The sequence below is a fragment of the Trichosurus vulpecula genome, chromosome 2 (genome assembly GCF_011100635.1).
Source record: "Trichosurus vulpecula isolate mTriVul1 chromosome 2, mTriVul1.pri, whole genome shotgun sequence".
In the NCBI taxonomy this organism is placed as follows: Eukaryota; Metazoa; Chordata; class Mammalia; order Diprotodontia; family Phalangeridae; genus Trichosurus; species Trichosurus vulpecula.
The window spans coordinates 264,386,402-264,453,791 of NC_050574.1; the positions used below are offsets into that span (position 1 = coordinate 264,386,402).

General features: G+C 40.1%; 1 protein-coding gene across 1 annotated transcript; it reads right to left on the minus strand.

Moving 5' to 3' along the window:
* Nucleotides 1-19,594: 19,594 nt before the first annotated feature.
* On the minus strand, nt 19,595-45,908 carry LOC118836979 (von Willebrand factor A domain-containing protein 5A-like). Its single transcript, XM_036744041.1, has 17 exons — nt 45,863-45,908; nt 45,537-45,739; nt 44,917-45,139; nt 44,590-44,765; nt 44,194-44,308; nt 42,949-43,115; nt 42,612-42,700; nt 42,250-42,394; nt 41,175-41,254; nt 40,763-40,877; nt 39,944-40,108; nt 39,367-39,467; nt 38,897-39,150; nt 38,200-38,349; nt 22,315-22,451; nt 21,807-21,933; nt 19,595-20,893 (listed from the first exon to the last, which is right to left on the minus strand). The coding sequence occupies exons 1-17, from the start codon at nt 45,903-45,905 to the stop codon at nt 20,814-20,816; spliced, it is 2,370 nt and encodes a 789-aa protein (XP_036599936.1). The 5' UTR covers nt 45,906-45,908; the 3' UTR covers nt 19,595-20,813.
* Between the last annotated feature and the right edge of the window lie 21,482 nt (nt 45,909-67,390).

The following is a 67,390-nucleotide window of genomic DNA, read 5'->3' on the forward strand; positions in this document are numbered from 1 at the left end:
AATTGCTTTTCTAGCAACATAGGTGATAAATTTCTTTTTTTTACAGGATAAGTTTATTGTATATTTAAAAGGAATAACAAGTTATACATAATGCACTTGCAGTTTCATGAGCAATCAACTTTTTTGTTATACTATTATGGAAATGCTTGTTTATTCCATAAGTTAAAAATTAAAAAAAAACCCTTGCTTCTGAGATTTCCCTCCATTGATACTCTATTCAGCTTTTGAGTGTACATGGCTATTTGTTTATCTCCCATTTAGAATGTGAAGTTCTGGAAGGCAGGGACCTGGCTTTTTGCCTTTTTTGTATCCCCAACACTGAGTACAGTGCCTGTTGCTCAGTAGTGATTAATAAATGCTTGTTGACCAATATCTTTACCTCTTAAACTTACTAGCTGTTTCCCCATGGGTAAGTCACCTCATCTTTCTGAGCCCCAGAATATGTGTGTAATAACACCTATGGACTTATCTCACAGGCTTGTCCTCAGGATTGATTGAGATAATTTACAACAGGTGCTTTGCAAATAAGAAAGTGCTCTATAAACACCAGTTATTCTCTATTTGTAGTTATTCAAATTGATTGTCCTTTAGTTACTGAATGGGAAATTTGAGGGGTGGGAGACTGTATTCCTAATGAGCCCTTAACAACACATCCACAAATTAGATACACAGATATATAGATAGATTAGATAGAGATAAAGATGCATGTATATATATACACATATATGGGTATATATGCTATATCATGATATTGGAATCTTAATTGACAATTTATTAAAATGGTGTTTCAATTCAAGAAAATGAATAGAAAAAATAAGTTCATGATGAATTTGGACAGATAAGAGTAAACATTTGAGTTCTTCCTGGATTACTTCTTTTTTATGGTTTATTTAATATTTTTAGTTTTCACAAATAATTTTCACAAGAGTTTGAATTACAAATTTTCTCCCCATTTCTACCCTCCCCCTCCCCACTCTGAGATGGCACATATTCTGATTGCCCCATTCCCCAGTCAGCCCTCCCTTCTGTCACCCCACTTCCCCCCATTCCCTTTTCCTTTACTTTCTTATACAGCCAGATAGATTTCTATGCCCCATTTCCTGTATATCTTATTTCCTAGTTGCATGCAAAAACTTTTTTTTAACATCTGCTTTTAAAACTTTGAGTTCCAAATTCTCTGCCCTCCTCCCTCCCCACCCACCCTCCCTAAGAAGGGAAGCAATTCAACATAGGCCACATGTGTATCATTATGTAAAACACTTTCACAATATTCATGTTGTGAAAGACTAACTATATTTTGCTCCTTCCTATCCTATCCCCCTTTGTTCAATTTTCTCCCTTGACCCTGTCCCTTTTTGAAAGTGTTTGCTTTTGATTACTTCCTACCCCTATCTGCCCTCCCTTCTATCATCCCCCCTTTTTAAATCTCCTTCCTCCTTCTTTCCTGTGGGGGGTAAGATACCCAATTGAGTGTGTATGTTCTTCCCTCCTCAGGTCAAGTCCAATGAGAGCAAGATGCACTCATTCCCCCTCAACTACCCCCTCTTCCCTTCCTACAGAACTGCTTTTTTTGGCCACTTTTATTTGAGATAATTTACCCCATTCTATTTCTCTCTTTCTCCCTCTCTCAATATATTCCTCTCTCATCCCTGAATTTGATTTTTTTTAGATATCATCCTTTCATATTCAACTTACCCTGTGCCCCCCCCTCTGTATATATATATATATATATATATATACACATATATATATGTATGTATGCATGTATGTATATATATGTATATATATACATATATATATATATATATATATGTATGTATGTATGTATGTATATTCCCTTCAGCTACCCCAATACTGAGGTCTCATGAATTATACACATCATCTTTGCATGTAGCAATGTAAGCAAAACAGTTCAACTTTAGTAAGTCCCTTATTATTTCTCTTTCTTGTTTACCTTTTCATGCTTCTCTTGGTTCTTGTGTTTGAAAGTCAAATTTTCTATTCAGCCCTGGTCTTTTATTGAAAATCCATATTTTGCGTTGGAGCATGATACTCAGTTTTGCTGGGTAGGTGATTCTTGGTTTTAATCCTAGCTCCATTGACTTCTGGAATATCATATTCCAAGCCCTTTAATCTCTTAATGTAGAAGCTGCTGGATCTCGTGTTATCCTGATTGTTTTTCCACAATACTCAAATTGTTTCTTTCTGGCAGCTTGCAATATTTTGTCCTTGGTCTGGGAGCTCTGGAATTTGGCAACAATGTTCCTAGGAGTTTTCTTTTTGGGATCTTTTCCAAGAGGTGATTGGTGGATTCTTTCAATTTCTATTTTGCCCTCTGGCTCTAGAATATCAGGGCAGTTGTCCTTGATAATTTCTTGAAAGATGATATCTAGGCTCTTTTTTTGATCATGGCTTTCAGGTAGTCCAATGATTTTTAAATTGTCTCTCCTACATCTATTTTCCAGGTCAGTGGTTTTTCCAATGAGATAGTTCACATTGTCTTCAACTTTTTCATTCCTTTGGTTCTGTTTTATAATACCTTGATTTGTCATAATGTCACTAGCTTCCACTTCCTCCAATCTAATTTTTAAGGTGGTATTTTCTTCAGTGGTCTTTTGGCCTTCCTTTTCCATTTGGCTAATTCTGCCTTTAAAGGCATTCTTCTCCTCATTGGCTTTTGGAGCTCTTTTGCCATTTGAGTTAGTCTATTTTTAAGTTGTTATTTTCTTCAGCATTTTTTCGGGTCTCCTTTGGCAAGTCATTGACTTGTTTTTCATGATTTTTCCGCATCTCTCTCATTTCTCTTCCCAATTTTTTCTCTTTTTCTCTAACTTGCTTTTCCAAATCCTTTTTGAGCTCTTCCATGGCCCGAGACCAGTTTATGTTTCTCTTGGAGGCTTTTGATATAGGCTCTTTGACTTTGTTGACTTCTTCTGGCTGTATGTTTTGGTCTTCTTTGTCACCAGAGAAAGAATCCAAAGTCTGAGTCTGAATCTGAGTCTGTTTTCCCTGCCTGGCCATGTTCCTAGCCAACTACTTGACCCTTGAGTTTTTCAGCGAGATATGACGCCTTGTAGAGTATAGAGTACTTTGTCCCAAGCTTGAGGGGTTGCACTGTTGTTTTCAGAGCTTTTTCTACACAGCAAGCTCTGCCACGCCAGTGTTTCTCCTCCCCCAAGAAGTGCCAACCTGGACATTGACTCAGATCTGAACGGGCTCTGCACTCCCACTAGGATCCTCCACTTAATTCTTCCCACCAGGTGAGCCTGGGGTTGGAAGCAACTGCAGCTGTGGTTCTGTAGATGCACCACCTCTGCTGCCCCTAGGGTGGTGGCCATACTGCGAACTCCTTTCACTCTGTCCCCACAGTTTTTTCCCCACTAACCTTCTCTGTTGGCTTTGGTGTTTGTGGGTTGAGAAGTCTGGTAACTGCCACAGCTCACTGATTCAGGGTGCTAGGGCCTATACTACCTGGCTCCCAGTGTGGTTGGTCTGGGCACAGCCCACGCTGGGCTCTGCTCTGCTCCACTCCCAGCTCTATGCGATAGACCTTACTCAGTGACCATCCAGGCTGTCCTGGGCTGGAGCCCTGCTTCCCTCTGTTGTTTCGTGGGTTCTGCAGTTCTAGAATTTGTTCAGAGCCATTTTTTATAGGTGTTTGGAGGGTCCTGGGGGAGAGCTTTAGCACAGTCCCTGCTTTCTAGCCGCCATCTTTGCTCTGCCTCTGGTGATACAATTCTTTACCAAATCACACAATATCAGGAAATTTGAGAAATATAGCACTACTATAAACAATTATCATGTATTTAAACTTGAAACAAAACCATTTAATTACCAATCAGGTGACCTCAATTTAAACAATTACATTTGATTTAAACAGTTAACACTCAGAAAGCATTTGTCCCATGCCAAGCACGTTACAACGATGTGATCCTCACAACATCCCTGGGAAGTGGGTTCCATTATTATTCCCTTAGAGAACAGTAAATTGAGGAAAATAGAACTTTCTTAATGTCAAATAACCATATCTTTTTGTGCTTAAACCTGATAGGAAGAGCACTCTCAGATGCTGTTCTTATTCCTTCAGACAGGCTTTTACTTCAATCAAATCAAGTCTGGATTTATAATCCCTAATGGTAAACATTTTAATTTTTTTAAAAGTCCAATACTCTTGGCCCTTTAAAAGAAAATATTATCCATAAATTCATACGTTCCCTTCAAAAGACATGTGGTGACAATTTCCCATCTTGAATACCTTTTCCTCTACTTCTTTAAAAAGCTAAAGTCCCCTCTTCTTTGAGACTTACCAGATAAAGAACTGCCCTAAGCATTCCAGCTCCCCATTCCTATTGTTCTGGGAATTTCAGGCTGTATATACTAGGAAATGCATGTAAAGTTTTACAAACAGTTTGCAATCACCTGTTATCATCAGGTCAGCTAAAGGGTTTGGCCCAGGCAAAAAGACATAAAGAATTTGAATTAATGCTGACAGGGTGTCGTCAGTTTCCTCAGGCAGAAACTTCCAGAGCTTCCAGAATTAACTTAATAATTAATTGAACAGTACAGAGAAACATTTTAAGATTTTATATAATAATTGCAAATCATAATAACCAATATCTTTACCGTAGCCAATATTGATGTAGTGTTAGATGTAATAAGACCTTCCTGCAGAGTTATCCTGAAAGGCCAGTGGACATAATTCCTCAGAACTCTCTGTAACTTTATCTATTGGGTTTTAAATCAAACTACAAAATTTTCATTTTCAATCTTTCTACTTAAAACAACTCAAACTTCTTCACACCCTGTCAACATGCTTAAACCATCTGAAGCTGGCACAAGGACTCCCAGCCCAGGATGGTGGGGGTGCTTAGAGCACATGTGCTTGCTGTTGCCCAGATGACCCCCATCTGTCTCCAAATGGTTGTTTTCTCTACCTTTCATTTTTTTTTAATTTGTGGAAAACAGATTGAAAGAGTTTTGTTTCCACAGAATTAAAAGCATTCCTTCCTACCCCTCCTACCAGCTTCAGCAGAATGTAAGTGAGGTGACTGGTTCTAATCAGAGCTGTGATCTGGCATAAACCAGACTTCTGATCAGGTGAAAGGTTAGAGGCTTGTGCACATACTTAATGAGCTGTTTCAGGGAGGCATGAAGCAGGCAGATAAGGGGGTTGCATCTGGCCAATGAAGAACCAGGCAGGATACTCGAATTGAGAGTCAATAAAAGGACTGGCATTTGTCTGCGTCTTTGTACTCTCCTGTATTATGTTCAGGTGACATAACCATTTATTCAGAAAGAATAAATGTAAAATGTAATTAAAACCTTTCTGGCTTTCCAACAAGTATTGTTTATTCCTATTCTGAGTATGTTTCTAAAAATTGGGGGCTTGTCTGGGATTTATATGACATCAGAAAAAGGAAAAGATGCATTGTGGAGAAAAGGAGGTGCCCCTACTGTTATCTGGCAGTGATTGGCCATACCTGATAATTTTAAAGGTGGTTTTAAAAATACCAAAAGTAATAGGTTCAGTAAATTCTGTATGTAATAATCTGGAAAAATAATTGATATCATATTATTTTAAAATTGTATTTTAAAGTTCTCTTAGGTTGCAAAATTTAACAGACCATCATTAGGTAGAAATGATGGTAAACAATTTTAATCTGATTTTGTTATACATGAATTGATCTTTTAAAAAGGTGTGATAAAAATTTGATACTTTGAAACTGTTATATTTTGTTATAAACAAGTAGTAATAATACTGTTGATATTTACTAAGAAAGCAGATTTTCCATTTGAAAAAAAAAATTCCCTGTCATCATGGTCCTCTTCAAGAAAGAAGGACAAGCATAACATGTGAGTAGCCTCTCCTCTCCTTTCATCTCCTCCCCTATACTCTCCTTTCCTTTCCTCTCCTCTCCTCTCCTGGCCTAAACCCCCTCACCTCACCTCACCTCACCTCACCTCACCTCACCTCACCTTACCTCACCTCACCTCACCTCACAGTGCTCTGCCCAAAGGAAGGTACATTTCAATGGTCAAAGGCTACCTCATTAACTTTGGGTTTCCTGGCTAGATTTCTTTCTCAAAAACCAAGCCTTCAACGCAACTCAGTTTGGAGTTCCTAAATTGGACAATAGGTCCCTGCCCTCCTAGCACAGAGTGAATGTAAATACTATATAGTGACTTTTTCCCTTTTGGGAAGAAACTCTGAGGGTCTTCCCCTCCCAGGTTTTTTTTTTGAGTTTTTGATTAAAGGAGCCATCACTTGATCAACTTTTTCAAGAGACCTATTCACTGAATCTCACTCAAATTGAGAACCTGAAAAGACTTTAGCCTAAAAGGTCCAGGGTCACCTAATTCATCCTGGGCCGTCTCCAGTCAACCTTGTGAATATCACGCCACTGGACCCAGATGGTTCTAGAGGAGAAAGTGAGGCTGGTGACCTTGCACAGCCCTCCCTCACTCAGATTGAAGTTAACTGCATTTCCCTGATGTCATGGTCCCCTTTGAGAATGAAGCACAAACACAACAACAACATTCATGAAAATACATACAGTGGTTTAGGGTGATAGTTTCTATATGTTGATGATGAGATGAATGATGAGTTAGAAATACATTCACTTAATCTGATAATGGGTAGTTTGAAGTTTTAAATACATAATCATGTTTAGGGCATTATTGCATTCTATGGTCTAAATGTCGTTAGAATTATATTGTCAAAAATGGAATGGTGAATGGATTAAGAAGCTGTTAAGTCATCCATAAACTTGCAAGTTTAGTCTTTATTTAAAAGAAAGTTTCAGTTAAAATTGTTTGGCTATAAAATATTTACAAAAGTATATTTGTGAAAGGAAACTTGGTAATTATGCAAAGGCCTTGGTTTGGGATCTCATCTTGTAATTTCTGTCAATTCGGGATAAATTGTAAATTTTTTTTTAAAAAAGGGAAAATTCTTTTGAAAAAAAATTTTGTAAAATCTTTTGCATAATTTTTAGAAAGCCTACTTTATTGTAGTTCAAACCTACTGTGAATTTTATGAGTCTATGGGTGAGACCCAGATGGGTGGGAGATATGCTTATGTAGAGGGTGAAAAGATTAAGGCACAAGATAAGGAAGACAGGGAAGTTTTATGACCCAGGATGGGAGGAAGAGACATTCTATGGAAGGAGAGATTGGGATGCCTTCAGATCAAAAATATTGGGACTGCTAAAGGTTTTTTGTTTGAAAGCATGGCTTTATACTCTCCTCATTCCCTTCCCCAACTCCCCCTCCCCTCTTCAGTCTAGATAAGAAGAGAGAGCTTTACCTTTTCCCACCTCATAAAAGGGAAGAGGGGGATGGGCAGCAGCTACCGAGAAGACCCCTCAGGTAATGAATAACCCTGGGTCTTGGACTGGAAAGCCTAGAAATAGCACAGGCTAGAAAGCCACAGGAGGCTAAAAAGCAGGAGGTCCTCAGACTTGCTTTGTTGGAGTTGTAGTCTCAAAAGTTTATGAATTTGTACTTTACCTCCAACCACGTTGAAAGGTTTCAAAGTCATAAACTTTTGTATATGGAGTTCCTAGATGGGGAGCTTGATTAGCTGAGAATTTGCAGATGATCTCTAGTAACTGACTTAGGACAGATTTTCAAATTAGAATTTGAGATATAAGTCCTGGTTAAGTTTTGATTAATAAGACTTGCCATCACTTTAGGCAAAAGAATTTTAGTGTAAGTTTCTTAGAGGGAGATAACTTGTGGAGTACTTTTGCATTGACGGGAAAATTAAATGTCTCCGTTTTGATTTGAATTCATTTCATGACCTAAAACATGAGATAAAGTTAGTGTTTAAGCCTATCATATTTATATGGTTCAGTTTTTGAAGTATATCTCATTAGAAACTTGGGAAGCAGAGGCAAATCTACTAGAAAAATTACTTATTATCTTAATGGGAAAATTTGATTTTATGAACTAAAACAAGTGTAAAAATGCATGCAAGCTATTTAGGGCTCACTTTAAAAATGTTTGTTATCCAATGTGAGATTATAGTTATATCTTAAACTGATTATTGAAACTTGCTATTCAAAGACCTAATGGGACAGTTAACTGACTGTTTTTCTGAGTCTAACTCCAAGCATGGACATCAAGGAAAGCTGTCTGAGCCACTGATCCATGATGCCAGCAGCCCTGTGAAGGGCAAGTATGAACTGCAGGTATGAACTGCAGGTTGAGAGGGCAACTGTTCCACATGTGCTGAGGTGGGTCTCTCTTACTTGATTCCTTAACTAAAACCTGGCAGACTTTAAACCTGGATCAACGCAGTTTGCAGTTTGGCATAGCTTCTGCCTGGACTTGACATGAAGTTAGGGAAATATTGTTCCCTTGCCATAAGTTAAGTCCCTAATCCCTCAGTGGCAAATTTCTGTAATCTAGAAGCTTTGTAATCACAACAACAAATCTACTGAATAATTGATTCTGAAACATCTTAGGTTATTATAAGATTGAGAGAGCAGGCTTAGGATTTTAGCCCAAACAATAATTAGCTATTTAGACTTGATATCTATTACTAGTGTATGTATATTATATATATGTAACATATATATAATATTATATATATCATATATATTGTATATGAGAGAGAGACAGAGACAGAGAGAGAGACAGAGACAGAGAGAGACACACAGAGAGAGAGAGATCTGTCTATCTATCTGTTTCCACAATCCAGCTGGCAGCTGTTGTGGGGGTGAAAGACCAACACAAGCCCAACAACAAGGATGCTACCAGCAGTACGCGGCAAAAGCCCAGGTTCTTTTAATCTGCTTTAGTAAGGAAAGCAACGTTAAGGGGTTGACAAGCTTACTTTAACTCAGCATACAAAAATCAATCACTTAGTTCAGGGGAAAATACCAGCACCCTGAACTTCAGAGCAAAATACAGAGTACAAACATCGACAGACGGACCTTGTCTGATTCAAATCCGAATACATAGTTACCAGAGTTTAACAAAGTCTCATCATCTGGGTTTACAAGGTGGAGGGCTCTTAGCTACAGCTGCCCGAAGTCTCCACAACATCTTATGCCACCAAGAGTGAGAGCCCTGCGCAAATGGCTCTGTCTTCTCTTCTTATACCATTTCAGATGTCATCAAACGTCATCTGAATGACCAGAACTTAGGCTCCTATGATTGGCTCTTGAGTTAGCTCCTCCCCTTAGTACCCTGGGAGCTTCACACCCATATAGCCTTTGCACCTAATAGGGATTTGGGCCTGGGGCTTAGCACCTAGTAAGACTCAATGAAAGACACTGAATTACTCAAAGGAAACAAAAGCCAAACTCTTCAAGGGCACTTGGTTGAACTGAGTGCTAAGAGCCCATTTTGCTTACCAACATGCTATCTATGTGTGCGTGTGTGTGCGTGTGTGTGTGTGTGTGTGTGGGTTCCTGTATAACTTAAGGTGCTTTAATTCTTTGTAATAATATGGAGACAATTAGATCAAGGGCTTGTGAGGATATTACTTTGTTACTTAGTTAATATCATCCTTGTCTCAAGTTTTGTTACAATTATTTCATGTTAAAAGAAGAATGGCTTGTGATTTATTCTGTTAATGCCTTAAAAGAAACATGCAATGACTAGAAGTTTATGATTTAATATGTACTGTGTTAAAAATTGATTTCTTAATGTATTTGTGTATGTACTGGAGCCTGCTGTTAATTCCTTAGTGAAATCTCATCCTTCTGGTGGGGGAATTAATAATGGATTAATGTAGAGTTAAGAAATTAGGTCCTAATGTGAATCTCTTAAACATGATAATTGGCCAAGGTTCCAATTTTGGTTTTGTAAGAATGGTAACTTAAAATTGAGTTAAGGTCATTTTTGTAGGAGAATGAACAGAAAACTGGTTCCTACAAGGAGACAAGAAGAAGAAGATGCTGAGATGCTGTACTGGACAGGGCTGGAACAAATACCAAGGAACAGAAGACATCATCAGATGATATTCCCTGCCAGACAGTGGTATGCGAAGACTTCTGAATCTCAAATGGACAATTGCGTTATTATTTTCTTTTGGGTTTCTATATCTGTATTTATAAAGGGGACTGCCCCGCTTTGATTTGTCAATGTGTCAATCGACCTTTCCCCCTTCCCATATTTACTTAATGAGGTGTTGGTTAAGGACAAGAATTCGTATGAGGAAGAGAGTAAGGGAGTATTAAAGATGTGGAAACAAAAATTGAAATAAAAGAAAAGAGAGGGAAATTGTAGGAAATGGATGGAAAGAGTTTTGTTTCCACAGGATTAAAAGTACTCCTCCCCCTCACCTTCAGCAGAATTTAAGTCAGGTGACTGATTCTAATCAGAGCTCTGATCTAGCAGAAACAAGACTTCTGCTCAGGTGAAAGGTTAGGGGCTTATTCGCATGTTTAATGAGCTGTCTGAGGGAGGCTTGAAGTGGGCAGTTCTGGGGGTTGCATTCGGCCTGTGAAGAGTCAGGCAGGAGATTGGAATTGCGAGTCAATAAAAGGACTGGCAGTTGTCTGAATCCTTGTACTCTCCTGTACTCTGGTCAGGGGATGTACCCATTTATTCAGAAAGAATAAATGTAAAATATAATTAAAAAGTGCCTGGCTTTCCAAAGAGTATTGTTTATTCCTGGACTGACTGTTTCTAACAACTTAAGCCTTTACTTCTCTTTCCTAATCTTTCAAACCCATTACTCAGACTCCCTCCACTTTCCTTTACATTCCAAATTAAAAATTAAACTCACCCTAATTTTGTCCTGCTTCTCTGCACCTGTTAGAATCTGGAGGGAATTAATGCCTAACAATTTACAAATCAAGAGAGCTGTATTTCTCTCACACCCATCACAAATAGCTTTTATAATACATTTTAAAGAAATCACTGAAATCCTAAAATCGCACTTAAGGCTATGATATAAAGCCTTGATTAAAATGTCTTAAAAGTCTAAAAACTTATTTTGGCAGTTTTAAACACAGCTTGGTCTAAATCTTATCAGTATAAACTAACTGATTCCACCTCCCACTTCTGGGAGAGTCTCACCCTGCTTTTTAATTCCATTACTTATTATCTAACTTTATTCTGCTATCTCAATGTAATGGCAAGCAAAGTGGGACTTTTTGATTTTTTTTCTTTGGGAGTGCTTCTCATTGCTATGTGATCAACTGTCTTTGACTGAGTCTTGCCTTTGTTTGAATCCAGAGTCTTTGATTGAATCAAGAGTCTTTAGATGACATGCTTAAGTCACAAGAAAGCCCAATTTACATCATTTTGAGTCACATGTTTGTGATGCCCTCTGTGTGCTGACCCTGAAGAAAAAGTGTTTATATACTATGAGGTTAGCATTTTGCTTTGGATGGGGTGGGAGGGATCACTCAATGGAAGAGTGTCTGTGTGGTTGGGCCAGATGAGACTCTGGGTGGCTGTTAAGAAGCTCCCCGCACCCAACTTTGAAAACCCAGATATTGGTGCTTCTCAAACTGATAACTATGTATGTATTGCTATGAACAGACAGAAACACTGTCTGCTGATTTGTGTTATTTGCTCTGTTTGTATAATTTCTGGAGGATTTGGAGCTCTGAGTCTCCAAGATAATGATTTTTCACATTGTCAGTAAGATAATGATGAAAGAGATCTTATACTTTTCATTGTATAAAGCAAGAAACCTCCATGACTTGTTTTCATTATCTTTTCCACCTCAAAGTCTTTCCTTAACTCTGTGGAAATTCTACCCATCTTTCCAGTCTCAGATCAGAAGCCATCTACTTCAAAAAGCCTTCTTAGCTTCCCAATCCTGAAGGTTCCTTTCGATGAGCTCTTAGAAAGCTTTCTTTATTTAATAGGATCACAAATCTAGAGTTGAAAGTGATCTCAGTCCATCTAGAAAAGCCCTCTCATTTTACAGATGATAAAATTGAAACTCAGGAGGCTAAGAAACTTGCCCAAATAAAATAAAAATTGTAGGCATCAGAAGTAGGATTTGTCAACCATTCTCAGAGACGAGTCATATATATGTATATATATATATATATATGTGTATATATATGTATATATATATGTATGTATATGTATATATATATGGTTCAGGTTAAATAGTTTAGATATCCTGTGAAGAGTAGGTATTCTCAACAGGTGCCAATCAATTTTTTATTGGTTGACACACTGGGAGGTGGGCTACATTAAAATGAAGGTCTTGGGGTACATAACTTAGGTAACCTAGATCTTAGACAAAGAGATATCAATTTCTGTATCACTGTCTTAACAGTAGGGAGAATCAACATTATTCTAGACCTATCTGAGCAAACATGGGAGCAGGAATACACCCATTAGCCCAAACTAGAGTTTCTTCCTCTGTCTGATCAGGTCTTGGCCTGGGTAAATCCTGGGGAAGATTTCCCACACTGGCTAGTTTCTGAGTAATTGTCCTTTTGGTGGAAATTCATGATTTATCAAATACAAGGATTATGGGCATATCCTGCTTGATGGTTGCTGAGTTTGCCCCCTGATTAGACAATTCTAAATCACAGATCAGTTCAGCTACCTCTGGATGGTAAAGAAGGTCAACCAGATCAAGGAGGTTAGTAAGGCCATCAACCATTCTATTTTCACAATTTTCATACTTTTTTTTTACAGATTTGAAACCAGATCCTCTGGCGACAGAGCCAGGGATCTTTCTGCTATCTTAAACCCTTATCTCACTTTACTTTTTATGACAGTGTAAGGGCAAGCAAAGTGGGACTTTTTGTGGTGTATTGTTTTGAAGTGCTTCTCAACACTAAGGCAACCAAGTGCCTGTGATTGAGTCTTGCATTTGTTTGTAGGAAGGCCCACACCCTTTTGCTAGTTAGGTAACAAGAGGTGTGAAGCCCTTGAGAAGTGTGAAACCCTCAAGAGGTGTGAAGCACTCTGACTCTCAAGAAGTGTATATATACTCTGAGGTTAGCATTTTGTCTGGGGCATGATCTTTGGAAAAGTGTTGGTGTGGAGACACTGGTTGGCCAATAAGGAGCCCCACCCCTTTGGAAACCCTAATGTTGATGCTTCTCTCTCTGGTAACTGTGTATGTATAGCTTTGGTCAGATAGCTACAAGCCTATCTGTTGATTTGTGACTATTTGCTCTGTTTATATAATTTCTGCTTGTAATTTCTCTTTGTGTTTTCTCTGAAGTTCAGGGCGTTAGCTTCCCCCCACCCACCCAAACTAAGTGAATGATATATGTATATTTAATTAAAGTGAGATTGTTAATGCCTTAAAGTTGCTTTCCTTAGAAAAGCAGATCAAAGAGCCTGTGCTAGCAGCCCTCTTGTGTGCTGGTGTTATTGGTCTTACCCAACCACAGTAAAGCAGGAAGTAGCATTGTTGTTACAGGTAGTTCTCTATGCATATGACTTATTTCCACTATTTGATCATAAGCACCTTTAGGTCGGGTACGTTGACTTTTGTCATTTTTTTTAAATCTCTCGCTGTCATAATGTATTACACAAAGGAATTAACCAATCAATAAACTTTTAAGTGACTAATGTATGCCATGCACTGTTCTATGGGCTGGGATACTTAAGAGATACAAAAAGAGGCAAAAAGAGAGTCTCTACCCTCAAGGATGATACAATCTAATGGGGGAGACAACATGCAAGTAGATATATACAAAGCAAGCTATGTGCAGGGTGAATGGAAAATAATTTACAGAGGGAAAGCACTGGAATAAAGGAGGGATGAGGAAGACTTCCAGTAAAAGAAAGATTTTAGTTTTGACTTAAATTAGACTAAGGAGGTCCATAGGTGGAACAGAGGAGGGAGAGCATTAGAGGCATGAGGGAGAGCCAGGGAAAAGGTCCAGAGAGATGAGAACTTCCTCTTCCTTCAAGAGGTAGGAGGCCAATACCAGTGGATAGAAGAGTCCATGTTTATATAGATACATATGTGTGTGTATGTGTATATATATATATAAATATGCATACATACATATATACACATACATGCTGTCAACCATTACAGAGTTCACTCTAAGACAGACAAACAAAATTAGGCTGCACGTACATATTTATTCCTCTCAAATCTGGTGGATCATGGAGATAGAGTTATGCATGGGAGTTCATTGTGAAAATGAGCAGAAGGAAGGATAGACAAAGGGGACTTTATATTTTCACAGCAATTCCCTCTCCCCCTTATTTCCTGACTCAAAATACCTGTCAGCCAAAATTATGTTCTCCACATGTGTTAACCATAATACATGTGTGCATGCATGTGTATGTGTATACATATACATATATATGTGGATTTGAATGACAAATAAAGCATTTGCTATTTGGTTCTAGAAGCAATAGGGAGCCACTGGAATTTATTGAATAGGGAGGATGATGTGGTCAAACTTTAACAAAATCACTTCAGTGGCTGAATGAAGGATGGAGTGGAATGGGGAGAGAATTCAGGTGATCACACTCACCAGCAGGCTATTGAAGTAGGGTAGGTATAAAGCGATAAGGATCTGATTCAGAGTGGTCACAGTATTAGAGAACAGGAGGCATGTTTTTGAGATGTTGCAAAAGTAAGATTGATAAACCTTGGCTACAGCTTCTATATGGGGGTGGGGTGGGAGATAGTGAGGAGTTGAGGAGGACTCCTAGGTTTTGAGCCTGAGGGAATGGGAGGATGGTGTTGCCCTCTACAGTAATATGGAAGGTGGGGGGCAGGACAGAGGAAAGATTATGAGTTTGGTTTTGCACATGTTTAAGAGGTCTACCAGACATAGAGTTCAAGATGTCTGAAAGGCAAGTTGGAGAAATGAGATTGGAGGTCAGCAAAGAGGTTCAAGGAATGGCTAGGTGGACTTGAGTGTAATCAGCAGAGAGATAGCAATTAAATCAATGGGAGCTGATGATCTCACTGTGAGAAGGAATATAGAGGGAGAGGAGAAAAGACTATGGTGAAATCCTCTTAAGCTACAGAGAATCTCTGCTTACAAGTTGACTCTGCTTGGGTAAGAAAGACCCATAGTTCAGGAAGTCCTCTTAAAAGCACATCTGCAAAGTCTGCCTTTATTAAAGCTGCTGCTGCTGCTGCATTTCAAGAGTTGATTATTTGGTCATTTGTATTGCTCTCTCTGGAGTCTCAAATACACAACCGCTCAAAACTCAAAACCATTTAAAAGATCTTCCAATGTGCAGACAACAAGTCTGAACCCACCTCTGTGTGATCCCTGACCGCAGCTGTAAGTTCCCCTTCTAAGTTTGCTTGTTCTAATCAGTGTCTAAGACATGTAGCTTCTAAGTCATTTAATTTCAGTTGAATCAACACCTGTGATGATTTTATCTCCTAAAATATCCTTGTTTTTTCAAATTTCTTGCTTGAATTACTTGAAAACTTGTCCAAAGAAATCATTTTTGTGGTGTTGGTGGTGGTGGTGGTGGTGATGGTAGTACCAGGACATACCCCCAGGCAGGGTTGGATCTTTGTTGGTTTCTTTTAGATTCCATTTCAGGCAAGGATATCACTATCAGATAAATCCTCAACATTCCTATATATTACTAACAAAGCCCTACAGCAAGAGATAGAAATTCAATTGAAAGTTACTGTAAACACTATAAAATATTTGGGAGTCTACCTGGCAAGACAAACCCAGGACCTATATGAACACAATAACAAAACACTTTTCACACAAATAAAGTCAGATCTAAATAATTGGAAAAATATCAGTTGCTTGAGGTTAGGACGAGGTAATATAATAAAAATGAGAGGGAGAAAATTTGGAACTCAAAAACTTGTGGAACTGATTGTTATAAACTAAAGATAAAAAATAAAATAAAAAAAAAACATCCAGTGTGGCTGTCCAACATCTAGCAAAATCTGTCCCCACCTATCTTAGAGTTTCTCAGTATACCATGAGTTCTGATCTCACACAAAAAGCTAAGTACAGTACCAGGAAAATAGTAGGTGCTTAGTAAATATTTATTCCTTCTCCTACCCATAATAACCCCAGTATTAGATCCCTCCTTAATTATACATCCCTTAAATCTTCATATAACCTGTCCATGATTGACCTGCAAATGAATTTTTTCATTCCTGTGACACTTGAGATCATTCTTTATTTTCAGAGCTGATAGTATAGTTGTGAACCATTTTGAGCCCCCACCCAACCCATTATGTGACAAAGGCCTAAAACCTGGATTGGCCAATCAGGAGACAGACATTTTTGGTCTACTCTTAGCTTAAATTAACCTTCAATAATTCTTTGCATTCTCTGGAAAAACTGACATGCTTTGTGCTGCTCTCCGAGTGAACTCAGTATGCTCCTTCCTGTGTCAGCAATTACAAGGCCAGATGAAGATGACCAGGACCATCCTTCTGTCTATGACTACCAAAGACAAGGCACCTTGAACCAGACACCATCTTGAATAATGGGACTTTTCTTATGTTTTCTTATGTTACATCATGTTAATGATAGGAAAAACACACACATCCTGGATCTATAAGTTCAATTGACACATTGACAATTATTTTATTGTATTTATAATCTATCCTAGTAAGAAATTCAATTCTCTTATTGTTTAATACAAATGGAGGCTATAATTTTGGTTGACATAGGCATCCTGAGTTGGGATTGCTCTAGGTGTATAAAAGCTCTCCTTCAACTTATTTACCTCGAAGTTCAGAATTATTTTCTGACTCCCATGCAATGCATGATTCTCTGGCTTAATGAGAATAAGCAAGTGCATCATAGCACATGTACAGCCTGGTTCTGTTTGTTCCTTTGTCAAACCTTTGGTAAGATGAACTCCATTCTGTTTGTTCTTAAACAACCCTTTGATAAAGGGCAACCCCAGTTCCATTTATTCTTTGGACAAACATTGGCTTAAGGGGGAAACTGATTCTGTTTGTTTCTTTGAACTGAACTTTGGTAAATGGTTGACACAGTCTTTAGCCCTTTTCTCTGTCCTTAGACCATTTTTCTTCTTCCTTTACAATCTTTCCCTTAGCAATCGCATTCACTCTCAATTCTTCAACCGTCAAACTTCACAAATATATTCCGGATGTGCAATGCCCCTTTCATGCACTATTATGTTTCATATATGTCTGGGTTAATGTGTTATCTCTCTACTAAACTGCAAAGAACTACAGAGGAGGGTCTATGGCTTATCTAAATGTTACCTCTAGTACCTAGTACAATACCTGGTACGCAGTAGGTCTTTGGTAAATGCTTGACAATTGAATGATTAACTATATGTCCAGCAGTTCCTAATATAATAATCTTCTATTATAGCTGAGGCTACTAAGTAAATCTTTATTGTTTCTAATCAGAGAGCTTTAGGAAAGCTACCTCCAGTCATTTGTCATGTGCAGATCGCCCTGTCACATTTAAGAGAAAATGATTGTCTCCACATCCAGTGTAAGTGTCCACTTGTCCACTTATTTCCTTTTAAATATTATGTCATTTTTCCAAGGTAATGTTTCCCTTTACATTCACTGGGGGGAGGGAATAAAGAAAAAGGCCACTAGACATGTCAGTAAAAGCCCTGAGTTTGTGCCAGCTCTGCCTCTAATCATCTGGGTGAACTCAGCAAAGTGATGTCGACTCTCTGAGCCTTAATATGCACTACTTATTGGTAAATATCATCATGAGAAAATTTTGTAAACTCTAATGTGCTAGATAGAGGTGAGCTGATGAAAGAGCTGAGGGTGTTCTTCCTTGATGGGAGAGGGCAGGTTTGCTTCCCGAGCCTATTGGTGTCTTTTGACATAATCAAAATGTGGGATTAACCAAAACCATAGATTATTGGCCTCACATGCAGGTGTGTCCTGCTCATTAAACTCACCCTCTGTCTCTGACATCTTTACTCACACTTTGTGGTTTGGTGTCTTCTTGCAGGACTGACTTTTCTGTGAAGATGAAGGACCACACAGAACTGACTGAGTTTACCTTACTGGGAATCCCTCATACACAGGGTCTGGAGACTCTTTGTCATCTTCTTCATCCACCTCTTTACCCTGGTAGGGAACTCATTCCTTCTTTTGGCCATCTTACCTTCTCTTGCCTTCATACCGCTATCTGTTTCTTCTTGGGACTTTTATCAATTTTTGACACATTTTCCCATTCAGTGACCTCTCCAAAAATGCTATTGTACCTCTCAGGGCAAAGCCAAGCTATCTCTTATAGGGCTGTGCCTACCCACTCTTCTACCATTTCTTGGGGGCATCCTGAGGGTTCTCAACCTTCACAGTTCAGCCTAAGAAAGACAAACAGGATTAGGTTGTATACATGTTTATTTCTCTCAAAGCAGGCAGCATGCATGTGTCCATGTATGGGAGCTGCAGTTTGGAACTGAGCTCATTTTGGTGTTAGGATGCACTGTTTACCTACCCTTTCAACAGAGCTGTCACCTCATCATCATTTCATCTCTGGACACAGGAAATACCTCTTTTATCAGACCACCCCCCAGATTTGGGCTATCTAGACAAAAGAATGTCCACAACCAAGCCTGAGCAGAACATAATAGGCTTTCCTATGTTAGATTACATTACTTTAGTGTTATGAAAGTTCTTAGTGTAAAGATGATTTTGATATTCCTACTTGATTTAATCAGTATTTATTCAGTTGATTGTGATTTAATGGGTATGAGTGATTGTTAGTGAATTAAGGAGAATGGGATGAAGTTTGAGTTAGTTATGTTAAATGCTATTAAGATGAGTTATGATTAAGCATGTATTGATTATATTAATTGCATTTGATTTATAAGATTGTGCCACGCTGTATTAGCTAGGCCTATTCTAAAAACATATATTAACATGTATTAAGGTCTTGTATTTGCAATATCCCCTCATCCCTAGAAATCACTACTGCCATTCCTAAGTGACCTTTGCTTTAAAACCACAACTTGCTTGGTCCCCTAGGGATATTGCTGGCCTGTCGAAAGCCACTGCTGAGATAAGCTGTAGCCAATGACCTGTAAAAGGTCTGCTGACAAAAATGGTTGACTTGGACAGTGACACTTGCCAGTTAGGAGAAATCCCCCCTATACACACATACAATTCTGAAGATTAGCCTGTTATTATATTAGGAGTCTCCACACTTCTGAAGGAACTTCCCAGGGACTCCTCAAGGAACTATAAAAACGCTTAGCTCCTGAACATCAAGGTCCTAGGCCTAGAGGAATGTCTTGGATCTAACTGCTTAGGGAACCCTGGTCTGCATTAAAAAAAAAAAGATAAGCAAATGAGAAAGATGAGAGGAGATGGAGTCAAGATTGTACATCTTTCACTAAACAGACTGGAAATGTTCTCACAATACCAGATAACTAGGCAGATTTTTAAGGACCTTAGATCAGTCCATTGCTCTTTCTCCTCCACCAATGCCATGAATTGTAGGCTCATCTACACCTTCCTGGGAAATCCTGCCATAGGCATCCCCAATCCAAGGGAACTGGAACTAGAGGCTGAATTATAGAGTCCTACTTATGAGGTGGGACAGTAGGACACATGGAGAAAAAGAGCAAAATGGGTGGAGTTTGCCCACTGGGAAAGGAAGGCAATCAGGACAGCAGCTTAGGGCTGTAAGGACCAAGATACTGTGACTAGGCAGAAGAAAATACCAGATCAAACAAAGAGCACTAATAGGCAAGTCATTGTATTCTTGGTAGTAGAATAGTTGCGGGAAATAACAGGTTTGTGAAAAGCTTAAGTACCCATGACAAAACAAGTGAGGATATAAGATTGTAGCATGCAAAAAAGGACTTTGCCTTCATCTCAGACAGAGGGAGATGTATATTTCTAATTTACATCTTCCCACTATTATTGTTGCTAAGCAGAGAATACAGCATAAAAGACAAGGGCCCACAGCCCATAGTCATAGCATTCCACCTCCATGAGCACAGATTAGTCTCTATGTCTCCAAGGGCAGCCATAGGTGGCATGGGGATCTCATCAGTGCTTGTAGAAGTAGAGGATATAAAGGCCACACAGAGACAATCAGAATGGTCCAGTGCAGTTTAGGTATCTCTTCCCAAGCTCATCCTCCAGACACAGAGTTAGGTTAAACCTAATGTATGCCTTCCTCCTCTAGCTCCCTTTGTTTGGGGTCCTTACCTGCTCACCAGCTTTGTCCTGGGAGTGTGCAAGATAGTGTTATGAGAATTTTTTCAAGTCATCTAATGCAAATAATATCTCGTACGATAACATGTCATGGTAGAAGCATGTCCTACCTCCATCTAAATTTTAACTCTCTCTTCAAAAGTGAATTCCCTACCTGCATGAAGACAAAAAGACACTTCAAACTAGGCATCTCCCTCTTTCTGTTTACTCATTTATAAAACAAGAGAAAACCATTCTTTCTTTAATATGCCTTGAGATAGTCTAAAGGGGGGAAAGGAAAAGCTGGAGTAATACCTGCCTTCCAAAGCCCTGAACTTCATGGATTTTATGACATGACAGAGATTCTGGTTACCACAAAGAATGATCTAGTATAAGTGTTTGTGGAACTGAAAGAGTTCTTTCTTGATTCATCCTACTTTCTCCCCTCCCTCTATAAAATTATTTTTATTTATTTGGTACATATTTTCAAATTTGCTGACTTGTGTACTTGCTACTTTCTCCAGTAGAATGCAAACTGCTTGTGAGAAGGCTCTCACTTTTGTCTTCATTGCAACAGCTCCTAGCACATGCCCAACACATAGCAGGGCCCTTAAAAAATACTTGAACTGAACCCAATGGAACCTGATGGACCAGTCTGTATGGGGAATGAGCATAGCCAGAAAGGAAGGCACACCAACAGGTTTTTGCAGCATAGAGGGTTAGGAGCAGCAGTCAAAGATAAACATTTTGATTTCTACTCTCACAGACCAAAGACAGCAGGATTCACAGATGATTTCAGGAGAGCATTGGCAGCTTTGATGCATTCACCCAGGGAGGAATCTGTAAACACAAGAGGAGGGATAACAGGACAAATGCTAGGAAAAGCAGAGAAGTAGATTCATTTCATCAGTCTGTATCCCCTCCTTCCTGTATTCATTCTTTTTCCTCCTTGTTGTACTTGTATCATTTCAGTAGCGTCTGACTCTTTGTGACCCCATTTGGGGTTTTCTTGGCAAAGATACTGGAGTGGTTTGCCATTTCCTTCTCCAGATCATTTTAGAGATGAGGAACTGAGGCAAAGATGGTTAAGTGACTTGCCGAGGATCACATAGCTAGGAAGCATATGGGCCTCGATTTGAACTCAAATCCTCCTGACTACAGGTCCAGCACTCTATCCACTGTACTACCTAGTAACCCCTTCTCCCATTCTGCCTCCCCTAACCATTTCTAATCCAGCAAACATTCATTAAGTGTTTGTAATGTTTAAAGGAAGGCACTGCTATATTCCTACCAACAATCATACTCTTTCTCTTTTCTTATCCCTTAAATTCCCCTTTCACTTTCATTGGCCCCACAAGCACTTCTGAGGTACAACGTTCTTGAAAGCAGAGGAGTGAATAGCTGTTAGAGCAGTCTCAGGCTCACCCTGGGGGCATCTATGGGACTAAAGTAGGAGGGATGCTAGCAGCCTGGCAGCAGGAATGTGAAGAGAGCCAAGACTACTCTGTGGAGAGTTCCTGATATCCCACCACCCTTTCCCATAGGCATTTTCAACCTTCTCTGGTCTCCTCTGTGTCCCTCACTATCTGTGAGTCCTCTCTCTGGGTTGAAAGACCAAAAAAGTGGAACAGAAAGGAACTGGGCCATGAATCCCTCCATCTCCCACCTTAGACAGATTAATGAGGCTGTAGCCTGAGGGAATAGTAAGTCTCCTGATTTATGAGGAAACAGGTTCTCAAGAGAGAACCCTTACCAGATCGAGCCTGGATCCATGCCACAGCCTTCCTTTCCAGGAGTTCCCATTCTTCTCTCTGGTCCCAACTGGAGCTGTGCATCCACAGCACAGCCAAGATAGTGGCCCATCTTGGGACATCTTTACTCTAGAGAATATATGAAACGCAAAGGTCCAGGTCAGAGGACCTCAGAAAGGGTCAAGCAGCCAAACCTTTGGATGGTACTTGACCCATCAAGGATCATACAAAAGACTGATCCCAGATAGATCATCTACTTCTCCTTCCAGTTCTCTGCTCTTATTGCTCTCCTCAATGAACAAATGTTTACTGAGCATCTATACAAGAGGAACTATCTAGCTTTAAGGCCTAGAAAGCATTTCCATCAATCTCTCTCAATCACAGACTACACCTAAAGGGCAATGACTCCCCTCACTCTCTCCAAAGGTGGATTGCTCTCCCTAGTTACCTCTGTCGTGCTCTTCCCCAATACACCCCCCACCCTATACCCTCCTCTCTCTGGGACCTTACCTGGTCAGGCAATGCAGCCAATGCACTCTGAACACCCACACCCAGGACTGAGGCCAGAGCTTCATCCAGTTCCCAGGAACCATCTGCCTTCTGGAGGGAAATTAGCTGCAGAAGCAGAGACTCTGGAGGGGATGTGTCTAAAATAGAGAGGGCTCCCTCTAGTAACTCTTATTTGAAAGCCCCTGAGCTTCATATCCAGGGGGCCTCATACAGCTACCCCCTAAATATTTCCCCCAAGGCCTTGATGAGCCCCAAGGCAATCTACCAGGTAGGTCCCACCCCAGTGCAAGCCAGGATTCCCAGACCAAAAGGACAACAAAGCCTGTCCCCCAGTACAGGCCACCAATTAGTCCTGCCCCCATTCCTCATTAGTAGTAATGCCCCAACCCCAACCCCTTCCCCATCCCTAGACAGCCAGCCAGCTGGCTGTACAGTACAAACCACTCACAGTACAAGCCAGCAGGGAAGCTCTCCCAAACAGTGTAAACCAGCCCCTTGGTCTTGAGGTTCAATGAAAGCCAGTAGCAAGGCCCAAGAGCCTGGGCACAAGAGGCCTGAGACAGCGTAGGAGCAAGGCCCAACTCACACGTACAAGTACAAAGTCAGAAAAAAGGCAAAAAAAAATGAGCAGAAAAAAAAACTTGACTCTCCAAAGTTACTATGGTCACAAGAGGATTCAAGTCACAAATTTACAACAACAGTGTGAAGCCTCACCAAAGAATGTAAATTGGTCTCAGCCCCAAAAAGAACTCATGAACGAGCTTAAAAAGGATTTTTATTTATTTTTTTCCCCAATAATAATTTTTTGAAATAGTACTTTACTTTCCCCCAATTACATGTGAAGACATTTTTAGCATTCATTTTTACAAGGTTGAAAATGGACTTTAAAAGCAAATTAGAGAAGTAGAAGAAAAATTGGGAAAAGGAATGAGAAATGCAAGAGAACCATGAAAAAAAAGAGTCAACAGCTTGGTAAAAGAAACACAAAAAATGGGAAAAGATATAGAAAAATTCAACAAAGAACATAACTCCTTAAAAAAAATAGGATTAGCCAAATGGAAATATAAATATATATATATATAGCTGACTGAAGAAAATAATTCCTTAAAAATTAGAATTGGGTGTGGGGCAGCAAAATATTCCATGAGACATCAAGATATGATAAAACATAGAGCCAAGATGGTGGCTGGAAAGCAGGGACTTGCTTAAGCTCTCCCCCAAATCCCTCCAAACACCTGTAAAAAATGGCTCTGAAAAAATTCTAGGGCTGCGGAACCCACTAAATAGCAGAGGGAAGCAGGTCTCCAGTCCAGGAGAGTCTGGATGGTCACAGGGAAGTGTCTATCACATGGTGCTGGGAACAGAGTGCAGCCCAGCGTGGGCTGCACCAGGATAGACCAGAATGGGAGTCAGCCCAGAGCAGGTCTTAGGGCCATGAATCATTGAACTGTGGAAGTTATCAGACTTCTCAACCCACAAACACCAAACACCATGGAGCAGGTTGGTGGGTAAACTTCTAGACTGTGTTAGAGAGCGGTCTGGCCACCAGCCCTGGGGGTGGCAGAGGTGGCATGGCCATGGATCTCCAGCATCAGCTGCTTCCGGAGTCCCTGGCTCACATGGTGGGAGGAACCAAGCATCAGACCAGAGCAGGAGTACAGGGCTTGCTTTGCCCTGCTTCCATCTGGGTCGCAATCCTGGTTGGTGGTTCCTGGGGAAGAAGGAGCGCAGTGGTGGCAGAGCTTGTTGTGACAGTAGAGTAGAAGTAGCCTTGAAAACAGCAGCACAGCCCCTAAAGCTTGGGACAAAGCACTCTCTAGTCAACAAGCAGTCATACCCTGACAAAAAGCTCAAAGGCCAAGTAGTTGGCTGGGAACATGGCCAGGCAGCAAAAAAGGACTCAGACTCAGTCTTGAATCATTTTTTTGGTGACAAAGAGAATCAAAACATACAGGCAGAAGAAGTCAACAAAGTCAAAGAACCTACAACAAAAGCCTCCAAGAAAAATATGAATTAGTCTCAGGCCATGGAAGAGCTCAAAAAGCAAGTAACAGAAGTAGAGGAAAAAATGGGAAGGGAAATAAGAGAGATGCAAGAAAACCACGAAAAGCAAGTCAATGATTTGCTAAAGGAGACCCCAAAAAGTACCGAAGAAAATAACACCTTAAAAAATAGACTAACTCAAATGGTAAAAGAGCTCCAAAAAGCCAATGAGGAGAAGAATGCCTTGAAAGGCAGAATTAGCCAAATGGAAAAGGATCTCCAAAAACCACTGAAGAAAATACTACCTTAAAAATTAGATTGGAGCAAGTGAAAGCTAGTGACTTTATGAGAAATCAAGATATTCTAAAACAGAACCAAAGGAATGAAAAAGTAGAAGACAATGTGAAATATCTCATTGGAAAAACCACTGACCTGGAGAATAGATCCAGGAGAGATAATTTAAAAATTATTGGACTACCTGAAAGCCATGATCAAAAAAAGAGCCTAAACATCATCTTTCATGAAATTATCAAGAAAAACTGCCCTGATATTCTAGAACCAGAGGATAAAATAGAAATTGAAAGAATCCACCAATTGCCTCTTGAAAAAGATCCCAAAAAGAAAACTCTTAGCAATATTGTCACCAAATTCCAGAACTCCCAGGCCAAGGAGAAAATACTGCAAGCAACCAGAAAGAAACAATTTGACTACTAGGGAAACACAATCAGGATAACACAAGATCTAGCTGCTTCTATATTAAGGGATCGAAGGACTTGGAATATGATATTCTGGAGGTCAAAGGAGCTAGGATTTAAACCAAGAATCACCTATCCAGCAAAACTGAGTGTAATGCTCCAAGGCAAAATATGGATTTGCAATAAAATATAGGACTTTTGAGTTTTCTCAGAGAAAAGACCAGAGCTGAATAGAAATTTGACTTTCAAACACAAGAATCAAGAGAAGCACGAAATGCTTCCACTTAAGCCTCATGCTCATCAGCCAGGGACTTCAACTCCTTCCTGTTATTCTGAAGCCTGTCAAACATGGGCTGGATTTGCTCATGGAAACATGAAAACTCCTTTTATACAAATGTACACACAAAGTCAATGAACCCCACTTGCAGCTTTGTTTCTGTCAATCATGTGCTTGGTGAGTAGAGAAAACAGAAGTTCAAGTGAGGACAGAGGGTTAAAGGCACAGCCTTCATTATTCCCACAGTAGGGCAGGCCTCCAAGGCCTTTCCTTTGTCTCTACTCCAATCCAAAGGACCAACGGACAACAGGTCAAGTGCTTCTCTGCTTCCAGATCTATATACTAGAAGGTTCAAATTGGCAACACAAAATCATGGATGGCCCATAAAAAGGATGGCTGTCACCCAGTCGCCTCACTGCAAAAGTGAATCAGTGACATTCACATGCCAATGTGATGACACTGGAGGGTGGAAGGAGAAGGCACAGGAAAAATACCTCTTGGAAAATTTGCCCTTTTCTTTTTATATTTGGCAGATGTTTTATATAAAGCACCTACTGGTGGCTCTATAGTGTTAATGATAAATGATAAATATTTGTTTCCTAACTGATTAAAAGTTTAGATAAGGCATAAGTCCAAGTGTATGCTAGAACAAATTCTAACAGACTCAACATCAATTGTTAAATTTTCAGGGTAAACCTGAGATCTCAGAAATTAGGAACTAAAAATTAGGTTTTGATGAATTGTTTTCTTGATTTCTATACTTAAACACTTAATAGCAGATCCCTGCATGTGTGCCTTCTCCTTTGGAAGTTTATGGTCTAGTGAGGCAGGATGAAAGAGAGAAATAACTCTCCTACAAGAGAATATATTGAAAATAGATAAGAGCAAATGGCCTTCAAGACCTGTAACAAGACATCGCTTCTCTAAGAAACCATTCATGGGAGAACAATGACCCCTTTAGTGTGTTTTCTAAAAACAATATAATTGTTTTAAGCTAAGCATTCATATTCTTGTAGAAGGTTGAGGTGGTGGTAGGGGAATGGGGATGCACCTACATATTTCTTTATAGCCCAAGGAATCTTAAATCCTGACAAGACTGAGTTATCACATTCTCAGAATGTCAGTAAGTTATCTCACATGATTTTGGTATTCCACCTTACTAGTACTACTTGCTGTAGTTTTTTTTTCAGGTATAGATAATTTTAGGTAATAATTTTCTAGATGTTTCCTTTAAAATGTTTTTGGCCATATTTTGTATTTATACTGAAATCAGTTCCCACATATCATAAAGTGAAATTCCTGTGTCAAAGAAAATCTTTTTAAAAGCCAAAATATCTGATAAATAAACCTTGTGCGATAATGTAAAAAAAATACGATAAAACATAAAAGAATTTTAAAAATAAAAAATCAGAAATTTCTCATTGGAAAAAAAAATTGACCTCGAAATCAGAGAGATAATTTAAGAATTATTTGACTGCCATAAATCCATGATCAAAAAAGTTCCTAGACACCTATTTCAAGATATTATCAAGGAAAACTGCCCTAACATATTGGAACCAGAGAATAAAATAGCAATGGCAAAAATCCACCTATCACCACTTAAAAGAGAACCCAAAATAAAGGCATATCATAGCCAAATTCCAGAACTCCCATGTCAAGAGAAAATACTGCAAGCACACACAAAGAAACATTTCAAATATTGTAGAAGCACAGTCAGGATTAAACAAGATTTAGCATCTTCTACATAAAAGATCCAGAAGGTTTAGAATATGACATTCTGGAAGGCAAAGGAATTAGGATTACAATCAAGAGTTACTTACCCAGCAAAACTGAGTATACTCTTTAAGGGGGAAAAATGGTTATTTAATGAAATAGAGGACTTTCAAGCATTCCTAATTAAAAGACCAAAGCTAAATACAAAAATTGACCTTCACAAAATAAAAAAATAATTGCAAAATTCATCTGGAAGAACAAAAGGTCCAGAACATCAAGGGAATTAATAAAAAGAAATGCTAGAGAAGGTGGCCTAGCCATACCAGATCTTAAATTGTATTATAAAGCAGCAATCATCAAAACTACTTGGTACTGGCTAAGAAATAGATGGTAGATCAGTGGAATAGATTAGGTACACAAGACACAGTAGTCAATGATTATTGTAACTTACTGTTTGACAAACCCAAAGACTCCAGCTTCTGGGACAACTCACTATTTAACAAAAACTGCTGGGAAAACTGGAAAATAGCATTGCAGAAACTACACATAGACCAACATCTTACACAATACATCAAGATAAATTTAAAATAGGTACATGATTTAGACATAAATGCTGACAGTATAAGCAAATTAGGAAAATAAGGAATAGTTTACATCTCAGATCTATGGAGAAGGGAAGAATTTATGACCAAACAAGAAATAGAGAACACTATGAAAGGCGAAATAGATAATTTTAATAAGTGGTCAAAAGATATGAACAGGCAGTTTTCAGATGAGAAATTAAAGCTATCTGTAATCATATGAAAAAATGCTCCAAATCACTATTGATTAGAGAAATGCAAATCAAAACAACTCTGAGGTACCAGATCACACCTATCAGATTGACTAGCATGACAAAAGAGGAAAATGATAAATGTTGGAGAAGATACGGGAAATTTGGAACACTAACACATTATTGGAGTTGTGAACTGATCCAACCATTCTGGATACCAATTTGGAACAATGCCAAAAGGGCTATAAACCTGCATACCCTTTGACCCAGCAATAAGACTTCTAGGTTTGTATGCCACATGAACAAAAGTATATATAGCAGCTCTTTATAAGAAATGATGGATAGGCAGACTTCAGAAAAACCTGGAAAGACTTACATGAACTGATGCTGAGTGAAGTGTGCAGAACCTGGAGGCCATTGTATATAGCAACAGCAACATTGCATGATGACCAACTGTAATAGACTTAGCTCTTCTCAGCAAAAGAAAGGATCTAAGAAAATTCCAAAAGACCCATGACAGAAAATACCATCTTCATCCAGAGAAAGAATGATGGAGTCTGAATACAGATCAAAGTATACTATTTTCTCTGTCTCTTTTTTTGTTTTTTGTTTTGTTTCTTTTTTCTCGGTTTTCCCCTTTAGTTCTAATTTTTCTTTACAATGTGACTAATGTGGAAATGTGTTTAATATGAACATTTATGTGTAGCCCATATCAAATTGCATGCCATCTTGGGGAGAATGGGGAAGGAGGGGGAGAAAATTTAAGACTCAAAATATTGTAGTAGTGAATGTTGAAAATTAAAAATAAAAAATAATAATAATTTAAAATAAACAAATAAAAAAATTGATCTTCAAATACAAGACTGAAGAGAAACATAAAAAGGTAAAACAGAAACAAGAAAGAGAAAATATGAAGGATTTGATGAGAATAAACTGTTCATATTCCTACATGACAATGTGATATTTGTGACTCTTACAAAACTTTATCATTATAAAGGCAATTGGGAGTATTCATAGACACAGCATGCCAACTTATAACTCTCAAGAACTTTGTTGCTATAAGGGAAATTAGGAAAATTCATAGACAGAGGATGCAGTTGTGAGGTGACTATGATGGGATGATATAAAAAAAATTAAGGAGTGAGAAATAAGATTTTACTGGGAGAAGAGGGAAGCAGGAGATAGAATAGGGTAAATCATCTCACATAAAAGAGGCATAAAAGTGATATTATAATAGAGGTGAAGATGGGCAGAGGTGGAGAGGGGGCTGGTGACAGGCAAACTTTAATCTTACTCTCATCAGAATTGGTTCAAAGACAGAATAACATATTCAGTTGAAAATACAAATCTATCTTACCCTTTAGGGAAGTAAAATGTAAGGAGCATAAGAAGAGGTAAGAGGAGAAGGGAGAGTGGATTAGAGGAGGCAATGATCAGAACCAGAACACTTGTGAGGAGGGACAGGGTGAAAAGGAAGAGAGGAAGAAGGATAAATGAAGGAAAACAGGGTGGAGGGAAATACAGTTAGTTATCATTATGAATATGAATGAGATGAACTCACCCATAAAAGACAAGTGGATAGCAGAATAGATTAAAAAAACTGCATCCTACAACATAATGTGTACAATAAAGACATCTGAAACAGAAATATACAGTATAAAGGTAAGGGGCTGGAGTATTATGCTTAAGCCGAAGCAAATAAAACAGGGATAGTCATAATAATTTCAGACAAAACAAAAATAGACCTAATTAAAAGAGATATGGAAGGAAACTAAAACATGCTGAAAGGTACAATAGACAATGAAGTAATATCAATACTAAACAGATATGCACCACATGGTAGAGCATCTAAATTTTTGAAGGAGAAGTTAAATGAGTTAGAGGAGGAAATAGATGGTAAAACTATACTAGTGGGGAACCTCAAAGTCCCTCTCTGAGAACTAGATAAATCTAGCCACAAAATGAACAAGAAAGAAGTTAAGGAGGTGAATAGAATTCTGGAAAAGTTAGATATTATATGATAGGTCTCTGGAGAACATTGAATAGAAAGGAATATGTCTTTTTCTCAGCAGGACATGGCACCTCCAAAAAAACTGACCATGTATTACAGCAAAAAAAAAAAAAACAACAACAACAACAAAAAACCTCACAACCAAATGCAGAAAAGCAGAAATATTAAATGCATCCTTTTCAGATCACAATGCAATAAAAATTACACTCACTAAAGTGGAAAGATATATTAAAACTTAATTGGAAACTAAACAATCTAATCCTAAAGAATACTGGTTCAAAGAAGAAATCACAGAAATAATCAATAATTTCAATAAATACTATAGCAACAATGAGGCAACATAACAAAATTTATGGGATGCAGGAAAAAGTGGTACTTAGGGGCAAATTTTATATCTTTAAATTTTTACATATATCAATGAAGTGGGCATGCAAACTTAAAAAAAACTAGAACAATGTAAAAATCCTCAGTAAAAATGTGAAGGAAGGTGGTCTAACTGTACCAGATTTCAAACTGTGTCAATTAAGCAGTAATTATCAAACCATCTGGCACTGGGTAATAAATAGTGGTGGATCAGTGAAATAGATTAGGTACACAGTACAATATAGAAAACAACCATAGTAACCTAATGTTAGATAAACCCAAAATCCAAGTGTTTGGGACAAAAACTCCCAATTTGACAAAATTTCTTGGGATAACAGCACAGCAGAAATTTGATATAAAGCAATATGTCACACTGTTTACAAAGATAAAGTCAAAATGGGCACATGATTTATATATGAAGTGTGATACCATAAGCAAATTGGGAGAACATGGAACATTTACCTGTCAGACGTATGGGTAACTGAAGAATTTAAGACCAAACAAGATATAGAGAACATTGCAAATGTAAAATGGATAATTTTCATTATAAAAAAATTAAATGTTTTTGCACAGACAAAAACATTGCAACCAAAACTATAAGGAAAGCAGATAACTGGGGGTAGGGGCAGTAGGGAGGGGAAATCACAGCAAGATTTTTTGATAAAAGCCTCATTTCTCAAATATATAAAGAACTGGGTTAAACTTGTAAGAATGAAAGACATTCCCCAATTGACAAATGGTCCAGGGACATAAACTGGTGGCTTTCAGACAAAGAAATCAAAGCTATCTACAATCATATGAAAAAAAATGCTCCAGACCACTGCTAAGAAGAGAATTGCAAATTCAAACAACTCTGAGGTACCACCTCACATTCAATGATTGGATAATATGACATAAAAAAAGACAAATGTTGGAAGGAATGTAGGAAAACTGGGATACTAATGCACTGTTGGTGGAGTTGTAAACTGATCCAACCATTCTGGAGAGCAATCTGGGACTATGCCCAAAGGACAATCAAAGTATGTATAACCTTTGGTCCAGCAATACCACTGTTAGGTCTGTAACCCAGAGATCATACAAGTGGGAGATGGACCTGTAAGTAAAAAAGTATTTATAGCAGTTCTTTTTGTGGTGGCAAAGAATTAGAAATTAATGGGATGCCCATCAATTGGGGAATGGCTAAACAAGCTGTGGTATATGAATGTAATAGAATACTATTATGCTACAAGAAATGAGGAGCAGACAGACTTCATAATAACCTGGAAAGACTTACATAATGCGATGCTGAGTGAGGGGAGCAGAACAGAAGAACCTTATACATGATTACAGACACATGGTATCTGTGATGACTAACTTTGATAGACTTGGCTTTTCTCAGCAATACAAGATTCTAAGATAGCTCCAAAAAACCTATGATGGAAAAAGCTATCCACATCCAGAGAAAGAATTACAGAGTCTGAATGCAGATTGAGGCAAACTATCTGCTCTCTTTTTTTCTTTCTTTTTTGGTTTTGTTTCTTCTTTCTCATGGGTCATTCCATTGGTTATAATTCTTCTTTGCAACCTTACTATTGTGTAAATAAGTTTAATGTGAAAGTATATGTAGAACCTACATGGGATTACATGCCATCTTTGGGGAGGGGGAGAAAATTTGGAACTCAAAAACTTGTGGAACTGAGTATTGTAAACTAAAAATAAATTAAAAAAAGAAGAAATAGAGGGGATGCTTATCAATTGGAGAATGGCTGAACAAGTTGTGGTATATGATTGTAACAGACTATAAATTTGCTATAAGCAAAGACAAGCAGAATGATTTCAGAAAAACCTGAAAGCTTACATGAACAAAGTGAAATTAGCAGAACCAGGAAAATTTGTACACAGTAACAGCAATATTGTACAATGAAAAACTGTGAATGACTTAGCTATTCTCAGCAATATAATGGTAAGACTTTCAGTCATCTGGCACAAAATGATGGGAATATGGAAATGTTTTGCATGATTTCACCCTGTATTATGAAGGCAGAATTTATGATTTCAAAGAGAATCATACATATGTCTGAAAGGTTCGGAACCGCAGGATATAAGGAATTCTCTAGGTAGAAGGCAGAAGAATTAAAGCATGTATTTAAGCTCCAAAGTAACAGACCCACGAACCAGTGTCCCCATTTTGATATTTTGATCAAAAGCTTCCAGGCCCAATAAGTCTGCCTCACAAGAGTAACCAGGAGGCCACAGAGAAGCATGATGGTATAAAGCAAAATCATATATGTGCTTCCCCTTTACGGTAAGAAGATTACCCACTGGCCTCAAGTTCTTCCTCAGCACTCCTCAGTCCACACGTGGGTCAGCTCTGTTACTGGCAGCTCCTGCTTCAGCTTCAGCTGTAACTGTCTCTGGCTTCAACGGAAAAGGATCTTCAAGCCATCTTCTCTCCTCTTATAGAGTTTTTGACATCATCAAGCATCGCCTGAGTGACCAGAGCCCAGGCTCTGGTGATTGGTTCTTGAGTTGGCCCCTCTCCTTAGGATCCTGGGAGGTTCATATCCACATAGATTAGGTTAACACCCAATAGGGCATGGCTCTGGAGTTAACACCTCCCCTTAGCCAGCCCCATGAATCGTCACGAAGAGGCGGACTTAAACCCACTGGTCTAAGAGCCTCTGCTGTCCCAGACATGTAAACTAGGCCCTCCCTGGAGTTAGCCCTACCTTGGGCCCCACCTTAGTTGCCAATCTACACCCACTAAGGTTTTACACCTAATAGGGCTCTGGGCCTGGGGCCCAGCACCTAGTAAGGCTTAATGAGATAAACTGAGTTACTCAAAGAAAACAAAGGCCATTTTGCTTACCAACACATACCCTCATAGCCTATATTAGTTTGCTTACTATCTGGGGTGAGGGCAGGGAAGGAGGGAGGGAGGACTAAAATATGGAACTCAAAAACTCTTAAAATAATGTTTAAAATTCTTCTTACATATAATTGGGGCAAAATTAAATATGATTTTTTTAAAAAAAGAAATAAACAAGGGAAAAAGCATCCCAAGCACAATGAATAGGCCTGACCATGAAATCTACTAATAGGAATGGTAGAGGAACATATCTGGAGAGCAAGAGGAATTTTTCAATGACCTGTGAGAATATACCATCTATCTTTATCTTTCTGCCAGTTCCAAGGAATAGATATTAATGCACTAAATGAAAAAAAATTAGATTAACATTTGAAGCAGAAAGAAACCTTTAAAAGTAGATTCATCCTGTACTGTGATCTCAGGAAATATCTAATGATGTCTGTGTATCATGTCTCAACTTTGGCTGATCTCTGACTGGCAAACTCCTACTCTTGAGTCTTCCTTCTCGTCTGTTTAACCAGGTGTGTTGATAAAATGCAACTGGAAAGTAAGGAGGTAAGGAGAAAGCTTTGAAAAAAACAGGAATATTCATTAAGATTCCAGTTTCATGAAGTAATTTGTCTTTAAGAACATTTCTTACCAAGCTTATTGAAACTTCTCTCCAATGTTAACTATTTTGTAGTGCTTCAGAATTCAGTTGTGTTAAAAAAAATTTTTTTCCAGGAAAACCATTTCAGTATAGCTTCCTTGAAAAAAGAAAATAACTTTTAATGACTACAAATTTGATGAATATAAGTGAAGATAAATTATAGTCACTAGCTTCCACTTGCTCCAATCTAATTTTTAAGGTAGTATTTTCTTCAGTGGTTTTTGGAGATCCTTTTCCATTTGGCTAATTCTGCCTTTCAAGGCATTCTTCTCCTCATTGACTTTTTGGAGCTCTTTTGCCATTTGAGTTAGTCTATTTTTTAAGGTGTTGTTTTCTTCAGTGTATTTTTCAGTATTTTTTGGGGTCTCCTTTAGCAAGTCATTGATTTGCTTTTCATAGTTTTCTCGCATCCTTCTCATTTCTCTTCCCAATTTTTCCTCTACTTCTCTAACTTGCTTTTCCAAATCCTTTTTGAGCTCTTCCATGGCCTGGGACCAGTTTATGTTTTTCTTGGAGGCTTCTGTTGTAGGCTCTTTGACTTTGTTAACTTCTACTGTCTGTATGTTTTGGTCTTCTTTGTCACCAAAGAAAGAATCCAAAGTCTGAGACTGAATCTGGGTGCGTTTTCGCTGCCTGGCCATATTCCCAACCAACTAACTTGACCCTTGAGTTTTTCAGTGGGGTATGACTGCTCGTAGACTAGAGAGTTCTATGTTCCACGTTTGGGGGGGAGGTGCCAGCTCTGCCACACCAGCACTACTCCTTCCCCAAGAACCCCCAACCCGGACTGGGCTTAAATCTTCAGCAGGCTGTGCACTCCTGCTCTGATCTGCCACTTAATTCCTCCCACCAGGTGGGCCTGGGGCCAGAAGCAATTGCCGCTGTAGCTGCCCCACCTCCGCTGCCCCCTGGGCCAGTAGCCGGAACCCGAACTCCTTCCACTCCCGCAGCTTTTCCCACTAACCTTCCCTGCTATCTTTGGTGTTTGTGGGTTGAGAGGTCTGGTAACTGCCGCAGCTCACTGATTCAGGGCTCACTGATTCAGGGCGCTAGGGCATGCTCCACCCGGCTCCTGGTCTGGTTGGTCTGCGCCACTCATGCTGGGCTCTGCTCCACTCTGTTCCCAGCTCCCAGCTCCGTGTGGGATAGACCTCACCCAGAGACCATCCAGGCTGTCCTGGGCTGGAGCCCTGCTTCCCTCTGCTGTTTTTGTGGGTTCTGCAGTTCTAGAATTGGTTCAGAGCCATTTTTATGGGTTTTTGGAGGGACTCAGCTGAGAGCTCACGCTAGTCTCTGGTTTTCTGCCGCCATCTTGGCTCTGCCCCCCAGGTCTCGATTTTTTTCTTATATCAAATTTCATTTGTACTTTCCAACTTCTAACTAAGGTTTCTGGTTTTACCCTCTGGAAACATTTGTCCATGTACCATAACAATAGAAAGCTCTTCGGAGGTCCTGAGACAAAGCTATAACATGACGGGAGAACCTGAGATAATCTCACCTGAAATCCACTAACCCCTCCTCCTGATCCTGTAGGAGCAAAGGACCCAGAATACATTCCTGAAGATCATGAAGAACTGAGCAAGAAACACAAGACCTTAGGACAACAGTTATGTTTTGTTTTAAATCACTGCTCCATGCTGAATGCAAGAAGAAAAAGGAGAGATGGGAAGTGAAGAACAGACTGAGTGCCAGGAAACACGAACAAAAATCTATTTCCAATCTCCGCCACTACTTCCTTGATTATCTCTCCTCTCAATATCTTTCTTGCTTTCCAATCTTATTACTAAACTGAAACTATTCTCTCCTAAATTACTAATGGCCTCTTAAACTGCAAATCAGATAGACTTTTCTCAATCCTAATCCTTCTTGACCTATCTGCAGCAATTAACAGGAGAGGCATCCTTAGCTTCTTGGATACTCACTCTTCTACATAACTGTAGTTTAAGGGATACGAGAATACAATGGCTATAATTCTAGCCATTTTTGTAACACTTTTCTCCATCAGGCCCACCCTTCTCAGTCTCCCTTCCTGGACCATCACTGATACCATAACTTCTAACTGTGGTTATGCTCAAAAGTTCTTCCTGAGGATGTTTATTCTCTCTTTATACTGAGTAGGTGACATAACCAGCTCTCCTCGATATAATTATCTCCATGCAGATCATGCCCAGATCTATATTTCTTTTTTTTAAATTTATTTATTTATTTTTAGTTTACCACACATGGTTCTACACAATTTTGAGTTCCAGATTTTCTCCTCTCCCTCCCCCCTCCCTTCCCAAGATGGTAAGGAATAGTTTACTTATCAGATTTATGGAAAAGTAAAGAATTCATGACCCAACAAGAGATAGAGAGCATTACAAATGCAAAATGGATAATTTGATTATGTCAAATTGAAATGTTTTTGTATAAAAAAAAGCCAATGCAACAAAAATTAGGAGGGAAGCAGAAAATTGGGAGAAAATCTTTGCAACTAGTATCTCTGATAAAGGCCTCATATCTAAAATATACAGGGAACTGAGCCAAATATATGGGAATACAAGCCATTCCCCAATTGAGAAATGGTCAAAGGATATGAACAGGCAGTTTTCAGAGGAAGAAATTAAAGCTATCTATAGGCATATGAAAAAATGCTCTGGATCACTACTGATTAGAGAAATGCAAATCAAAACAACTCTTAGATACCACATCTCTCCTGTCAGATTGGCTAAAATAACAAAACAGGAAAATGATAAATGCTGGAAAGGATGTGGGGAAACTGGAACATTGTTGCATTGCTGGTGGAGTTGTGAGCTGATCCAGCCATTTTGGAGAGCAGTTTGGAACTATGCCCAAAAGGCTATAGAAATGTTCATACCCTTTGACCCAGCAATACCACTTCTAGGGTTGTATCCCAAAGAAATCATACAAACGGGAAAAGGACCCATATGTACAAGGATATTTATAGCAGCTCTTTTTGTGGTAGCCAAGAATTGGAAATCAAAGGGATGCCCATCAATTGGGGAATGGCTGAACAAGCTGTGGTATATGAAGGTGATGGAATACTATTGTGCCATAAGAAATGGGGATGATGCAGACTTCATAACAACCTGGAAAAACCTACACAACATAATGCTGAGTGAGTGGAGCAGAGACAGGAGAATGTTGTGCACAGCCACAGAAATATGGATTCCGTGAGGACCAACCCTGACATACTTCGCTCTTCTCAGCAACTTAAGGTGCAAGGACAACTCCAGGGGACTCACGATGGAGAATGCTATCTTCATCCAGAGAAAGAACTGTGAAGTTTGAATACAGATTGAGGCGCACTACACACTTCTCTTTTGTTTTTGGGTTTTTTTTTGGTTCTGTTTCTTCTTTCTCATGATTCATTCCATTGGTCATAATTCTTCTCCACAACTTGACTAGTGTATAAATTAATTCAATGCGAAGTTATACATGGTAGTTAGATCTATATTTCTAGACCTCATCTCTCCTATAATCTCACATAACCAAATATCTATTGGACATTATAAACTCAATAACCTGTACGCATCTCAAAGTCAACATGTCCAAAAAAGAACTCATTATCTAACTCCTCAAATCCATCTTTCTTCACAATTTATTTCTCTTAACAGCATAACCATCCTTTCAGTACACAGATTTATGAACTTGCAATCATTCTCAGTTCCTCCTATTCATCCCACACAGCCAGATCAGTGGCCAAATCTGATCAAATCTACCTCCCAGAGCACTCTCTTCACTTTCTATCCACCTACATGGTCATCAACCTAATTCACTGCCCCTGGGATTATTGCATTGCCTCCTCACTGGCCTCTCTTCACTCACTTAAGTCTCTCCCCAACCCAATCCACCCTCCAGACATCTGCAAAATTGATTTTCCTAAAATGTGGACATAACCATGTGAATTAATGTACTCCAGTGACTCCTTATAATTTCACTGATCACATATTAGAGAGCACTCCAGACACATCTATGATAGCAGATCCTGGAAAAAGATGGGTCTATTTGGTGCCAACGTGCATCAACAAGAGTCCTTTCCTTTTACTGAAAGTCTGGTGAAGATTGGAGCAGAGAAGAGAGGAGAAGAAAGTGATGCTTAGCCACCAGGAAGAGTACATCTTTGGGAAGAAATGATATGTGACCAAGGGAAAAGGCAGCCAAGCCCACAGTGGCAATACGGAAACAAATCAACTTCCTTCCTGTGCCTAATATTTTCAGAGGTAAAGCCTCAAAGGAATAATCATTTGGAATAAGATGTTTGCTGCACACAAAGGGGTATTGACACAAAGCATAGTGCAGAGTCCTCCTCACCTCTAGCCATAGAATCCTCTGTGAACATGATACCTGGGCTCCCTTGGGGTGATGCCATTTTAAAAGAAGTCTTTGCTGAATTTACTCTCATGGCAGTTTGCATTTTTCTCAAGGTAGAACAGCCCTTTCTGATAGATCCCACAGGTGGAAAAGAAAAAAAGACAAAATAAAATAAATAATAAATAAAAGATAGAAGAAAATAAAATAAAATAATAAAATAAAAGAAATAGTAGAATAAAAGAAAACAAATGGAACCTTACCTGTAGCAGATATCATTGTGGAAGAGTCTGAGGCACAGAGATGGCTATCATTCCACTCATCAGGCTCACCCAAATCAGCACAGGCTCCAAAGGTGTTAGACATCCAAGCTGCACCATATGAACATAGGTTAGGAATGAGTTGCAAACTATCTGAAACCCAGCAAGACAGGAGTTAAGATCAGAACAGCCTCAGTATCCCTAGGTCATGTAAGAAGTCCAAAGGAAGGAAAACTATTCTTTAAGGTGTGTGGCCCGTGGCATATTCTCTATCTCTAGCTATATGATCCTCCCCCAGGAGCTTCTGTCTCTGTAAGTGCCAAAGTCATCCCCTATAGCAGCTGTTCACTGTGTCCCCAATACCTTCTTGGTAGGTAATAGCCAGCTGCAGAACATTTTGTACCCATGGACTTAACTGTAGTTTCAGGGATACAGGAATATAATAGCTATCATTTTAGCAAGTATGGCTGTCTTACCCTCTAAGATTTCTGCTTCTTAATATTTCTTCCCTTTCCCCTTTATTTGTTTCTTCTCTATAATTTTCCATCTCCCCAAGAGATACTTCCTCCCATCCCATTGCAGTGGGAAAAGTACTCCAATAAAGCATCTGAAAATTCCAGCCATGATTTCCAGAAGAGAAAACACCACTATGACCTCTTTAACTCCAGAATATAAGTAAAGGGACTCAGATCCACCTTACCTGCACTTCTTGCAATATTGTGGAAAGCCGGGGAACTAGGATAAGTAAAAGGCAATGGAATATCCCTGCGAGTTAGGGGCCCCTGAATGGGCTGATTGAGCTCCTTGTTGATAGCAACGTAGGCAGTGTGAGAGGAGACAACTCCCGACTGAAGGCTGACATCCACAACTTTTTTTTTCTCTTCTGTAGCATCCTGTAAGTTTCCATCAAGGGTCTGGATCAAGGACTTGGCAGCCAGCCGGTGAATAGTAAGTCTGGAACAAGAAAATCTTCTGTGCTACCTATGGGGACGTGGGAAGGTAGTCCTAACCTCGAATTCCAAAGGATTCCCAATAACCAGGGAAAGCAAATGAGGAATAAAAAGAATAGATGTCTGGGTCCACAGGAGAGAGATTAATGAGAAAGGGAGGAAGAGAAGCCACAACAACAGGCAGGTAAAAAAGAAGGGAGGAATCACCAAGGATTCTTACTTGTCATCTGCTTTGGGCTCCAGGGAGAATTGCACTGTGTTCTTGAAGGCATCACCTTGGAGTGTGTAGTGAAGACACACCTCACCTGCTGCCTCTTGGGACTAGAAGAGGAAACGCAGAGAGGTCAGGGAGTAGACAGGCCTTTAAGGGGAGTCTCGAGGTCTAAATCAAAAACATAAGATCATAGCTCTAAAGGTTGCAGTGATCTCAGAGTCCATCCAGTTTGACTTCATTTTACATAGCTGGAAACAGAGGCCCGAAGGAGCTCAGTGACTTGTCCCTGACCATAACTCATCAGTATCTGAGCTGAGATTTGAAGCCAGGTCCTTGGATCCCAGAGCCATGACTCTGTCCCACATACCATGCTAGATCAGAATGTAGTCATGTTCAGGAAAAAACATTATCAAAGTCCAGGTACACCTGAAGGCAAAGGAAATTAGAGCACTTGTTCCTCCCTTCCACGTGCCTTCCTCTAGATAAGCCCACATACCGTTTGACAGAAAAGGAAAAGCCCAGGACACTGTTTGGACATCTGCTACCACAACCGTGGAACCCAAAAGTGGGAATGGGCACTTACTGCATTTGTCCCTTTCAACTGGGCATAGACGATTAACCTCTGACCCTGGAAGATGACAGTAGGAGCTGGAGAGAGCAAGGTAGTCTCTAGCCCACGGGGCAGAGTCCAGGTCAGGGAGACATCCTGTACCACCTGCTGCAAGGCCCGCTTGAGGGATCTGAGGACCTGGGGGAGCAGAATGGAGGCTTCAGACCTTGAGGTGGAAAGGACCCCTAGAAAAAGAGGGTTTACAGGATGGGAGGGGACTTGATGGGAAAGGATAATTAATGGCTGAGAAGATATTTCCTCCTCCTTGGTCATGTGAGAAACTGGGCTTCAACCCTCTTCTAAACTCCTGAACATATCACAGAAACTGTTCCCCCAATTCTTTTTGTCATTTACAGGAAAACTGGGATAGTGGGATTTTTACAGTCCACAACAAAGGTAAGTCCAAGCTGTAGAGCCACAAACTCCAGGGAAGCAAGGAAAGGTCCTGGTCTCTGAAGTCAGTTCATGTTCACATTCATGTTCATGTTCATGTCCCTTAAGTGTCTCTCTGTCATGACCAGATACTTTCCCAGGGAACGTCATGGATCCCTTTCGACACACAGTGAGATCACCCCTGCTCCACACTTAAGAGCTCTCAGGTTTACAGCTGTAATGGCCTATGGCCCTAAAAGGGAAAGGTCCCTCTTCACCCTCCAGACACATTCCCAAACACCTCAACACAAAAAATGCTCGAGCACAGGACATGGGGACAAGGACGTATTCCTGTTCATGTAGTTACTGTGGTGCCTCAGTGGGAAACAGATGCTTTTGAAAAAAAGAAAACCATGTCACCTTGGGCTGCATTCTGTCCCTGCCTGTGATGAACTCTGCAGTGCCCCCAGCTGCCCGAGCAATGCCTTTAATAAGGCTGGTGGAAGCCCCTTCTCCAATTCCAAAAGAGAAACACCTATAATGAGAAGAGAGCAGGCTAGCCAAAGGAAGTCTCAGGAAAGGCTTCCTGACTCCTACTTCAGTGGGGAATTAGAGGACAAATGCCTTACGGGGTAGAGGACAGGTAGGGGATCAGAGTCCTTCCTTAGGTACCCAGCCATCTACAGATCATCATCGAAGAATCATAGATGGAGAGCAGGAAGAAACCTCTGAGGCTGTCTGGCCAAACCCTCTCTTATTATAGATGAAAAAACTGAGGATCAGAGTCATGGTGAGTAAATCTGTGTCACGGGCTGAATCCTGAAAACCATACCTGTGATTCTGACTGTGGCGTTGAACTTCAGCAACGACCCTCCGAGTATCACTAACTTCTCCATCTGTGAAGACGAAGAGCTGCAGAGGGAGACAAGCAGTCACATATCCTATCAAAGTCACATCAGGTTCCTCAGCCCAGGGGTCTCGTGACACAAGCTACAGCAGATGTCCCACCATAGAGCAGGCTGCCTCACTATTCAGTTCCACATTACCGTGCGTCTATAAGGGGAGGCTGGAGGCCACTTGTCAGCAGCCTTGTAGATGCGGTTAGAGGTTTGATATGGGGCTGTGGCAAGGAGAAGGCAATAAGCATTGATGATGCACCTACTACATGCCAGACACTGTGCCAAGCATTTAAAAATATCTCAACAACTGTGAGGTGATTCATTCAGAGCACCTGGGAGGGTTTAGAGCCTCCTAAACTGCTAAGTCAGGGTTTTCTGTGAGCAGGACCTTTCACTGGAACCCTGTAGAGATTCGGAGAGGCAGTGGGTGTAATAGAAAGAAGAATGGACTTAGAGTCCACCAGCAAAGACCTGGGTTCAAAGCCATCTCTATCACTTAACTAGTTCTGTGGCCAGGAGCAAGTCACTTAACCCAAAACCTTAGTTTGCCCAGCTGTAAAGTGGAGAAAATAACATCTGTAGGACCAACCTCACAATAAATATATCACTGTCATTTATTTATCATTTATATCATTTGTATCATAAATGGCAATATGAATTTTCAGTTATTGTTGTATAGCCAATAGGTCTTATTCCTAGAGCAAGGGATGAGACTCTTCTTATGGGAGGGGAGACTCTATTAGATCTCCCCAGTCTGTTCTTACTATTGATTTAACACTAGGCAGCTAGGTGACCCAAGGGATAGAGCACCAGCCTTGGAGGCAGCAGGGCCTGAGTTCCAATCCAGCCTCAGACACTTACTAGCTGGGGGACCCTGGGCAAGTCACTGAACCACAAACTGCCTCCAAAACAAACCTGATTACCTCTGACTTCAGACAGGATTAATGCTAAGGACCCATCAACTAAACAAGACTTGTGTCTCCCTTTCTCCCAGTCCCAGTTTCTCACCTGCCGAGGGTGGCCTGGCCTGCAGGACTTGCTATAAATATCCTTCAGGGGCTCTAAGATTTCAGTCCCTCCCAGGTTTGCTTCTAGAGCCTTTACTCTTTGCACAGCCTCCTCCATGGACTTCTGGGTAAACTCCACACTCTCTCTGAGACACATACATACATACACATGAGAGTTCCATGAGAGACATTTTCCAGCAGTGTCAGGAACTTAAGCCTCCTCCCCCTCTCATAAGCCCCAGCTCCAAAGACACTGCTTATCCTAGAATTCTGTAACTATACCATTTGTAATATCAACCTTGAAACTTCCCCTTTTACCCTCTATCCTCCTCCCCACCTCAGTGACTCTAGCCAGAGACTCACGGAAAGAATGACTCAAAGGAGGATCCAAAGCCATAGATATTGAAAAGACAGCCAAGGGGCAAACTCTTCAGCAGCAGGACCAGAGTTTCCTGAGTGAGAAGAAAGGTAGAGAACAGATTTTAAAAAAATAAAGTCTGCCATTTTTGATTCTTGTGATACTTGGGTCTCACCCTGTTCTTCCCTCCATGTTTCCAGTCCCAGTGAGTTAACCTTAAAGTGGTCACATTCAAATTCAGCCCACCATAAGTATCTTAGAAGAATAATCCCATGAGTTCCATTTTCACTCCTAAATAAAAGGATATGGAAAAGGAGCATAAAAGGGAAAAGAAACTGGTACCTTAGCACTATCTATGCGCAACTGGGCACCTGCTTTGGTATTCATTTGTGAAGACATGCTCCCTGAGCGGTCCATGAGGAAGATAAATTCACCAGTATTCTCTCCCTGAGACTCAGGAAAGCTAGGGTAGAAACTCACCATCACAGCTGGATCTCCCATCAGGGAACCTAACCAAAGATAGAAAAGAAAAAAAATTTAAAAAAACATAAAAAACCCCTGCAAAATACATACGACAGGTCACCAGAAAACAAAATGATGTGGAAAAGGAGCTGAGTAAGGGTAGAGAGTTTAATTATCATACCTTGAGCCTTTATTTTTGGTGTCATTTGGTTGGCATTTTTGTTTGAGTCACAAAAGGACTTAAGACAACTCACAAAATTGACAATGAAAACTATAGAAGGAGCCATCACACGCAGGTTGTACTTCTAAATCCCTTGACATTATGTGAAGGACATCAGAGAGATATACTGGACTAAACAACTGGACTGGTCACACATCGCAACAGAGATTTCCAAAAGATCTCATCCAGGCAGAACCATGTCCCTAATCTAATCACCTACAATTGAAGAGGGATAAAATGTGAGGTGCTACCAACAAAGTGTACTGTGCAAGCACATGGCAGGGAAGCCATAGTTAAACAACAACTTCTACCAGGGTGTTCCTAAGTCTGGACACATAGGCAAAAATTCAGATTTTCAAGAAATGAAATGAATGAAATTTTAAACCACATTTTACTTAATTGGGATATTAACAAATAACATCTTCAATATGATTTCCATCATTTGTGATGCAAATGTCAATGCTCTTTGCAAGATTCATGTGAACTCAATGCAGTAACTCCACATTGCTGTCAATTTTCCTATGTGTCCAGACTTTAGGGACACCCTGTATAAAAAGATCCTGCATTAGACAGTAGGGTCTTGGCTATCTCTTCCAAATCTGGGATTCAGGGTCTGAGACTATACTACAGTATGATTTTAAAATAGGTCAAACTATCATAGTATAACATTCAACAGTCAGAACAGTAACTGTTCTTTAAGCCATTTCTACATTTGGTACAATAATGAAGCCTTCCTTGTTGTCTTTCAGTAAGGTAAAGAATCTCCCTTTTTGGATTCCTGAGACTACCACTGTATACCATAGACATAACCATCCCATAACTAATTCAGCACCTCTCTGCCAAGTGTCTGCATGCCTGGAAGGAAGATTCTCAGCAAGGTGAGCAAGCTCCTGAGTTTGGCTCACCTGGTTTGGCATCAGCCTGGGCCAGCTCCACAGACACACTGGGTGTGTTCACCTCTCTGTAGTAAACCAGAATCTCCACATCCCGATCAAACTGATACCCTTTAGCCAAGGAAATCTGAAAGAGGATGGGGCAGAACAGAACATGCTAAGACAAGAAGGAAAATTCCAGAGGTGAATAAGAGGCTGGAGAGATAATTTGCCATTGGTCAGTGATGCTTTGGGATGGAGTTGGTATGAAAGGAGAAACATCTAGAAGGAGAGGAAGAGGGTATAATATGACCAGCTTATGGGTGAGTTCGGGACATTGGACACTAACTGGAAACAAAAAGAAGGGATGTGAGGTATGGAAGTGGGCAGGGGCACCAAGACAATGATGCTCCTTGCCTAGTTAGTTACCTCGGCAACAGTCTTATCATCTTCCAAGTACCGCAGGGGACTCAGAGCACAGTTGGACTGGACTTTCTCAATGCCACTGGGAGAGCAGATATTGGCACTAACACTAAACGTGTAGGGCAGCTTCTTGCCAAGAACCCGAAGGATTCGAGAGGTGATGCTTTCTGCCTGAGTTGACCCTGCAATGAGCCACACAGTGAGGATCCCAGGGAGAACTATGGTCCCTTTTCTCACCTAGGTCACAGGATCCAGGTAGAACCAGATGCCCCCGTTGTTCTTCTATCCACAATCTGCCACCCCCTTATTACTGAAGGAGGCCAGGCTCCTCACCTTGCAGGAGATAGCGCGGATTCAAGATGGTCGGCAGGACAAAGCGAACAGCCCCATCTGCCTCCAGGGACAGTTCCTGAACATAGCTCAGAGTGACAGCAGCCTTCTGGCCAGGGGGCAAATTTCCTAGACCGCAGCTGAAGATGTCACCAGAGCTGCTATCCTGCTCCAGAAGGAAGGCTTGCTGGCCTTGGGAGATGGCATTCTCATAATACTCCTGCGCCTGAAGGGCAAGAGGAAAATCAGGAATGAAGGAGTCTTAGGAACAAACAGAAGAAGAAAAGAAGGCTTTGGAGAGAGAGGCAGAAGGGAAGATAAGGAAAGGGGTTAGGGGAGGCAGTCAGCAAGAAAATGATAGTAAGGCTGAGGGCAGAAGCAAAGGTCACTCAGGCTGACCTCTCCAAAGGGCTTCAGTCAAGAAACAGAGATTCAGGGCCAGAAAGTCCCTGGACGACTTCCTAGTTCAACACACTCATTTGACAAAAGAGAACACTATGGGCAAAACAGCAGCTCAAGTGAGGACAAAAGCAACTCACTGCTTTCCATTAAGACTACAATAAAACATACCAATTTAATATGAAGAATGCAAAGGGGGAGCCCTGGGGTGCCATGCCTACTACCTGCTGCTTCTCCTGTATTTCTGCCACTATACTCTTCCCATTCACCAGAGCCTGGAAGCTATAAACAGCAGAGTCTTCATCCATGGGGAACACAAAGAATGCTTCCACAGGATCTGTTTCCTTATTCTTGTAGTCCAGGGTTGCAGACACATCTGCCACAAATTCATGGATGGACAGAGCCACAGAGATGCTCTTAAGAGGCACTGGAGGAAGGAAATGCACAACAGCCCTCAATTCTCAGCACCAAAGACTCCACAGATGGCCTACAGAGTTCTGGAGTTCTCTCTCTTTTTTCTTAACCTTGCTTGGATTCAGGGTAGTCTTACCTGGCTGCTTGGAGCAGGTGAGAAGACCACAAGGGTACTCCATGGTGAAATTCTTTAAAAAAAAAAAAAAAAGAAAAATGAAATCTTAAGTAATCCATAGATGTTATTCCAACACCATTGTCGACTTGACTTTTTACTGGAACCAGAATTCTCTGCCACAGAAACAATTCCACCAGTTGGAAGGCAGGCAAAGGTGGCAAGAAGGAGGGAAAGAAGAGGTCAAAGAGAACAGACATGTCTCTATTCAGTCAGAGAGGGCAAAAGTCAAGTTCCCCTAGGCTCAGGGATCCTTACTCACTGAAGTGGTGGCTTCAACCCCAGAACAGGTTAAATGAAGTCAAAGATGATGACTGATGACATAAGTAGGCAGTCCCTCCTTTATTCAGTGAGGAACTGTTAAGTCAACAAAATGGTATGTTTCAATTGCTAAGGGGCTGTGGTTTGTAGGGAGTTGGTGCCAACCCCGGGGCTGCTTGGACCCTAGCGCTTGGCCTGTTTCCTGGGTAAAACCAGACAGGCTTAGTAGGAGTTGGAATGGTAGGCATCCAGAGGAAGGACTTCTGTCCCTAACAGCCCCTCTCCCGCTCTCGTAACCATCCTTTCTCATGCAGGCAGAGTCCTTTCACCAAGGACTCACAAGCCCAGAAGGAGGAACCCAGCTGGCCACTACCTAATGCTCTTGAACCAGTGCCTAACACAACAATGCTTTGATACTTTACTTACTGGAACATCTTTGATACTTTGCAAGGGCATCCTGCCCTGTGCCTCACATAGCTCATACAGCTCTGATATCAGCTGGCTACATGCCTGAGCCTTCCCATGCCTCCATAGATACTGTAGGACAGCACCCCTCTTTGTTCCCATACTCCCATGGAAACTACCTTACTACAGCCCTACTTTTTCCCATACACTTGTAGAAATCATAGTTTACAACAATCCAGATTCTTCCCACCCGATATCGATCTTCCCATGCTGTCATCCCCTTATCCCTTGAACACCTGCTTCTACTTATGTAGTGCAAAACCCTCTAAAACTGGATAATGTCTCCCAATAAATCGGAGTTGCATCTTCCCTGACTCCCTGTCTCATCATTGCGTACTGAGATTGGGATCCTTGCTGGTCAGGGACCCCTAACAGTGGTTGTTTCCAAAGAGATCATGTTTTTGTGGAACTATCCTGAGTCTTATCAAGCTGTGACCTAAATCCTAAAGGAAACCTCGAATTCTTTTTTTTTGTCATCCTTAGCTTTCTTTACCAGTCTCAGATCAATCCATGTTTCAGCAATTTCAATGTTATTGTTATAGGACAAAGGCATGTTTTTTAATTCATTCTTCATTACCTGACCTTGCTTTCACCTTGATTACAGCTATAAAAAAAATCTAAGTTGGTTGAAAAGTGCTCCAAGCACTTATAGGGGATTTTCTTTAGGCTACTCCCCTTTGTCTTCCTGATGGGAATCACTGAAAAATTTCATTTTTGAGAGCAGTCTTGGACTGAGGTCATCAAGAATGGTTGGTTGAACGAATGACAAAGAATTTATTAACCACTTATTGTGTGCAAAACACTGTGATACAAGTTAGAAAGCAAGATAGTGCCTGCTTTTAAGGACCTCACAGTCTAAAAGGAATCTCCAATAGATTTAAGAGGTTTCCTAGTGCTTTGGAAAACCTGTAGAAATTTGGGACATGAAATTTAACCTTTTCTGTCTCTGCACCCCTTGAAGTCTGCTCTTAAAATCTAGAGTCTTTGTCAAATTCTGCTTGGCTCTCTACTTCTCTATCACAAATTCGAAGTTAGAGTGATCACTTCCTCACCAGACTTTCTGTCCCCTCCACCTGATGAGGTTTGGGGTTGAGGGGTGCTTGAGACTCCAAAATACTGATACTCCGGGTTCTGCCAAATGAATTCAACTCAAGCCTTCTCAGCTAAGGAAAAACTAAGTTTATTAAGGATTTGCTATATTGGGTTGTCTTAAGAAAACTCACCATTTGTGCTGCTTGTTTTCACAAGCAGGCCAGATTCAATCTACTGAGCTAGATTCAATCTGAGTGCTTTCATGGAGGCAAGATGAGACTTATATACAGAAAGATTACTGGAGGGATGGAGGGTGGTCTTGAGTAGTCTGGGATGACTAGAGGAGGGGTTTAGAGCAGAGTGGGATGAGGACAGACTCCAGGGTGGGAAATAGCTGAAGGCTACCTGGAGATGACAGATAATAAGAGAGCTAGGGTACAGAACTAGGGTATAGATATTTTGATCAGGATCAAGGGTGGGAAATAGCCAGAAGACAATCCAGAGGTAGCCAGACAATGGAAGGCTAGGCTAGGCTATTTCGGCAGGAAAAGCCTGATCAAGTGGGAAGATTCAGGGTGGGGTTCAAGGGGGTTCCCACAAGGGGGTTTCCACAGTCTAAACCCCATCACACCCACAGACCAATTTTCCTTAATGATGAGAGTCAGATTCAAAATGGACTTCCCCTGGTTGGTTTTCCTGCATTTTGAAGGATAAAATTATCATTAAAGAAAGTTTTTTAAAAGTATTAGCTATTCTCCTTGAGGAAGGAGAGGAAGAAGAAAAGGGTTCTAGCAGATGTTTTGAGAACTGAAATGTCTGAGTCAAATCTGTGATGTGTCTCAGTGTCCACATTGATGTCCTCTTACAGTATTTACCACACCTTTTGCTGCTACCACTGGTCTTTATTCAACTCTTCTGTCTACCTTGCTTTCCACCTCTAGTTCTTGGATTTTCTCATCAGATTATCTTCTGACAGAAAATTGTTAATATAATCACAGAAAATTATTAATGCCAAATGTTACTTGCCACTCCTTTAATGATGCCAGTAATGTCAGAATTTCAATAATGTTTTTACATTCCTACTCTTAAGATACTTACTCATCATTAGGTTGGGCTAAACTATACCCTAAGTACCCCCACTCAAATATTTTACCATCTAAAAGGACCCAGGCTAAGCTAGAGCTCAGCTTCTAACATCCTTGTCCCCTTCCATTGGGATTCATAGCATGAAGGGCAAACAGCCAGAATGAAATGGGTTTCCTTGCCAAGGGCCACTGGGGACTCAGTTTCAGGTTTTGCTACCTCATACTATCTCCTCCCCTCTTCTTAAAGTATAAGAACTGTGGAAGTGCCCCTGAAATTAATATGCCTGTTTTCTATGAGTTACCTTACCATGCTGACGCACTGGACACAAAACATTCCTGTTTTCTGAAAAGAACCACTCAGGAACCTCAAGCAAGTCAAAGGCACTCCCAGACTTTGCTGAGCTATGCCACCACTCCTCCCAACTGGCCTAAACCAGCTTCATAGTTCCTGCAAAACATCTACATGGATCTGTTCCTGGGAAAGATTGTACATTCTTTGTCCCGACCCCTCCATGTACCTCCTCTTAGTGGTTTTCAAGCATACTTCTGGCTTATGGACTCCTTTGTACTCTGTGCTAGGGGCTTGGACACTGTTGTCTGATTTTCCCCAAATAAAACTTTTCTGCTTTCAACTCAGCTTGGACTCCTCTGCATTTTGAGGGTTGGTCTTCACCCGGCTGACAGAATCTTTCCCTGTGAGTCAGTTGCTGAGATATCTCCCAGATACTCTGGTAACTCAACTAAACATGCTTTAGTCTTCAATTCATGGCTTAGATTTCTGTCAGGGCTTGACACTTCTAAATACACAGTCCTATTGGGTATGGTCATAGTTGCCATGCTCGATGAAGTCTTCTCCCAGCTTCTCCTCCACCTTGAGTACTTGGACTGTTTCATATCCAAGGGGGCTCCCTTGTGCAATAATAACTTGTGCAAAGAAATAGTGCTGCCCTTGCTAATTTAAAAAAAATTAATTCTAAGAAGATATATTACAAGACACAACTATGAATGTTCAGTCAACACCAAAAAGTCAAAACAGTCCCAAAAAGTCATTGCTAACCTTGGCTAAACTTCTTGAAGATACTAAGAGTGTGAAAATTCATGGGAAGTGGACCTACTCCTCTGAAAACCTGTGGCAAAATTCCTTGGCCCTCCATGCTCAGCCCTAACTTCTATTTTTAAAATATTTTAATATTTAACGAGTTTTTGTTTAGTATTTAATAATATTTTAATAAATATCTAGTTATTTGCATGTTTTCTTTTCCCATAGAATATGAGCTCCTTGAGAGCAGAAGTTGTTTTTGCTTTTCCTTGTAACCTCAGCATTTGCATAGTGCCTAGCACTTTTTTTTTTGTTGTCCTTCAGGTTCATTCCTGTCTGACTTTCCTGACCCCATTTGAGGTTTCCTGGGCAAAGATACTGGAGTGTTTTGACATTTCCTTCTCCAACTCATTTTACACAGGAGGAACTGAGAGGCAAACAGGGTTAAGTTTCTTGCCCAGGATCACATGGCTAGTAAGTGTCTGAGGGTGGGTTTGAACTCACTAAGGAGGAGTCCAGTCTATCCACTGTACCACCTAGCTGTCTTGGCACATAGTAAGTGTCTAATATAACTATTTGTCAATTATCCCCTTAAAGTAGTAAAAACGCAGGCTCTCCTAAGACTCAGCTAGTGCAAAAGTCCGCATTTACTCCATGTGACTGCCAAGTCAGCTGAAAACATTCAGTCCCAAGTTTCAGCAAGAATGGGACCAGGAACCATCAGGCCAATCCTAATTAAGGCTGGGTGGGGGCCACAAAATGCAGTCAGAACAGGGAGCTGCTCCACAGAAAGTGTGGGATAATATGACCTGCAGTATTAGATGAATGGGAAGGATAAATTGTGAAGACGTCACAGGGTAAAAATAAAGGGTTCTTAGAATTTAACCTTGTAGTGACTCTGGAAAGTCAGGGCCTGAAGCTGTAGGTGTGCCCTTCCCCCTCTTTCAGGTGCTAGCACCAAATAGTGAGATAATGGACTACCTGTAAGTTGTTTGTTCTCTGCTCCAGGAAGGTCTCCCCACCCCTCTCCTCATTTCTTCTACTAGAATTTCAGACACCACTCTGGCAGTTGAGTTCCGAATAATGAAAACCTGAATACAACGGATCAACCTTGGTCCCCTAGTTCTCTATCTAGTTTTTCACACCTAGATTTTAAGCCTGCCTCCCAGCCAATGGTGAGAAAGGATAGAGGTGGGCAGGAATCTTTTCATTAAGAGTATAAATTAGAGCAGCTTTCCCTTTTACCCTGCCTCCTCCATTATGGAGGTGTGCCCAAATCTTGCAAGGTTTGTAAAATAAATTCGCTTTGTTTCTCCTAAAGATGTCTCTCCTATTATTTGAAAATTCTGTCCCGTACATTAGAAGATCTTCCTGGAGCAAGAACTCTGCCCCTGCAGCAGCTTCAAGTAAAGAAGAATAGAAAGGGACTCAGCAGCACATAGATCGTCCAAAATGGGTGAATCATCCAAGGCCTGGGCAACGAGGCCAAAGTTCTCATGATGGCTGAAAGGCAGCTATCAAAGGTTCCATAAGAAGTACTCGCTTCTCATTTAACAGGGGAAATTGGAGCCCAGAGACTGAAGTGATTTGTCCAAGGTTCAGAAACACAATTCAAATTCAGGTCTTCTGAATCTTGGTTCCAATGCACAACCCTTCCTTTGAAGCTTAGGAGGAAAGTAAGACATTTAATAGCAGGTGGGGGGAGAACACAGGTTTTCAAAGATAGTAACCATCAGACTAGTCTAAACCCCTAAACCAAAGCCCAGATTTAGAGATTTTCTCCTTCCCACTTAGTGCCACACCCTCCCTACTTAGCATAGGAAATCCTTGCTGGCCTGAATCAGCCAGCGCCCAGAAAAGCAGAAGCCACTGCTTTAAGGGAGACTCACAGCCATGGTGACACGAATAAACCCAGACTCTTGGGGACCTTGCATTCAGGACCAAGACTGGCCAGATACTATTTAAATGACACTTACAGGTGAGCCTCCAAGAAGACCAGGCTTCAATAGCTGCCAGAAACTGAGCAGGGCGGGAGGAGGCTGCACCCCTTCTGTCCCAGCACTGGTACCGGTATCAAGTGCATGGGTTACGGAAGGCAGTGGGCCATCAGGAAGAGAAGGAAATATGCTGCCCCGAACCCAGTCTCCTGGGGTCTCCCTGAAAGGACAGAGAGAAATTTCAGTCCAAGAGCCTGAACTAGGAGAACAGAAGGACTTGCTGGGAGGGTTCGGGTGTGGGTGGGGATAAGGGTGAGAGGAGTGGGGGTGGGAGGGCTGGAGGGAACCACAGGCACACCATTAGCAAAGGCGCTATATCCTAGCAGAGAGAGTAAAATGCCAGGTTCTGGGGAGGGGGCGTCCATTACCCACCTGTTATGTAGCTATGTCTTGCGAGTTTCCCCACAAAAGGAAAGAAGCATCATCAGTTTGGGTTTCAGAGAAAGCCACGCCTTCCCCTAGGCACTGACTACAAACTATGTAAGGGAGATTCAAGGGACTGTCTGCAAGTTCATTACTCCACATTCAAACCTTCACCCTATGGCTCATCAGGGTTCACCAAAAGCCTTTCAGTCTGGGATTCTCATAGTATGGTCTGCGTAGCCTTGGGGTTCTCTAAATTCTCTTCAGAGGGTTCTCAAGGTTGGTATTTTCAAGATACGAAGATGTTATTTGCCTCTTAAAATACTCCTCCCTTTTCCACCTGTGTGAAGCCAGGTTTTCCTCAAACTTCAACCAAAATAAATGATAATAGATTGAATGCAGAAGCTGATATGAGAATCCAGATGTCTTCTATTAAGACAGACATTAGTGATTTGGGGGTGGTGGGGGATAGTGGAGGGGATGCAAAACAATGACCCTTTCTCATTGTTTTTGTTCTGTAAAATAGTTATTTCCATAAAATGATGTAATTTTTAAAATTTAGTGGCCTTGCTATAGTTTTTTATTAATTAATATATTTTTTTAGGGGCAGCTGGGTGGTGCAGTTAGTAGAGCACCAGCCATGGAGTCAGGATGACCTGAGTTCAAAACAGATGCTTGACACATGCACTACCTGTGTGACCTTGGGCAAGTCACTTAACCACAATTGCCCTGCCAAAACAACAACAACACAAAAAAAGAGTATGTATTTTTAAAGTTGCATAAGCTTCAAGTCCAAACTAAAATCCTACCTTCTACAGGAAGCCTTGGCAAATGCCACTTCAGAGGGCTGTACTTGCCCTCTTCTAATTATTTCTTATTTATGCAATATATAACTGGCTTGATGCATATTTGTTTGCTAGTTGTTTCCTTCTATTAGATTGTAAACTCCTTGAGGGCAGGGACTATCTTTTACCTCTTCTTTTTTTTTTGTCCTAGAAGCACTTAGCACAATGCTTTGCACATAAGTAGGAGCTTGATGGATGTTAATTGACTGAATAACAAATTTCTAATTGGCCGTAAATGTTTCTGAAGCACCTATTTTGTGCTGGCCACTTTATTAAGGGTTGAGGATGAAACAGGAAAAAGAAAGATAGTCCCTGCTCTCTAGGAGTTTACTATTTAATCGGGGGTTATTTGAAGGAAAAAAAAAGAAGCTAAATAGGAAAGAGGGGAGGAGAGGAGAAAGTATGACTGGTAGATGGAGAAGTGCATCATGGGCAAATTAAGAGCTGGCTGGACTGGGCGACCTCTTTAAATGGAGGCTTGGGGAGGAAATCTTTGCTCTCCAACCAGAGGTGCTGAAGCTATCTTTCAGAATGATGAGGCTCCTGATCATGAGGTTCCTGGGAGTGTGATGGAAAAGTCCAAAGAACTGCAGTAAATATGGATAGCTATCACCTACAGAAACAGTTATCTTGGGGGTCCTTGTTAGACAGATAATACACCAGAGGCACTGAAGGGTTCAGACTCCAGCTTCTAACAAGCTCACCCTTGTTGTGGTGAGACAGGAAAACAGCTTTAAAAGGGTTAATAATAAGCATTATTCTAGTCTAGTCTTCTCTAACAGAGTATTGCTGATAATGGAAGCACCACAAACTCCTACAGCATTCCCTAATCACCCTTCTCGAGAAGGGGGGAAACTACCCCTATGTCTCCATGGGGTCAATGGAGACAGGCACAACTTCTGCATCCCCTAAATCCCCTCAAACCTCAATGGGGGCCGGGTGAGGCACACACAGATTCCCCCCTCCCAAGTCTTGATGGGGGCCAATCAAGGCACACAGCATTCCAGCTTGTGCATTCAACCATAAAGGTTCTCCAACTCACTGATCACTGGCCACCTTTTTTATAGAGCATCAGACAAAGAAGGCATATTGCCAGCAATAGCCTCACAAGTTTACATCAACTCATCCCTATATCTCACTTTGAAGTCACAGTGGATGTTTACAATCTCAGCACACATGTTTATATTATTTATCCTTATATAATGCTGCTCAAGTAGAGATGTTTTGAATCATGAGCCTGGGAACTCATATCTAATACCTGGGAAACATAGATTGTTATGGCCACAGATCCTGGGAAATTGAACTCTAAGAAATAATAACAAAAAATCCACTTTACACACACTAAAATCTACCTCACTTACACTAAAATTCATCTTACAGACAGTCTTCAATCCATTTTTTTAAGTGTAAAGGAGTGCTGAGACAGTTAAGTTTTAAAACTACTGCCTTAAGCCAGTGTTGGTCCATGGAGGAGGATGAGGAGCAAGGCAACAAATTCAGTAATTGGGCTGGAAAACAAAATCTATAAAAGAAATAGCCCTGATTTTTTGTCGTTTCTCAAGTCCCTCTTTGTCACCCATATTGACCTCTCCTCCTGTGATTTACATTCTCTCATATCCTGGGGGGTAAAGGGAGAGAAGGGGAGACCAGGGAAAGAGCTTGGCTTCTTAGCACAGGGAGAATTCACTTTACCAGCAAAGTCCGAGTTGCACAGCATAGCACAGCTTATCTCGTGACTCTAGCATGTGTTTCTTCTGTATACAGTCACAGGGTATTTCTCCTTAAACACACTGGTAAGGTGTTACAAATCTCCTGTGACTATCCTTTCAGATTATTTGAACCCCAATAATATCCAAAGCATCCAAACTGCTTTTGCTCTACTCTAAAAATGTCCTTTCTGTGCCACCAACTTCAAAGACCAGATAAGGTTGACAGGGGGTATCTTTCCTGTTGGTGACAGGATGTCTGCAACCAGAACAGTGGGATTTCTCTTATCTTGATATTCTAGGGACATTTGCATCTTGTGATCACAGTCTCTAAGTGATACTACCTTGTCAATTGTCTTGTTCAACTAAGAACTTCCTTTCTTATGATATGGAGATCATAAGATTGAGCAACACAGACATGCTGAGTTGGGACTAAAATGTATTTAAACCTTCTCGTTCCTTTGTTCAGACAGTCAGAACTTAACCTCTGGCTCCTTGTGCATACAAGTAAGCCAGCTCCGCTAGTTTTAAGGGAATAAACATCATGAATTTACCTATCACCAAGCTTGTTTGCCTCCTTTAACGAAACTTTCAGGTTGACAGCTGATAAAAGAATATTTCTGGTCTGGGGTTTCCTTGATATGGGGACAGCTGAAACAGCTTGTGTGAGGTAAATAAAATGTGAAGACTTCACAGGGAAGATATGTGTGTATGTGTGTGTGTGCGCACACACACACACACATATGCTGAGAAATGTTTAATGAAGAAGATAGGTGGGTATATAATTCATATCAAAAATGGTGTGTGAAGTCTTCAAAATAGTGTCAAGAATTGGGGGGATTGTGTGAGGTAAATAAAATGTGAAAACTTCACAGGGAAGGTATGTATATTACATATATATGTATATATATACATATATATATATGTGTATACATATATGTACACACACACACACACACACACACACACACACACACATATATATATATATATATATATATATATTAAGAAATGTTTAAAAATCAAGAAATAGGAAAGTGGAAAAATTCTGAGGCCGTGAGAGTCTGATGGCTCAGCCTGTGGGAAAGTTTACCCTGAAACTTTTTGTTCTTTCTTGTGGTTCTGGTTTAAAGATTTGCTCAGTAAGGTTAGGGTCACTGTGACCTGTTTCCTTTACTGTAAAAGTACTGTAAGAGAATGGAGAGGGTCTCCCCTTCCCTTTATCCTATTCTCCTTCTTTAGATTTATAGATGTCACCTCAGTTGTAATTATTAACTAAGGGAATGGGAATTGGAGTTTCTATGCCTCAATTTCCCAGTTCTTTGTCTAGCTTTCGTGCTCAGATTGTAAGCCCACCTCCCAGCCAATGGTGGAAGGGTGAGAGATGGGCAGGAATTCTCTCGTGTTTGGTATAATTATTGGTACTTTGCCTCTTGTAAAGTACCTCCTTTGCTGGCTCTGCTCTGTTCTAGCAGAGGATGCCCGATTCTTAGGAACTGAATAAAATTTATTTCTATTCCCAACCTGAGATGACTCCTTATTAACTTTTTAATTAGTGAGGGTCTTTCATCCCACACAGTTTTGGGGGTTCCTCTGGGATCTGATCATTTTGTAAGCGAGACTCCTGATTGGCTCTGAGACTGGTACACACATGGAGAAATATTTCTCTGATAATCTCCAGAACTGTTTGGCTATTTTCACTTTGGCTGGGCAAAGTCCCAAAGAAGGAGAGACTCAGAACAAAAACCAAAGAGCTCTAATTCTAAAATTAAAATCCCCCAAATGAAATTCTGGCCGGTGGAGAGAGAAATCAGTCACGCAAGTTATACATATAACCCAGCGGGGGAGGGCAAGAGCTTGTGGACCCAAGTGTCTTAATTAGATTGGGCGCTGCCAAGTGACCCCCTTGGGTGACTGGGAGAAGCAGGGTGACCAGCTTCTGTGGTTTTGAGAGTCATTGACTTGGAGGCTCCAGCAATGGACCTCATCTAAATTGAAATGGGGAAAAATTAATCAAAGTCTCTTATTTCAGAGTGAGGATTTCCAGGTATACCGGTAGATAGTCTTTTAGGGGAAAAGCTTTTGGATTTCTCTACCTACCTGTCTGTGTTTTTGTGTGTCTGTGTGAATGAGTGAGTGTAGCCTGTCAGAAGCAGCAGCAGTGGCAAAAGGACAGTCAGTAAATTCCCCCTTGCCCCTCCCTATCTCACTGGCATTCCTGAGGAAACAGGTTGGAGCAGCAGCAGTGGGAAGGAGTGAGGGGGAGCAGAGCAGGCAATTCAGTTTTTTTCTATGTGTCCATGGTCCAGTTAAAGTTTACCATTGTAAGGAGAAATACCCGCAAGTTAAAGTCTAGTTGTGGCGGGGGGGGGGGGGGTAGAGATTGATTTATGTTGAAAACGGAGAGAAAACAGGGTATGTGAGAAAGAAAGCCTGAGAAGTGTTAGACTGAGTTCTCAGGGCTTTGGATGTTTATTATAACCTCCGCTCAAGAGGCAGAGTTATCTGAGCAGGAGGAAGACTTAAAGGTGCGTTGGAAAAGTTCTTTTTGAACTTTCTTTTTTGCACTAAAATGCCGCAAGATAAGAAACAGTTATACCTCCTATAGAGAAAAAAGGAAGAAAGAAGAGGGGGGAACTTTTCCCTCAGATCAAAAGGAGGCAGGCTAGACAAGTATTTTAACCCTTTTTCTGCCTACATAAAGGAGAAAAGTTTTTGTGTAATGGGACCCAACCAGAAAAGAATTGAACTAAATGTGAAAAGTGAAGATGTTTCATTCTTAATTTAATGCTTAAGATAAATTAGAGTTCATTTTACTGTTTGTCACTCAAGTTTATGGGAAAAGGTAAGGAGAGACTGTGATAAAAAAAAAACCTGGAGCAGGCAGCTTAGAGTAAAAGGCTTGATAGCCTGAATTAAAAACCCAATAGATGAAGTTATAGAGAGATGGAAGGGATTATGTTCACCTACCCTTTGGACTAGATTTGTGAGTGGGTTCTGTTAAATTTAATATGAATATTGGTCCTGTGTGTCACTTTAAACTGACCTGGTTATAACAGGTGATTCAAAATTGTTTGTAAAACTTTTGCAAGAAAATGTGGACATGAATGGGGAACTGAAAAATTAAGGAAATATATGAAATTGTGGATAATAATTTTTTAAGGGCCAGGGGTATTAGAATTGTGTGGCCCTAAGAAAGTTAATTCACTGTTCATTGAGGGGATGAGGGTGGAATTCACTCCTAGAAATAATATGGCAATCACATAATTGTAAAAGTATTTGGCATACTGATTGGCAAAAACAAACATTTAAGTTAAATATAATTGCTTCATATGTGGATTTTCTCAGATATGAAGTTTATGTCAGTGGTGATAAGATGAAGGTGGAAGCCCATCCAGCCCAGATTGGCAATTAATTAATTATGGTTTTAAAATTTTTAAATACATGACAACTGTTTATGGTATTGTTGCATTTCTAAAAATTTTGTTATATTGTTTGGTAAACAACTGTATCATCTGGGTTAGAGAGGCAATTTCTCTCAGTGTTGTTAGGTTGACAATTGAATTGTTAAATGTTAAGTCATTTCATTTCACCATGTCTTTTAAAGAGGCTTAATTTAAGAAATTATAAACTTCCAAGTTTTGTAGCAGCAGTTACTGGGATCCCTATTTGTACAATAAGTTAGGAAAGTTGGGAAGTTTTACTGAAACAGAGAGAACAGTGGGGTCAGAAACTAGCTGACCTCTGAACCTGGATTTTAAAGTCAGTAGGACTAATTTTTAGTAATTGGCTTTTAGGACATTCTTTTAAAAACTAAAATTTGATTGTGAGGTCCTCGTAAAGCTTTAAAAGGAAAGGTATTTGTCAGAAAATGCTATTATTGTGAAGTTGTGATACCCAGAGACCTTGAAGGTTTTATGGGGGGAAATGGAAAATTTTGCTTAATGCAAATATGTAAAATCTTGTTGTTTTTAGTCAAATAATTGGGTAAAGTGATACTCTTGTATAGTCATGTGAAGGATAACTTTTTTTTTAATATTAATGGGACCAGCTAGATAAAAGGAGAAGGATACGAACGTAATGCTGAATTACTATCCTATAGATTAAGGCTGGGATTTAACGTTATATTGTATCCATGTAGGATAAGGTTAAATGTTTTAAAGTGGTATAAGAGCAATTAGGTATTACTACAAATGGTAATTGATTACCAGTAATTAATCACTGGAAATAAATCAGAGACATCTTCAGTTTAGGGAAAAGAATTTCAATGTAAGTCTCTTTAAGAGAGATAAGTTGTGGAACATTTTTGTATTGATGGGAAAAGTTAAATGTGGATTTGAATTCATTCTATCATTTAAAACATAAAGTTATATGGTTCAGTTATTTCAGATCAGGCATAATTAGAGAAGAATAGAAAAATAGAGGAGAAACTGATGCAAATGTGTTAGAGCAATAGCTTATGATCTTAATGGGAAGATTTTATGAACAAGGGAGGAAATGCATGCAAGCTATTTCGAGCTAGCTTTAAGGATGTTCCTTAAGCAATTTGAGATCATAATCATATCCTAAACCAATTATTGGAACTTGCTATTCAAAGACTTAATGGGACTGTTAACTGACTGTTTTTCTGAGTCTAACTCCAGGTGTGAGTATCAAAGAAGGCTGACAATGGATGCCAGCAGCCTTGTGGAAGGTTAGGCATGAACTAGAGGTATGATTTCTTAGCAAAGTTGAGAGGGCAAGTGTGTTGAGGTGGGACCCTCTTGACTTGATCCCCTTAACTGAAACTTGGCAGACTAGGCCTGGCTTGATGCAGCTTGCAGTTTGACACAACCTCTGCCTGGAGTTGATAAGAAGTTGGGGAAAATATGGTCCCCTTACCCTAAGTCCCTACTGTCTTGGTGGCAAATTTCTATAATCAGAAGGTTTTGTAAGTACAGTAACACATCTATTAAAATAATTGATTATGGAACATCTTAGGTTACCATAGGCCTGGGACTAGTGTTCCTGTGTGTGGCCCTGTATAAGTGAGGCTAGTTTGTATATTTGGTAGTGGTATGGAAACAATTATTAGGTCAAGGGCTTGTGAGAATATTATTTTGTTATTTGGTTAATATCAAGCTTGATTAAGGTTTTGTTACAAATAATAATATTAAAAGAACAATGGTTTGTGGCTTATTTTGTAATGCCATCAAAGAAACGTGGAAGGATGAAAAGGTTGAGATTTATATGTACTGTTTAAAAAAATGGTTATTTAATGTGTTTATGTATGTACTGGAGTCTTATCCTCCTTGTGAGGAAATTAATAATGAGTCAATGTAAAGTATGAGAATTTGGGTTCTAGTGTGAGTTTCTTAAATACGGCAATTGGCTAAGTTTTCAATTTTGAATTTGTAAAAATGATCAGGGTATAATTATTAGAAATGGTAACTTAAAATTGTGTTAAGGTAACTTTTGTAGGAGAATGGACAGAAAGCTCGTTCCTGCAAGAAGAAGCTGTGGAAGTGGCTGAAACAACCAAGGATCAAAAGACTTCATTGATGCTCCTTGCCAGACAGCTGTATGGAAGAGACTTTTGAAATTTAAAGGGACAATTGTGTTACAGTTTTCTTTTGGGCCTCTGTATTTGTACTTATAAAGGGGACTGACCCCTTTGATTTGTCAATATGTTGATCAATCCTTCCCATATTTATTAAAAGGGTAATGGGGATACCTATATGATGGGAAAGAAAATGTGGTATAAAGGTGTGATGAATGAAGAAGATAGGTGGGTGTATAATTCCTATCAAAAATGGTTTGTGAAGTCTTCAAAATAGTGTCAAGAATAGGGGGGATTGTGTGAGGTAAATAAAATGTGAAGACTTCACAGGGAAGGTATGTATATACATACATACATACGTATATATATATAAAGAAATGTTTAAAAATCAAGAAATAGAAAAGTGGAAAAATTCTGAGGCTGTGAGAGTCTGATGGCTCAGCCTGTGGGAAAGTTTACCCTGAAAATTTTGTTCTTTCCTGTGGTTCTGGTTTAAAGATTTGCTTAGTAAGGATAGGGTCACTGTGACCTGTTTCCTTTACTGTAAAAGTACTGTAAGAGAATGGAGAGGGTCTCCCCTTCCCTTTATCCTATTCTCCTTCTTTAGATTTATAGATGTCACCTCAGTTGTAATTATTAACTAAGGGAATGGGAATTGGAGTTTCTATGCCTCAATTTCCCAGTTCTTTGTCTAGCTTTCGTGCTCAGATTGTAAGCCCACCTCCCAGTCAATGGTGAGAAGGGTCAGAGGTGGGCAGGAATTCTCTTGTGTTAGGTATAATTATTGGTGCTTTGCCCCTTGTGAAGTACCTCCTTTGCTGGCTCTGCTCTGTTCTAGCAGAGGATGCCCGATTCTTGAGAACTGAATAAAATTTATTTCTATTTCCACCCGGAGATGACTCCTTATTAACTTTTAATTGGTGAGGGTCTTTCATCCCACACAGTGCTTATGCTGCTTTCAATACAGGCCTTTTAGATCAGGCAGTCAGGCAATAAACATTTATTATGATCCTACTGATGAGGTCAGAGTTGGGAGAACTGGTTAATCAAATGTGAAAGAATTCACTTAGACCTTCTCTATAGCCATTGGGAGATTTATTGACACAAAAGCAGTAAGTCTGAAATTTAGCAAGGAACTAAACAAAGGCACTGATGTAGGGAAGGAACCAGACTTATATAGACAAAAAGCTGTACAGCCTGTAGGATGATTTTAGGGTTTCTTATGGGGGTTAGAGATTTAGGGATAGGATAAGTCTTGACACAAGATAAGGGAGACAGAAAATTTTATGATTCTGGGTGGGGTAGGAGACAAGGAATTCCATGGTCCAGAATCAGGGGAAAGTTGGGTGGTGACTCAAGGTAAGGGGGAAGAGACTCTAGGATGCCCTCAGGCTCAGGAGGGGCTTCACAAGGTACTGAAAAACCGAACCTTAATATTATTTATAATCCTTAGGGATCCCCATCACTACTGTGTGCCAGATACTAGGCTAAGTGCTGGATCACAGGGTTAATGAACAGCAACAATTTTGTATTTAGGATCAGGATCAGGACCCTTCCATTTCCAGAGATATTTGTCTAGATTAGCATTTTTTTTACTATTACTTTCTCATTTCTAAATACCTGCCACAGGTGAAATCTAATTAATTGGTCCTTCTATTCAGTGGGCTCCCTAAGTCTGGAGGCATGTCAGAGTATGGGAACTCAGGGGGAAACCAAGACCATTTAAGTCTTCAGCAATATGGAAAATGCTGCAGCTCCTCCTGCTTGGTAGGAATTTGCTGCTGCGGATGGGGGAGAAAACCTCAACATCATTGTCACCCTATTCCTGAATGATGATGAGAAAAAAGGTACATTTGGAGTCCCTGGCTAGGGCCCAGGCCTTGCCCCATGGAACCTTAGTGAGTTCAAGGACTAAGCTGAAGGAGTACAGCCAGCCTTGAAGAGAAACATTGTTTTTCAACCTGGTCAGTCATCCCTTTTGGCCAAGTAAGTGCTCTGGACTTCCTTGATCCTTTTGGTCCTCACTTGTTGGGCTCATTAGGGAAGAAGAAATTATGTTCAGATGACCTAGAAGAAGAGCAAATGCCCCTTGGGGATCACCCCAAGGCCATTACTGAAATGCCAAGGACAAGAGAGAAGCACAGTAGGAACTGTGAGCTGTTGTGGTAGCTCCTCCTCTGGGATCCAGGGCTTTCAATAGCTTGATTCTGCTGGCCAGACTTCAGAAATTTGAATAGAATACAAGTGCTTTGCTCTGCTTTCTCTAATCAGTCCTTACTTTCCTATTTCCACTGCAAACAGCTTTCCTTCTTTCCAGGAATATTATCTTTAAAAATCTCCCTGCCTCCAGTTCCTCCCACCCCACCCGCCGCACCCCCATCCTATACAGATTAACCTTTCTGAAGCAGTTTGTTGTCCTGGTTGTTGTTAAGTCCTATCCAACACTTCTCAACCCTCTTCATGGTTTTTGTGGCAGAGATACTGGAGTGGTTTGCCATTTCCTTCTCCAGCTCATTTTATAGTTAAGGAACTGAAGCAAATGGGGTTAATGCAACTTGCCCAAGGTCACACAGCTAGTGAGTGTCTGAGGCTGGCTTTGAACTCAGGAAGATTCATCTTCCTCATTCTAAGCCCAGTGCTCAGTTCACTCATTCACTTAGTTGCCCTTCCTGAGGTAGAGCTCTGATCAAATGAGTTTCAAAACATTTTACTTTCACTGAATGGTGCAAAAATCCAGTCAGGCCTAAAAGCCCTTTTGTAGTCTAGCCCTAATCTCTTTATGGAGCCCTATCTACTATTTCTCTTCACATGCCCTACATTCCAATCAAAGGGGATTACTCCACATTTGCTGAACATAGTTGTCAACATTCCACAGAATTTATTCTAAGAAAAACAAACAAAATTAGGTTCTGTGTACTTGTTTTAATTCCTCTCAAGCTGGTGACAAGCATTGCCTGGGAATGACAGTCCAGAACTGGGTTGATTTGGGACTTGGGGTGCCCAGTTTATATATATGCTGTCAACCATTACTAAGTTTGTTCATAAAAAGATAAAATTAGGTGAACATGAGTATTATTTTTCTCAAAGCCTGGGAAACATGCATATAGAGATATGCATGGGAGCTCATCATAAGACAATCAACTCAACGATTGACACACTAAGCAGACTTTATATCTTCAGAGCAATTTTCTCTCACCCCTCCCTCCCTTCCTGGCTCAGGATGCCTATGTCAGTCAAAATTATGGTCTCCATATAGTTGACCAGGATAGAAGAAAAGAAATTTCTTAAGTGAATAGATTGCAAATACAATAAGATATGAGTAATATTAAAGTGTCAGTTGAAATTATAGGTCCAGGATATCTGTGTTTCCTTTACCATTAACATTACATAACATAGAATATGTCCATAAAATACTTAAGATAAAAAAATTATTCAAAGTAGTGTTAGGTCAGGGTGCCTTATCCTTGGTAGTCATTAACAGAAGAATGCTCTTGGTCAGCTTCATCTGGCCTTCTACTGTGGACACAGGAAGGGGCATTTTGAGTTCCCTCAGAGAATAAGGCAAATCTGTTATGCCAGAGCATTGCAAGGCATTATGGTAGATTAAGCTCAGAGTGGGCCACGATGCCTCTCCTGATTGGCCAATCTAGGTTTTAGACCTTTCTCAGATCTCGGGGTTTCAAAATGGTTTGGAGAGAGGTCTACAATACGTATTCAACAGGGGCTATCACCCCGCCTTCCAAAAGAGGAAATGCCTCTTATATCATATCTTCAACCATACCTTTCTGAAGAACTTTAGAAAAGGTGGCTGTGGGTGGAGTTGTGGAGTCTCCAAGATAATCATTTTTTACATTCCCCCATTTAATTCTAATGAAAGGTGTAGCTTTCTCAATGAATCACTAGCTGATATGGTCAACACTTCATCAAGGATTTGGGGGTAACAATACAGGAGGGGAGGGAAGGGAAGAAATTGATTGATGCATTGACAATGAAAGGGGGCAGTCCCTTTAGCAAGTAAATAGACCCACAGATAGAATGACACAAAGGGAAAAAGTGAGCAATAAATAATTTGTCCGTTTAAAGCTCAGAAGTCTCATTTCACACAGCATTCTGGTGTTTGGGACATAATCTGATGAAGTTTTCTGGTTGGAGTGTGGTTTAAACAGTCTCTAGCAGACTGTCTTTTTTAAGACTACATGTAGGGATCCTCTTTCTGTTAAAATCTCCTACAAATTGGATTTTAACACAATTTTAAATTGCTTTGCCAATAACTAGGTGAAATAATGAATGTTAACTCAACCATTATGTCTCTAATAGTGTAAAATCAAAATTGGAAACTTGGTCAATTTTCATGTTGATATAGCTAAAAAATTAAATTAAAAAACAGAAAAATTAGAACCCAGTTTTTATACTTTGCATTAATTAATTATTCATTATTAATTCCCCCGCTAGGAGGATGAGATTCCACTAAGGAATTAATTCTTGATCAAATAATAAGACAATTCTGACTTCTGATCATGTTCAAATAAATAACCCGTAATTCAAGTGGATTCTTCCTTTACAGCATTTACAAGACAGACCACAATCTCCTCTTCTTCTACAATTAGTTAATTGTAACAGAACTGAGACAGATATGATATTAACTAACAGGATAATATCCTGGTTACCCAAGTCCTTGACCTAATGATCCCCATACTATTATGAGGAATTGAAGAATCCTCACTTATACAGGAATATATACTAGTAACAGATGTTTGGACTAAAATTCTAGGCCAAATGACTCAATCTTATACTTGCATCTTTCATTGTAAGATTTTATGTAATAACTGCAAATTGCATTACCCAATATCTTATGTAATAAGACCTTCCTACAGAGTTATCCTGAAAGGCCTGTGGACATAATTCCTTCTAACCCTCTATAACTTTATCTATTGGGTTTCTACTTAAAACAAATCAAACTCCCTCACACCCTCTCAACATGCTTAATCCATCTGAAACTGGCACAAGAGCACCGAGCCCAGGATGGTGGGGGTGCTTAGAGCACATGGACTTGCTGTTGCCAAGCTCTACCTTTTTTTCATTTTGTGGGAAACAGATTGAAGGAGTTTTGTTTCCACAGGATTAAAAGCACTCCTTCCTCCCCTTCCCCCACTCCCACCCCCCATCTTCAGCATAATGTAAGTGAGGTGACTGGTTCTAATCAGAGCTGTGACCTAGTAGAAACCAGACTTCTAATCAGGTGAAAGGTTAGAGGCAGGTGCGCATCCTTAATGAGCTGTTTGGGGGAGTCATCAAGTGCGCAGGTCAGGGGGTTGCATCTGGCCAATGAAGATCCAGGAGGGAGATTTGAATTGAGAATCAATAAAAGGACTGGCATTTGTCCGAGTCCTTGTACTCTCCTCTACTGTGCTCAGGTGACATACCCATTTATTCATAAAGAATCCATGTAAAATGTAATTAAAACCTTCCTGGCTTTCCAACAAGTATTGTTTATTCCTATTCTGAGTATGTTTCTTAAAAGTGGGGGGCTCGTTTGGGATTTATATGGCGTCCAAAAAAAGAAAAAATCACTGTAGAGAAAGGGAGGTGCACTTATTCATTTCCAGTGGGCTTTAGTATCCAGGTTGGAATTTGCATTCTTCAGACTACTAACATCCCAGGATTATTTTTCTGGAATCCTTGGGAACCCATGAGTATGAGTAAAGAGAAAATATATGACATCAGAAAAAGGAAAAATTTACTGTGGAGAAAGAGAGAAGCCCCTACTGTTATTTGGCAATGATTGGCCATACCTGATAACTTTAAAGGTGGTTTTTAAAATACCAAAAGTAATAGGATCAGTAATTTCTATATGTGATAATCTGGAAATGTAACTGATATATTTCTAAATTGTATTTTGCAGTTCTCTTAGGTGGTAAAATTGGAGAGACCATTGTTAGGTAAAAATGGTGTTAAGCAATTTTAATCTGATATTTTTATACATGAATTGATCTCTTAAAAAGTTGTTATAAAATTGGACAATTTGAAACTGCTATATTTTGTTACAAACAAGTAGTAATAATACTGTTGATATTTACTATGATAGCAGATATTCCATTTGACAAAAAGATTCCCTGATTCATGGCCTTATTTGAGAATTCAGGACAAACACAACAAGTGAGTAGCCTCTCCTCTCCTTTCTTCTCCTCTCCTCCCTGCTCCTCTCCTCTCCACTCCTTTACTCTCCTCTCCTCTCCTGGCCTCACCACAATTCACCTCACTTCATGGTGCTCTGTCCAAAGGAAGGTACATTTCAATGGTCAAAGGCTATCTCTTTAACTTTGGGTTTACTGGCTAGATTTCTTTCTCAAAAACCAAGCCTTAAACCCAACTCACTTTGGAATTCATAGATTGGATAATAGGTCTCTGCCCTCCTAGCATAGAGTGAATGTAAATACTAAATAGCAACTGTTTCTCTTTTAGTCTGAAACCCTGAAGGTCTTCCCCTCCCAGGTTTTTTTTAAGCTTTATATTAAAGGGGCCATCCCTTGGTTAACTTCTTCAAGAGACCTGTTCAAAAAATGAGTATTACTTCACTCAAACTGAGAACTGGAAAAGACTTTAGCCTGAAAGGGCCAGCATCACCTAATTCATCCTGGGCCATCTCCATTCATCCTGGTGAATATCAGGCCACTGGACCCAGATGGTTCTGGAGAAGAAAGTGAGGCTGGTGACCTTGCACAGCTCCCCCTCACTCAAATCAAAGTCAACTGCAAGTCATGTCATCATTTCCCTGATGTCATGGTCCCCTTTGAGAACAAAGGAAAAACACAACAGCAACATTTATAAAAATATATACAATGGTTTAGGGTGATAGTTTCTACATGTTGGCGATGAGATGAATGGTGAGTTAGAAATACATTCACCTAATTTGATGATGGGTAGTTTCAAGTTTTAAATACATAATAATGTTTAGGGAATTGTTACATTTTTATGGTCTAAATGTTGTTCAAATTGTATTGTCAAAAAAATGAATGATAAATTGGTTCAGAAGCTTTTAAGTCATCCATAAACTTCCAAGTATAGTCTTTATTTGAAAGAAAGTTTCAGTTAAAATGTTTTGGCTATAAAGTGTTTACAGAAGTATGTTTGTGAAAGGAAACTTGGTACTTATGCAAAGA

Coding starts and splice junctions, on each gene's coding strand:
- LOC118836979 (XM_036744041.1), bottom strand. CDS start 45,905: ATGGAGTACCCTTGTGGTCTTCTCACCTGCTCCAAGCAGCCAG. Junction 40,109..40,762: donor GGGACAGAATGCAGCCCAAG/GTGACATGGTTT, acceptor CTGCTCCCCCAG/GTCCTCAGATCCCTCAAGCG. Junction 39,151..39,366: donor GAGCCCAAAGCAGATGACAA/GTAAGAATCCTT, acceptor TTCTTGTTCCAG/ACTTACTATTCACCGGCTGG.